This window comes from Neoarius graeffei, chromosome 13 (genome assembly GCF_027579695.1).
Source record: "Neoarius graeffei isolate fNeoGra1 chromosome 13, fNeoGra1.pri, whole genome shotgun sequence".
NCBI lineage: Eukaryota > Metazoa > Chordata > Actinopteri > Siluriformes > Ariidae > Neoarius > Neoarius graeffei.
Window position 1 is genome coordinate 35,594,288 of NC_083581.1, and position 72,089 is coordinate 35,666,376.

General features: G+C 41.2%; 1 protein-coding gene, 2 long non-coding RNA genes and 1 pseudogene across 4 annotated transcripts; 2 read left to right on the forward strand and 2 right to left on the reverse strand.

Moving 5' to 3' along the window:
* Positions 1–2,700: 2,700 nt before the first annotated feature.
* On the reverse strand, positions 2,701–10,702 carry LOC132895901 (uncharacterized; annotated as a pseudogene).
* Positions 10,703–29,698: 18,996 nt separating this feature from the next.
* Positions 29,699–31,195, forward strand: LOC132896081 (uncharacterized). The gene is made up of 3 exons (XR_009655923.1): positions 29,699–30,257; positions 30,887–30,988; positions 31,116–31,195. It is a non-coding gene; the product is annotated as an uncharacterized LOC132896081 (long non-coding RNA).
* A 2,919-nt stretch (positions 31,196–34,114) lies between these two features.
* Positions 34,115–39,277, forward strand: LOC132896083 (zinc finger and SCAN domain-containing protein 16-like). 2 transcript variants are annotated; one of them, XR_009655924.1, is made up of 3 exons: positions 34,115–34,569; positions 37,126–37,665; positions 38,128–39,277. XR_009655924.1 is itself a non-coding variant. In XM_060936803.1 (2 exons), the coding sequence occupies exons 1-2, from the start codon at positions 37,495–37,497 to the stop codon at positions 38,407–38,409; spliced, it is 453 nt and encodes a 150-aa protein (XP_060792786.1). In that variant the 5' UTR covers positions 37,015–37,494; the 3' UTR covers positions 38,410–39,277. The 2 variants fall into 2 exon arrangements, 1 of the variants encoding a protein (XP_060792786.1); XM_060936803.1 differs by lacking the exon at positions 34,115–34,569 and having other exon boundaries at positions 37,015–37,665.
* A 4,296-nt stretch (positions 39,278–43,573) lies between these two features.
* LOC132896084 (uncharacterized) lies at positions 43,574–44,752 on the reverse strand. The gene is made up of 3 exons (XR_009655925.1): positions 44,415–44,752; positions 43,847–43,903; positions 43,574–43,657 (listed from the first exon to the last, which is right to left on the reverse strand). It is a non-coding gene; the product is annotated as an uncharacterized LOC132896084 (long non-coding RNA).
* Positions 44,753–72,089: the final 27,337 nt, after the last annotated feature.

The following is a 72,089-nucleotide window of genomic DNA, read 5'->3' on the forward strand; positions in this document are numbered from 1 at the left end:
AATATCCAACACAAATTATATATCTCATCTCATCTCATTATCTCTAGCCGCTTTATCCTGTTCTACAGGGTCGCAGGCAAGCTGGAGCCTATCCCAGCTGACTACGGGCGAAAGGCGAGGTACACCCTGGACAAGTCGCCAGGTCATCACAGGGCTGACACTTAGACACAGACAACCATTCACACTCACATTCACACCTACGGTCAATTTATGGCCCTTTTCCACTACCCTTTTTCAGCTCGCTTCAGCTCACTTCAGCCCGACACGGCTTGCGTTTCGACTACCAAAAAACAGCACGACTCAGCTCGCTTCAGCCCTGCTTAGCCCCTAAAACTCGCACCGTTTTGGAGTGGGGCTGAAGCGAGCCAAACCGTGCCGAGTGAGGCTGGGGGCGTGAGCAGACACTCCCCTGTGCACTGATTGATGAGGAGGAGTGTCCTCACATGCCCACACACGCCCCGCGAGCACGCTGGGATCTGTAAACACCGCAAACCCGGAAGAAGAATAATTACGAATTACGAGAATTTCTGAAGCCTTATGCGCCTTGCCTCATCTATACGCTCTTGCCAGTATCTGTTGGCGTTGTCGGTGACAACAAGCCACAGCACCAAGACCAGCAACACCAACGACTCCATGTCCTCCATGTTTATTGTTTACTATTCGGGTCATGAGACTACCGCTTAAAAGCTCACTGATGTCACTGTTTGCGCTGCTTAACGACATCACGTGACGTCCACCCACTTTCGCTAACTCCACCCAATGTGTCCACCCACTTCCAGCCAGCACGGTTCAGCGCGGTTGTAGTCGAAATGCAACTCCAACAGCCCCGCTCAGCTCGACTCAGCACGGCACGGCACGGCTCAGCCGTGTTTGTAGTGGAAAAGCGGCATTAGAGTCACCAGTTAACCTAACCTGCATGTCTTTGGACTTTGGGGGAAACCGGAGCACCCGGAGGAAACCCACGCGGACACAGGGAGAACATGCAAACTCCGCACAGAAAGGCCCTCGCCGGCCACGGGGCTCGAACCCGGACCTTCTTGCTGTGAGGCGACAGCGCTAACCACTACACCACCGTGCCGCCAAATTATATATGATAGACATAAATTAATAATTTATAAATTTTATTTTAAACACGTTTTTAGTTAGCGGGACTGCAGCTTATCACCGCTCCCGCCCGCGCCCGTGTATGTGCACTCCCGCTCCCTCCCGCACCCGCATATGTGCACTCCCGGTCCCGCCCGCACCCGCAATGAGCTTTCAAAATTTGTCCCGCGCCGCACTGCTTTGCGGCGAGTCCCGCGGGACTCCCGCGGGAGTGCAGGGCTCTACTTTCAAGTTAACTTTATGCCTGCTATTTAACTTTACTTTAAATAGCATGTATACATAAATTGTCATTTCTAAGTGTTACCAACTTGTATAACCCCAATTAATGTGACTTAACGAGAGTCCTGTTTACCTAGTGGAATTCAGGAAACTGATTGCCTTTAAATAATAAAATAAGCACAAAGAATTCTTAGTCAGAAGTACATTTTTATTTTAACAACACATTCCAGTGTAATTGAATAGTCTTTAGCTTTTTACATTATATTACAGGGCTTGAAATTCATATATTTTTTCACCAGCCAGCCGGACTAGTTACCTTCCAAAGTAACTCGCCGAACAGAAAATCAACTAGCCAAAATTTGTTCATGTATGAATTTTACGTCTGTCAAAAATAACACAGAGAGTAGTTACCATTGTTCATGACTAATGTGTATTTATTTCAAGACCCGAGTATTTTGATACTGTTTTTTTTTGCACACTTTACAAACTGGTATTTGCTGCTCCACGTCCTCCTCGCGATATCCAAAAAAATGCCAGATGACTGACCCCTTACTAGTTCTTTTAGGAACCAATTCGTCCGCTTCCATTTTTAACTTGTCGCTGAAATTGACAGAGCTTACACGGTAGCCTATGCAACACCAGCGATTGCACGAACTGAGTCAGCGCTGTAAACCGAAACTAGGAAATTTTCCTGCAAGTTCCTTTCAGCACTGAGATGTCGCCCGGGATTGGTTGGCGAGTGCGTGACGTTATTGTTTTTTTTAACCCTTAGGCAGCCTCTCACGTTACTGCCTGAGGGACAGGGAGAAAACCACCGGAAAAGGTTTTAAACAAACACAACAAACATGAAACAAAGGCAAGTCGGCAGATGACCATAAAATACTCGATAGTTATGATATAATAATTATATGTATCTCACAGAATTTTCGGAGATATATCGAGTACATTTGATATATCGCACAGCCCTAGTCTGAATCTTCGTTTCATATATATTTTTTATTTTCAACTAGCCAGCCGGGCTGCCTAGTGACAGGACTTACCCGCCAAATGACAAATTAAGTCGCCTCAGGCGACCGGACCACCACGAATTTCGAGCCCTGTATTACATTACATGGCATTTCGCAGATGCTCTTATCCGGAGCGATGTATGACGTGTGTAAAAGTCAGGTACACGAAGTGCTGAACTTCTAGACAAGAAAGTTCTAGTGCCAGTTGAACAAGTAACAGCAATACCTAGTGTAATATTCTGTTGAAGTACCAATACTCAAACAGCCAAAGAAACAAACTAACCACAAAGTATAACTAAATAGAGAACTCAAAACGGCTAACCCCAGGCTAGACAATACATGGCCTGGGTTGGTCTAAACCAAACCACAGTTACACAGTGAGCAGGGAAAAAGGGGAGAGGTGCAGCCTGAAGAGGTGAGTCTTCAGTCTGCACTTGAAGGTGGTCATGGAGTCGGCAGTTCTGACCTCAATGGGAAGGTCATTCCACCAACAGGGAATAAGGGCAGATAGTAGTCTTGAGCGGGCTGGGCAGGAGCAGAGAGGAGAAGGAGCCAGGCAACCAGTAGTAGCAGAACATAGGGATCTGGCTGGTGTGTAGGGGTGGATCAGATTCTGGAGGTACACTGGCCCTAACCACTTGAAAGCCTGGTAAGCTAGCACCAATGTCTTAAATTTGATGCGAGCTGCAATAAGTAGCCAGTGGAGGTTGGCAAGCAGAGGGGTGACATGGGAAGAACAAGGAAGGTTGTAGGCCAGGCAAACTGCAGCATTCTGGATGAGCCGCATGGGTCTGATGGCAGAAGTTGGAAGGCCAGCAAAGAGAGAGTTGCAGCAGTCCAAGCAGGAGAGGATCAGTGCTTGGACCAGGAGCTGAATAGAGTAGGTGGTAAGAAAAGGGCGGATCCTTCGGATGTTGTAGAGGAGGAATCTATACATCCGGGTCACTGCAGTGATGTTCGCTGAGGAGGAGAGTTTGATTGTGTCATCGAACATGATCCCTAGGTTCTTTGCACTGGGTGAAGGAGACCTAGAGCTGTCCCCCATGGAGAGGACAATGTCTGGGGCGAAGAGGATGGAGCAGGAATGTAGATTACCTCTGTCTTGCCTGGGTTGAGCTTCAGGTGATGGTTGTCCATCCAGCTCTGGATGCCACACAGGCAAGCAGAGATGCATGTGGAGATCTGTGTGTCAGAAGGAGGAAAAGAGAGAAACAGTTGGGTGTCAGGAGCATAGCAGTGGTAGGATAGACCATGAGCAGAGATGACTGGGCCAAGAGACTAGGTATAGAGGGAGAAGAGAAGCAGACCAAGGACTGAACTTTGAGGGACACTGGTAGTAAGTGGGCGTGGTGCTGGTACAGTACCAGACCAGGTAACCTGGAATGAGCAACCAGAGTGGTAAGACTTGAACCAGTTTAGGGCTGTCCGACAGATCCCTAGAGCTGATAAGGATGACAGGAGGATGGAGTGATCAATAGTGTCAAATGCAGCAGAGCGATCCAGGAGAATCAGCACAGAGGAGAGGGAGGCAGCAGCACTGCATGAAGTGCCTCACTGAGTAAGAGAAGTGCAGTCTTGGTTGAGCATCCTGCTCGGAAGCTGGACTGGTGAGGATCCAGGAGGTTGTTTTGTGAGGGGAAAAAAAAAAGGAGAGTTGGTTAGCAACAGCACATTCAAGCATCTTTGACAGGAAGGGGAGAAGAGAAATGGGGTGGTAGTTCTGGATGACAGAGGGGCCTAAGGTGGGTTGTTTTTTCAGCAGAGGGGTGAAAAAACTACAGGCGGAAACTAGCATGTACTGCTATAACCTGGTACAGACATCTGTCCTTACCACAAGGATAATGTTTAATTTGTACACTGTCCCTTTTAAAAATAAAAAACTTTAAACTTTATGTGGGCCCATTTTAAGCTGGCAAAGCTGACCCACATTGTTCTCCTCGTGTATCCAAACTCACTAAGGTTTGTGTTGCTTCTAATCTTGCTTTCTTGGCAGATCTTTCATTTATCCTGTTCCTTCTTGATACTGTGAGAGGAGTTTTTGACTTCATCTTATCATGTCCTAATTTGAGTGTTGGTGCCCAATCTGGATTTGTTTTATTGTGTAGGTTTGCTGGTGCTCCTGCAAGGTGAGAAGCAGATTGTTCATGCTAAAGTTCAAAAGTTCAATTTAATCTGCAGAAAACACAGCTTTGAACAGCAATGAACTCTTACCAGAAATATAAAGTGGTCACCACACACACAGGTGTAATTAGCGTTTTCCTCAGTTAAGTCCTTACGATGTATGTTTTTGAACCACAGCACATGGCGTTCTCTGGACAGTTCATCTGTTTTGTCACCGTTTTTAATTACGTTGGGAATTCCAAATAACCGTTTCTCTTTGTGACGAGTAGCATTATTACTGCAATTATATCCCACATACAAAGTAGCCGTTGTCTTTCTTCAAAGGCAATGAAATCAAAAGAAAATCAGAAAGCATTGCAGCAGCTCACACGTGAAGTGCTGGTTCCTGGTTGTTGTTATCATCCAATATGACGGACTTCCAGTATGGAAAATAAGCATGACGTCACTTGCACACAAAGAATAGGGGCAGTGTTGTTTCATTTTTAAACAGTCTATCCACCACACCAAAGCCTTTACCCATGTTACTGTCTTTCTGCAGATGCACAGGAAGATCGGGGAATAGTCCAATGTAGTGAGGACTGAAATGACTCACATGTGACGAATGAAAAGGTGGAAAACGAAAGGTTTAAATCACACAGTTCTCGGTCCTTGCTGGACTTGTTTATTTTGAGTGCTGTTGTGCTGCTGTGTTATGACTAATCTCAGAGACATGGCATATTTGTGCCACAACATGAGGAGTCATCCAAGCGCGCTGTCAACATTTCTTCAAATGCGTTCACCTGCTCAGAGCAGAGGCGGTGACGTTACCAAACCTCCACTTTTTCATTCGTCGCTCCTGATTCACAAGGCATCTTTCTCAGCTGTATCTAATGTCACATGTTGAGAAACGCAGCAGTCTTACACCAACCTTATAGGACCAATATCACCCTATAGTTGTCCATACAGCTGTGCTTCTTTTCTCAGTCATTATGGTCTCTCGCGTCTTTATATTATGGCCCGAGTTCAGGCTACAAGCAATGAGTGTCTCATGTTGCAAGCGCAGAAGAGTCGAAGGCGCTGCTCAATTTGCACATCACTACTGGTCCTGAGGATGTAGACAACATAGACAGACAGTGACTTTAAATTTTTTTAATTAGTGGCAGTTTTAGTTTTATCTCCTATGCTTTCATCCATGGCCTAAAAGTTGGAGAAGCAGCTTTGAGACCAAAAGGTCTCCAGTTTGATTCCCTATATCCATGGCTGAAGTGTCCTTGAGTGTTAGCAAGACACTGAACCACCAGCACCATGCTACTTGAAGTCTGCACTCTCGTAGTGAGGTGGAACCAAATCTCATGTTGTGGTGAGGATGCACACTTGATTGATTGATTGATTACTTTATTCTGAACAATAAAGAAGAAAGATATAAAAATAAAAATTTAAATAAAAAATACAATAATCAAAACATCATCATAAACAAACAGAATAGCGTAGCCACAAGGCAATAACATAATGTTCAGAAAGGATTAGGAAGAAGTAATAACTTATCCAATCCTAACCCTCTATACCACCGCTAATCAAATGTCACTTTCCACCATAATAAACTATATATACAAAAGAAAACAAAAGCAATAAACAAAAAAGAAAACATACCAACATATCAAAACATACCGACATGGTATAATATCGACCAAATCAAATCATATATACAGATACTTATGTTATGCATATATACACACATACAATACATATATTCAGTACATACATATACACATACCTATAGCTATACACTAAATACAAGAAGACCAGTCACAGACTTACTCTCAATTTCATCATCACCTATATAGTCTGCCTGTCCTCATTCTCATATATTTTTATTAACATGTTTTTATATAATTTTTTAAACAGTTTTATGTTGGTGCTATTTTTGAGCTCATTATCCAGACCATTCCACAATTTCACCCCACAGACTGTTATGCACATACTTTTCATAGTTGTTCTAACATTTACTCTCTTAAAATTCATTTCCCCTCTCAGGTTATACCCACCCTGCCTTTCCATAAACGTATTTTGTACCTCACCCGGAAGAAGGTTATGTCTTGCTTTATACATAATTTGTGCAGTCTTGTGTTTAACCAGATCAGTGAATTTCAGAGTGTGTGCTTTTACGAATAATGCGTTTGTATGCTCAAGATATCCCGTATTATTGACAATTCTTATTGCTCTTTTTTGTAATGTGCATAACGGCTGCAGGTTAGATTTGTAGGTATTACCCCATATCTCCACACAGTAGCTCAAATATGGAAGTACGAGTGCATTATACAGAGTATGTAGTGATTTATAGTCCAGAATGTGTCTTGATTTCCCCAAAATTGCAGTAATCTTTGCTATTTTTGCTTTAACATGATTAATATGCGGTTTCCAGCAGACTTTATGATCAACAATCACACCCAGAAATTTTATTTCATACACTCTTTCTAGGCGGCATGGTGGTGTAGTGGTTAGCACTGTCGCCTCACAGCAAGAAGGTCCTGGGTTCGAGCCCCGGGGCCGGCGAGGGCCTTTCTGTGCGGAGTTTGCATGTTCTCCCCGTGTCCGCGTGGGTTTCCTCCGGGTGCTCCGGTTTCCCCCACAGTCCAAAGACATGCAGGTTAGGTTAACTGGTGACTCTAAATTGACCGTAGGTGTGAATGGTTGTCTGTGTCTATGTGTCAGCCCTGTGATGACCTGGCGACTTGTCCAGGGTGTACCCCGCCTTTCGCCCGTAGTCAGCTGGGATAGGCTCCAGCTTGCCTGCGACCCTGTAGAACAGGATAAAGCGGCTAGAGATAATGAGATGAGATGAGACACTCTTTCTATGGTTATGTTGTCAATTTTCAATTCAACTTGAGAGTTCAACTTATATTTTCCAAATAACATAATCTTTGTTTTACTCAAATTCAATGACAATTTGTTTACGTTAAACCACCTTTTTAATTTATTCATTTCGGTTGTGATTGTTTCCATAAGCTGCTGTGCATTGTCCCCGGCGCAAAAGATGTTTGTATCATCAGCAAATAATATGCATTTCATTATACTTGATACATTACATAAATCATTAATGTACAATATAAACAGTTTAGGACCTAAGACAGACCCTTGCGGTACTCCACATGTTATGGGCAAATACTCAGATGTGTGATCTCCAATTTTTACAAATTGTTGCCTGTTACTTAAGTAGCTCCTCACCCAGTCCAAACCAACCCCTCTGATACCATACCTCTCTAATTTTTTGAATAGAATGTCGTGATTTATTGTATCAAATGCTTTCTTTAAATCTATGAAAATTCCCATAACATGTTTTTTATTGTCTATACCATTTGTGATTTTCTCGATAAGTTCCATTAATGCCAGGGTTGTTGATCTGTCTTTCCGGAATCCGTATTGACTGTCAGCTAAAAGTTTATATTTTTCAATGAAGTTGTCTAGTTTTGCTGTGAACAGTTTTTCGAGGATCTTGGAGAACTGAGAGAGTAAAGAAACTGGCCTGTAATTTGTGTAATGGTGTCTATCTCCACATTTATATAAAGGTATAACTTTAGCTATTTTCATGTTGTTTGGAAATTTACCAGATTGAAAAGACATATTACATATGTGAGTAAATGGTTCTGCAATTTCTTCAATAACTTTTTTTATTAAACTCATATCATTCCAGTCAGTGGAGGTTTTACTTTCACTTCTCCTTACAATGTCTATGACCTCTTTTATGCCAACTGCACCAAGGAATATAGATTTAGGATTTCTCTCCCATTGAGCAGCCTCCGCCCCTCCAGGTGTGTCTGTATCTTGAATCTTTTCTGCCAAATCTGATCCCACATTTACAAAGAATCTATTAAAACCATTTACCACTTCCTCCATATTATTTATTGATCTGTCATTCTCAATATAATGATCAGGGTAGCTTGTGTTTTTGTTTTTAGCTCTATTCCTAATAATACTATTCAGTACATTCCATAGCCCCTTCATATTATTTTTATTACTATCTAATAATTTATTATAATATTCCTTCTTACATGTCCTCATAATGCTGGTTAATTTATTCTTGTATTTTTTATATTTAATTTCTGCCTCCAAAGTTCTTTTTTTTATGAATTGTCTATACAGCGTGTTCTTTTTTTTACAGGCATTTTTTAATCCTTTGGTGATCCATGGACCATTTGCTTGTTTTTGTCCATCATTGTATTTCCTTACAGGACAGGTTTTATCATATAGTGTTTTAAAGATATTTAGGAATCCACTGTATGCTTTGTCAATATCTTCTTCCTCATATACTACTCTCCAGTTCTGTTTAAGTAATTCACTCTTAAGTATCCTTATGTTTTCTTCGGTTCTTATCCGTTTGTATTTCAGCTGATTCATATCCTTAGGTTTCCAGTAATTACAGTGATAGACAATAAATACAGGCAAATGGTCACTGATGTCGTTATATAAAAGCCCACTTTCTGTATTATTTTCCATACTGTTTGTAAATATTCATTCATTCATTCATTATCTCTAGCCGCTTTATCCTTCTACAGGGTCGCAGGCAAGCTGGAGCCTATCTCAGCTGACTACGGGCGAAAGGCGGGGTACACCCTGGACAAGTCGCCAGGTCATCACAGGGCTGACACATAGACACAGACAACCATTCACACTCACATTCACACCTACGGTCAATTTTAGAGTCACCAGTCAACCTAACCTGCATGTCTTTGGACTGTGGGGGAAACCGGAGCACCCGGAGGAAACCCACGCGGACACGGGGAGAACATGCAAACTCCACACAGAAAGGCCCTCGCCGGCCCCGGGGCTCGAACCCAGGACCTTCTTGCTGTGAGGCGACAGCGCTAACCACTACACCACCGTGCCGCCCCTGTTTGTAAATATATTATCTATTAATGTGACACAATGAGAAGTAATTCTACTAGGTTTGGTGATTTTTGGGTATAAACCCATACTGTACATTGTATTTATGAAATCTTCTGTCATTTTATGCTTTTTTGGATTTAACAGATCAATATTATAATCCCCACAGATAAACACAGTCTTCTGCACTGAGTTAGAAAACACGTTTTCCATCCAGTTTTCAAATATATCTATACTTGATGCTGGAGTTCTGTACAAACAGCTCACAATTATATTTTTTACTTTTTCCATACAAATTTCCACTGTGATGCATTCCACCAGATTATGAACAGCTGCTGTCATACTCTCCACCACCTTATACTTCAGTCCTTTGTCCACATATATTGCCACACCTCCTCCTCTCTTTTTCACTCTGCTTATATGATTTAGATCATAACCCTCCATCTCAAAATCCACATCTCTGTCAGTGCTGATCCATGTCTCTGAAATTGCTATGATGTTGAATGGGTTCTTAAACTGTTTCAAATATTCTTTAATATTGTGGAAGTTGGCATATAGGCTTCTGCTATTGAAGTGGATGATTGATATGTTATGCTTTGATTGGAAAGTTGCGTTGTATTGCTCATCTGTGTAATAACTGCAGCTGTTTTCTATATCATTGAGTAAATTGTTATCCGGATCAATATCATGTTCTATGTCCTGTATTTTGTGTTCTGTATATACAAAGTTTTCTAGTCCTAATGTGTGTTTATTATCAGGAGTTGTCATGGCTGTAGTTTAAGGATACCTTGTTGTACGTTTCGTTAATATTTGCTCAGCTCCTCCAGCTCCCGGATGACTAGTACTTTGGCTTGTTCTGGTGTTCCATTTAACTTGATGTATATTTTGCAGTTTGAAGTCCATGTTGATTGTATTTTCTTCTGTTTTCTGAGTAGACGGGCCATTCTGGCAATGTCCGCATTTTTCTTTGTCGGGTGCTCATTGATGTAAACGTCTGATCCCTTCAGCCGTCTTCCCTGTTTCAGCAGTTCGTTTTTGTGTTTTCTGTTTGCAAACTGAACTATTATTGCCGGTTTTGTCTTCTCGTTTCTCCTTGGGAGCGGGTGACAGGCCTCGATGTTCTCCCTGTCTAACTCAACTCCCTTTGAGCGGAGAAACGCCGCCACCTGTTGCTCCACCGATGCCGCGTCCTCCTCGCTCGGCTCCTCTCCGTTCCGCATCGTCACTGCCCGTGCATATGAACGAGGTTTCACTTCCAAGCCGGTGATTATGATGTTGTTCATTCTGGTATATTGCTCCAGATCGGCCACCCGGTTCTCCAGCAAGTTAATCCGCTTGTCCTTCTCGGTGATTTTTAGCCTCAAGGCTTTAACTTCCTCCACCAGGCTCATGATGGTTTTCTGCTGTTGTCTAACAGCAGAAACCTCCTCCGTCAACATGTCCAGCGATCTTTTAATATCGTCGACCTCCTCAACCTGTGCTGTATTCTTTTTTGGTGGCATGTCGAGAAGCGCAGGAAGAACAAGCGGGGCAGCAGCAGCGCGACAGGAAAATCTGAGGCTTCAGCCGCGGCCTGGGCCCGCTCTCAGCCCGCTCTCGCTCTCGGCGTATTCTCGCGCAGCCTCTCAGCCCGCTCTCGCTCTCAGCGTGTTCCCGCGCAGCCTCTCAGCCCGCTCTCGCTCTCAGCGTGTTCCCGCGCAGCCTCTCAGCCTGCTCTCGCTCTCAGCGTGTTCCCGCTGTTGGGGCGAAAGCGAAGCACTACACAGGAAGCAACCAACTCCGCTGGTGTAAAACCCTCTGAGTTCATCAAGTTATCTGTAGTGAAACTTCAGACTGAACATCTGAAAGAAAACCTGCAGGGGATTTCCCAACTTCATTCAAGTCACTTGGACAAAGTTTTGCTTCAAGTTGATGGTGATGTTCAGCTTGTGTGTGAAGTAAGCTGTGTATGAGTCCACTCCCACTGCCAAAAAAAAAAGCACGAGAGAAACAATACGAGACCATCACTGGAAACAGACATCAATATGGCTACAAGTAAGCTGAATCTTCTGTATTCTTTAAATGAGTAGATTAGACATCTGAGTAAAAATTGAAATGATGCTTTGCTACAATGCAAGCTAAATGGATCAGCAAATAAATACTGTTTATTTAGAGATTTTGTTTTGGTTGATTTTTATTGCCAGAAGAGTAGCAATAAAATTAGGCTCTTTAATCAGAACATTTTGGCTATTTAATAAATTATGATGTTCCTGTCTCCTTGACCCAGGTCTATGCACTGCATCGCTCACCTGTGTGTCTGCGATCTACAACATGTTCACTAACATCTTTGCACATGGAGGTGTGTCACTGATGATGATGATGATGATGATTGTCATAGTTATTAGTATTAGGAGTAATACAACAAGACATTAATCAATTTGTAAATTAATTAAATAGTTGATTAGTTGACTAATTACATAACCAATAATTATAATTTACTATTAAGCTGTGATTAATTTGTAATTAAAAATATTAAAGTGCTTAAGAAAATAATCCCCAATATAAATTAACCAACCAATTAATTATCATTTAACCAATTAAATAAGAAAAATAATTTTAACGTTTGATTACATTTTGAATTCCATCCTATTCATCACAGTCCATCCTATTCATCACAGACTTGAAAGCCTGGTAAGCTAGCACCAATGTCTTAAATTTGATGCGAGCTGCAATAGGTAGCCAGTGGAGGTTGGCAAGCAGAGGGGTGACATGGGAAGAAGGAAGGTTGTAGGCCAGGCAAACTGCAGCATTCTGGATGAGCCGCATGGGTCTGATGGCAGAAGTTGGAAGGCCAGCAAAGAGAGAGTTGCAGCAGTCCAAGCAGGAGAGGATCAGTGCTTGGACCAGGAGCTGAATAGAGTAGGTGGTAAGAAAAGGGCGGATCCTTCGGATGTTGTAGAGGAGGAATCTATACATCCAGGTCACTGCAGTGATGTTCACTGATGAGGAGAGTTTGATTGTGTCATCGAACATGATCCCTAGGTTCTTTGCACTGGGTGAAGGAGACCTAGAGCTGTCCCCCATGGAGAGGACAATGTCCGGGGCGAAGAGGATGGAGCAGGAATGTAGATTACCTCTGTCTTGCCTGGGTTGAGCTTCAGGTGATGGTTGTCCATCCAGCTCTGGATGCCACACAGGCAAGCAGAGATGCATGTGGAGATCTGTGTGTCAGAAGGAGGAAAAGAGAGAAACAGTTGGGTGTCAGGAGCATGGCAGTGGTGGGATAGACCATGAGCAGAGATGACTGGGCCAAGAGACTGTATAGAGGGAGAAGAGAAGCAGACCAAGGACTGAACTTTGAGGGACACTGGTAGTAAGTGCTGATACAGTACCAGACCAGGTAACCTGGAATGAGCAACCAGAGTGGTAAGACTTGAACCAGTCTAGGGCTGTCCGACAGATCCCTAGAGCTGATAAGGATGACAGGAGGATGGAGTGATCAATAGTGTCAAATGCAGCAGAGCGATCCAGGAGAATCAGCACAGAGGAGAGGGAGGCAGCAGCACTGCATGAAGTGCCTCACTGAGTAAGAGAAGTGCAGTCTTGGTTGAGCATCCTGCTCGGAAGCTGGACTGGTGAGGATCCAGGAGGTTGTTTTGTGAGGGGAAAAAAAAAAGGAGAGTTGGTTAGCAACAGCACGTTCAAGCGTTTTTGACAGGAAGGGGAGAAGAGAAATGGGGTGGTAGTTCTGGATGACAGAGGGGCCTAAGTTGGGTTGTTTTTTCAGCAGAGGGGTGATGTGGGCCCATTTTAAGCTGGCAAAGCTGACCCACATTGTTCTCCTTGTGTATCCAAACTCACTAAGGTTTGTGTTGCTTCTAATCTTGCTTTCTTGGCAGATCTTTCATTTATCCTGTTCCTTCTTGATACTATGAGAGGAGTTTTTGTCTTCATCTTATCGTGTCCTAATTTGAGTGTTGATGTCCAATCTGGATTTGTTTTATTGCGTAGGTTTGCTGGTGCTCCTGCAAGGTGAGAAGCAGATTGTTCATGCTAAAGTTCAAAAGTTCAATTTAATCAGCAGAAAACACAGCTTTAAACAGCAATGAACTCTTACCAGAAATATAAAGTGGTCACCACACACACAGGTGTAATTAGCGTTTTCCTCAGTTAAGTCCTTACAATGTGTGTTTTTGAACCACAGCACATGGCGTTCTCTGGACAGTTCATCTGTTTTGTCACCGTTTTTAATTACGTTGGGAATTCCAAATAACCGTTTCTCTTTGTGACGAGTAGCATTATTACTGCAATTATATCCCACATACAAAGTAGCTGTTGTCTTTCTTCAAAGGCAATGAAATCAAAAGAAAATCAGAAAGCATTGCAGCAGCTCACACGTGAAGTGCTGGTTCCTGGTTGTTGTTATCATCCAATATGACGGACTTCCAGTATGGAAAATAAGCATGACGTCACTTGCACACAAAGAATAGGGGCAGTGTTGTTTCATTTTTAAACAGTCTATCCACCACACCAAAGCCTTTACCCATGTTATTGTCTTTCTGCAGATGCACAGGAAGATCGGGGAATAGTCCAATGTAGTGAGGACTGAAATGACTCAAATGTGACGAATGAAAAGGTGGAAAATGAAAGGTTTAAATCACACAGTTCTCGGTCCTTGCTGGACTTGTTTATTTTGAGTGCTGTTGTGCTGCTGTGTTATGACTAATCTCAGAGACATGGCATATTTGTGCCACAACATGAGGAGTCATCCAAGCGCGCTGTCAACATTTCTTCAAATGCGTTCACCTGCTCAGAGCAGAGGCGGTGATGTTACCAAACCTCCACCTTTTCATTCGTCGCTCCTGATTCACAAGGCATCTTTCTCAGCTGTATCTAATGTCACATGTTGAGAAACGCAGCAGTCTGACACCAACCTTATAGGGCCAATATCACCCTATAGCTGTCCATACAGCTGTGCTTCTTTTCTCAGTCATTATGGTCTCTCGCATCTTTATATTATGGCCCGAGTTCAGGCTACAAGCAATGAGTGTCTCATGTTGCAAGCGCAGAAGAGTCGAAGGCGCTGCTCAATTTGCACATCACTACTGGTCCTGAGGATGTAGACAACATAGACAGACATTGACTTTAAATTTTTTTAATTAGTGGCAGTTTTAGTTTTATCTCCTATGCTTTCATCCATGGCCTAAAAGTTAGAGAAGCAGCTTTGAGACCAAAAGGTCTCCCGTTCGATTCCCTATATCCATGGCTGAAGTGTCCTTGAGTGTTAGCAAGACACTGAACCACCAGCACCATGCTACTTGAAGTCTGCACTCTTGTAGTGAGGTGGAACCAAATCTCATGTTGTGGTGAGGATGCACACTTTGAGTGAAAGCGAAGCACTACACAGGAAGCAACCAACTCCATTAGGGTGCATCAGTTGCCCCCTAAAAGTGAAAAGTTCCTCTGATCATGATGCATTTTTGTTTTTATGTTCCTTTTGGTAAGAAAACACACTGGGTGAAATATTTTGACAAAATTCAAAAGTTTAATGGTGGCACCAGGAGCTCAAAGTTATGGAAAAAGCTGCTATTTTATGACAAAATTTCGATCACTTTTCATGAAACATTATTGCACCTTATAGAGTATACCAAATATCTTAGATGCACGTTTTTAGTACATATTCTAAATATATTATCAAGCACAGTTTGAGTTTTAGCTGTTCACTGAATCATTGTTCAACTACTTTTAAACAATACAAATGTATTATGAATCACATTAATGCTTCTCAATCCCTTGCAAAGGTTCTTAACATGATCTCTGGGTCACAAGAAATCAATAAATGGAGTCCAACATTGTGATTCAAACCTTACGCGAAAACATAAAATAAGCATGTTTTGGCAAAAAAATGAACCTCGTGGTGCCACCATTAGACTTTTGAATATGGTCAAAAAATTTTACAGGATGCCTTTATTGGTGAAAAGGAACACCCAAACTAAAATGCATCAGATTTTACCGCATGAAAGTGAAGGAAACTGATGCACCCTAAACTCAGGGTTTTAGCTATCAATCAAGGGAAGTTATCTGCAGTGAAACCTCAGACTGAACATATAAAAACCCGCAGGGGATTTCCCAACTTCATTCAAGTCACGTAGATAAAGTTTTGTTTCAAGTTGATGGTGATGTTCAGCTTGTGTGTGAAGTAAGCTGTGTATGAGTCCACTCCCACTGCCAAAAAAAAAAAAGCACGAGAGAAACAGTATGAGACCATCACTGGAAACAGACATCAATATGGCTACAAGTAAGCTGAATCTTCTGTGTTCTTTAAATGAGTAGATTAGACATCTGAGTAAAAATTGAAATGATGCTTTGCTACAATGCAAGCTAAATGGATCAGCAAATAAATACTGTTTATTTAGAAATTTTGTTTTGGTTGATTTTTATTGCCAGAAGAGTAGCAATAAAATTAGGCTCTTTAATCAGAACATTTTGGCTATTTAATAATTTATGATGTTCCTGTCTCCTTGACCCAGGTCTATGCACTGCAGCGCTCACCTGTGTGTCTGCGATCTACAACATGCTCACTAATATCTTTGCACATGGAGGTGTGTCACTGATGATGATGATGATGATGATCGTCATAGTTATTAGTATTAGGAGTAATACAACAAGACATTAATCAATTTGTAAATTAATTAAATAGTTGATTAGTTGACTAATTACATAACCATTAATGATAATTCACTATTAGGCTGTGATTAATTTGTAATTAAAAATATTAAAGTGCTTAAGAAAATAATCCCCAATATAAATTAACCAACCAATTAATTATCTCATCTCATCTCATTATCTCTAGCCGCTTTATCCTTCTACAGGGTCGCAGGCAAGCTGGAGCCTATCCCAGCTGACTACGGGCGAAAGGCGGGGTACACCCTGGACAAGTCGCCAGGTCATCACAGGGCTGACACATAGACACAGACAACCATTCACACTCACATTCACACCTACGGTCAATTTAGAGTCACCAGTTAACCTAACCTGCATGTCTTTGGACTGTGGGGGAAACCGGAGCACCCGGAGGAAACCCACGCGGACACGGGGAGAACATGCAAACTCCACACAGAAAGGCCCTTGCCGGCCCCGGGGCTCGAACCCAGGACCTTCTTGCTGTGAGGCGACAGCGCTAACCACTACACCACCGTGCCGCCCAATTAATTATCATTTAACCAATTAAATAAGAAAAATAATTTTAACGTGGGCGGCACGGTGGTGTAGTGGTTAGCGCTGTCGCCTCACAGCAAGAAGGTCCTGGGTTCGAGCCCCGTGGCCGGCGAGGGCCTTTCTGTGCGGAGTTTGCATGTTCTCCCCGTGTCCGTGTGGGTTTCCTCCGGGTGCTCCGGTTTCCCCCACAGTCCAAAGACATGCAGGTTAGGTTAACTGGTGACTCTAAATTGAGCGTAGGTGTGAATGTGAGTGTGAATGGTTGTCTGTGTCTATGTGTCAGCCCTGTGATGACCTGGCGACTTGTCCAGGGTGTACCCCGCCTTTCGCCCGTAGTCAGCTGGGATAGGCTCCAGCTTGCTTGCGACCCTGTAGAAGGATAAAGCGGCTAGAGATAATGAGATGAGATGAGAATTTTAACGTTTGATTGCATTTTGAATTCCATCCTATTCATCACAATGTCTTGGCTCTAGGAGAGAGGTGTGATGAGGATGCAGTGTCAGAGGGTCAGCAGAGTTAGAAGAAGGTCTGATCATTTACATCTGATCTTTACACAGTTGATGTTAAAATGTGTCCTGCCTGTAAACATGAGTAATTTTGTTGTAGGAATATATGATATGCAGTATGAACATAATGTAAAGGTTCTCTATATACGTTTTTCTTAAATCTCATTAAAAGTCTAATTTCTGTTTCTAGGCGTTAAAGGAACAGTCCACCGTACTTCCATAATGAAATATGTTCTTCTCTGAATTGAGACGAGCTGATCCGTACCTCTCCGAGCTTTGCGCGACCTCCCAGTCAGTCAGACGCGCTGTCACTCCTGTTAGCAATGTAGCTAGGTTCAGCATGGCCAACGGTATTTTTTGGGGCTGTAGTTAGATGCGACCAAACTCTTTCACGTTTTTCCTGTTTACATAGGTTTATATGACCAGTGACATGAAACAAAGTTCAGTTACACAAATTGAAACGTGGCAATTTTCTATGCTATGGAAAGTCTGCACTATAATGACAGGCGTACTAACACCTTCTGCGCGCTTCGACAGCGCATTGATACCTTCACTCCTCTTCGGGCATGGCCAGGCGGGCGAATGCCCTGGTCCGTCCGCCCTGTCTAAAAAAAAAAAAAAGGTACAACTCGAGCCCCATAGTAAAACTGGGACTTTGTCATTTTTTCAGCCTATGGCCCATGGTAAAACTGGGACTTTTTCATTTTTCCGCATGAGGCCCATGGTAAAACCACACTTCCAGGAGGGGCTGCCGTCTGCCTCCCAAGCCGGCCGAGAGCGCTCCTTGTCGGGCACAGCCAGGCGGGCGAATGCCCTGGTCCGTCCGCCCTGTCTAAAAAAAAAAAAAAAAATGGTACAACTCCGAGTGAAGGTATCAATGCGCTGTCGAAGCGTGCAGAAGGTGTTAGTACGCCTGTCATTATAGTGCGGACTTTCCATAGCATAGAAAATCGCCACGTTTCAATTTGTGTAACTGAACTTTGTTTCATGTCACTGGTCATATAAACCTATGTAAACAGGAAAAACGTGGAAGAGTTTGGTCGCATCTAACTACAGCCCCAAAAAATACCGTTGGCCATGCTGAGCCTAGCTACATTGCTAACAGGAGTGACAGCGCGTCTGACTGACTGGGAGGTCGCGCAAAGCTCGGAGAGGTACGGATCAGCTCGTCTCAATTCAGAGAAGAACACATTTCATTATGGAAGTACGGTGGACTGTTCCTTTAAATTTTGGTGGTGATCCAGATCACCTTCTGGATCCCGGATTTTTTTAAAGCATTCTTGGTGGAGGTCTGCGCTCTCCGAGTGCTTTTCTAGTCTATTTATCAGCCTGATTTTAAACCCACTGCTATGCCTAAGAAAATGAGATGAATGTGACACAATTTATCACCAGCAATGACTTTATGCATGCATTTTACGTTTTATTTTTTGTTTCCTTTTTTTAGTTTTAGATGCAACACAACATGCCACTGTGCCAAGCAATAGTGACACTCAACTGTACGTTTAAAAATAAGAATATTCATAATTTCACCCAATGAACAGGCATGACATGGCATCATGCAAACGTCATAATACAAAAATCACACTGTCAAGCAATGGTGACACATAAATAACTTCACACAATGAACAAGTGCGATTTTGCGTGCACCCACAGAGGCCAGGGAATTCCCTCCTTGTATGTCGGTATTTGTTTCTGTGTGTGTACTAATAGGCAAAGTGAAGTAGAACTTAAGTGTTGAGAGGTTTGTGTTAACTAAAACATGTAATGCACACTAAATCATTGTTTAAAAAAAAAAATAGTCAAGCCAACTTAAAAATGTAACGCAACCTGCTGCCAAAGGATTTTGAGTAAACAACTTAGAACCATGATGTGCCAACTTGCTCTTCTAAGTTAATTGGCATTATTATTTCAATTTATTTCAACATCACAATTTGAATGCACTGAACTTGCTAAATAAAGTAAGGTCAACATAAAATACCCATCTGTGTCGACTTAAAAGAGCAAGTCAGCACAACTATTTGGCCCGGAGTTGAGTTTACTCAAAATCCTTTGGCAGCAGGTTGCGTTACATTTTTAAGTTGGCTTGACTTTTTTTTTTACAGTGTACTATTCCTTCCCCATACACTGATTTCCCATGTTACTTTCCAGAAAACTGGCAAAGACCAGACAAAACAAGTTTTTCAAATCACAACAGGGAGTCAATAAATATCATCAGAGCAGACTTGACCTCATTCTTGGCATTACAGTAAGGCAGGCCTACTGGGTTTGAATTAAATGATAGCTAACATTAAGCTAGCTGATACATCTAACACTGACTAGCCAGCTAACTGCACTAACACTTCCATTGGGACAAAAAAAAAACTGTGGGGAAATTTTGACTGACTTTCCACTTCTTTGTAAAGAATGTCCTTATGTCCATTCTGTCTGGGGAGGGAGCAAATACTGCAAACAATTCATCATCAACCAAGAATACCCTATTAGGCTAAGCTTATTTCATTGTTTAGTTGAACATTAATTTAACGTGGCCTAGGGTTAATCTTGAGGGAATATAACAAAAAAAAATAAGGTTTTAGCAACAGCTAGACATTGTGGGGTGACAATAGGGCCGACGTTACCTCCTCCACTTTCGAGCAGCTTAACCTTGCACCAAAATTGATCAAGTGGAATGGATTCTTTCACGAAGTGATAGAAACGGCGCTGGGTGAACTAATATTTTATGTTAAATGGGGGGGGGGGGGGGGGTGTCCAAACGAAGAATTATGAAATGTGAAGGGGACACGTCCCCGCCACATTCAATGGTAGCGACACCCATGATTTAATAACAGTGAAGATATATACATGAGTGAAAACAGACACACAGACAAACAGTCCAAATTGGCAGGCTAAATCCAAAACATTAAACAAGCAAAAGGTCGGGGGAGGCACAAACAGGACATCAGAGGCAAAGCGAGACCGGAAACCACGAAATCAGAAACACGGGTAAGGCTCGGTAATGCGTACTGACGTAGCGCAATACTTCACACTGATCTTCTTCTTCTTCTTCTGTCGATTTATTGGCGGTTAACAATCGATGTGTATTACTGCCATCTACCGGGCTGAGGTGTGATCTCAAGGGATATTAATCATTGTAAATGCCTGCATGAGAATAAATCAAAACTGAGCCTGTAGTCAGACCTTGAGCAGGTCATGTCCTGATAGAATGCTCAAAAAGATATCAATATTATGTCTCGAGCAATGTGTCATCACAACAGTACAGTACACAGTGAGACACAAAATCTTCCCGTAAACCAATTATGAGGATAACCAAACAAAATCTTCCCATAAACCAATTACAAGGATAACCAAACAAAAATCTTCCCATAAACCAATTATGAGGATAACCAAACAAAAAATCTTCCCGTAAACCAATTACTAGGATAACCAAACAAAAAATCTTCCTGTAAACCAATTACGAGGATAACCAAACAAAATTCTTCCTGTAAACCAATTACGAGGATAACCAAACAAAAATCTTCCCGTAAACCAATTACGAAGATAACCAAACAAAATCTTCCCGTAAACCAATTACGAGGATAACCAAACAAAAATCTTCCCGTAAACCAATTACGAGGATAACCAAACAAAAATCTTCCCGTAAACCAATTACGAAGATAACCAAACAAAAATCTTCCCGTAAACCAATTACGAGGATAACCAAACAAAATCTTCCCGTAAACCAATTACGAGGATAACCAAACAAAAATCTTCCCGTAAACCAATTACGAGGATAACCAAACAAAAATCTTCCCATAAACCAATTACGAGGATATGAGGATCTTCCCGTGAAACCCTTCACGAGGATAAACAAATAAAACAAGTCATTGCGGGCGGCACGGTGGTGTAGTGGTTAGCGCTGTCGCCTCACAGCAAGAAGGTCCTGGGTTCGAACCCCGGGTCCGGCGAGGGCCTTTCTGTGTGGAGTTTGCATGTTCTCCCCGTGTCCGCGTGGGTTTCCTCCGGGTGCTCCGGTTTCCCCCACAGTCCAAAGACATGCAGGTTAGGTTAACTGGTGACTCTAAATTGACCGTAGGTGTGAATGTGAGTGCGAATGGTTGTCTGTGTCTATGTGTCAGCCCTGTGATGACCTGGCGACTTGTCCAGGGTGTACCCCGCCTTTCGCCCGTAGTCAGCTGGGATAGGCTCCAGCTTGCCTGCGACCCTGTAGAAGGATAAAGCGGCTAGAGATAATGAGATGAGATGAGACAAGTCATTGCAGACTGATTATAAAAAAAAACCTAAATTCTATTTGCTAGTTGAGTGTCCTTTAAATACTGTGTTAGAGCTGTTACTGCCGATTGTGTGAATGGCTGACTTAAAGGGATAGTTCGGGATTTTTGACACGAATCTGTATGACATCCCCATCAATAGTGTCGTGCAAACACACTGACTTACCCCTGACAGCATCCTGTGAGTCCAGTTCTTGTCCAGTTTTGGTCCAGACGAAAGTAGTCCGGCAAGTTTGTTGGGGTCACGAAAGTAAAACATTTTTCGTCTCAAAACAGTACGTGTTCAAAAGAGTGATATATTTGCATCACAAAACCGTTGCCAAATAAAAAGTCAGACCTCGAAATCGCTTGGCACTATTTTCTCTCCCTTCTTTTCACTGCGCGCTGCCGCCAGGTGACAGCCACGGCTGTTTCATTCATTGTTTTAGTGATGAGAATTTCGGCTCTTTTTCGGGATCCGGCTCTTTTGGCTCTTCTTACTATAAGGAGCCGGCTCTTTCGGCTCCCAAACAGCTCCTGAGATTTTATTTTTGATTTAATTGCTGCAATTAACTAGTTAATTAATTACATTATTATTTATATTTTATCAATAGGATGTTTTCCATTTTATTTTTTAGTTTTTGTAGCCATTGTAAAGCTTTGTAAAGTATAGCAGTGTAACAATGTTCTAGCTATAGAAATAAAACTTACAATTAATAAATTATTTTCTCACAAACATAATGCAAAACTGTGTTATATTACCAATATAAAATACACAGAAGACATCAACTGTTTATCCTTTATGGCTTTATTTCACACTCGACCTTGAACAAAATGCCACAAAATAAATTATGAAGTATAAATCAGGCCTAAGAAACTATGAAGCAAAGATGGAAATTATTTTAACAAACACAGAACAATGTGCAACAAAATATTTTATTAAATAAAATATTAAATAAAATATTAAATAAGTATATAAAATAAGTATAAAAAGTATAAAGTACAATGAACAAAAGTAAAAATTACAAAGAAGTGTCAATAACAAAAAACTATTTACATTAAGGCTGCACAAACTCCCAGAATAAGTCTTTAGTGGAGATTGGCATTGAGGAAAACCAAGTGTCTCAGCTTGGAAGGGCTGGTTCTATTTCTCCTCTCAGTTATAATCTGTGGAACAGCTGCTCCTGTTATAATGACTGCTGTCTCGTTGTATACCGCAGATTAATCTGGCCATGCCAAGGCGGTTGCCGACCGAACCTGTCAATTTATGAGCGACAATTTGTATCATGAGCTTTAGGAATTCACGGCAACAAAACAATGATCATGGTTGTCAAATGGCCCTTTTCCACTACCCTTTTTCAGCTCGCTTCAGCTCACTTCAGCCCGACACGGCTCGCGTTTCAACTATCTCAGAGCAGCACGAGTCAGCTCGCTTCAGCCCTGCTTAGCACCCAAAACTCGCACCGTTTTGGAGTGGGGCTGAAGCGAGCCAAACCGAGCCGAGTGGGGCTAGGGGCGTGAGCAGACACTCCCCTGTGCACTGATTGGTGAGGAGGAGTGTCCTCACATGCCCACACACGCCCCGCGAGCACGCTGGGATCTGTAAACACCGTAAACCCAGAAGAAGAATAATTACGAATTACGAGAATTTCTGAAGCCTTATGCGCCTCGCCTCATCTATACGCTCTTGCCAGTATCTGTTGGCATTGTCGGTGACAACAAGCCACAGCACCAAGACCAGCAACACTAACGACTCCATGTCCTCCATGTTTATTGTTTCCTATCCGGGTCGTGAGACTACCGCTTAAAAGGTCACTGATGTCACTGTTTGCGCTGCCTAACGACATCACGTGACGTCCACCCACTTTCGCTAACTCCACCCAATGTGTCCACCCACTTCCAGCCAGCACGGTTCAGCGCGGTTGTAGTCGAAATGCAACTCCAACAGCCCCACTCAGCTCGACTCAGCCCAACTCAGCCGCGTTTGTAGTGGAAAAGCGGCATTATAGACAATCATCCTTCAGCTGAGCTGAACTCTCTCTCTCTGTCTCTCTCTCTCTCTCTGTCTCTCTCTCTCTCTCTGAGGCACCTAAGGACAAAAAACTAACTCGGCTCCCACCGAAGAGCCGGCTCCCGTCGTTCACTTCAAAGAGCCGGCTCTTTGAACCGGATCGTTCGCGACCAACACATCACTAGTTGTTGCGGGAAAGTGAACTGAACACTGAAACATTGTGCTCGAAAGTGCAGAAAGGCGCCATTTGGGACAGGAGTCAGATTTTAAACGAGACCTTGGGCAGCTTAAACAACCGTCAGAAATATGCGCTCTACTTTCATGGCGTAAAACAAATGTTGAATGCATGCATCTCACTACACGTTTGCTTGCATGTACGACATGGATTTAAATGATATTCACCTGCTGTATCCCAGCTACATACAACCAAGCAAGAGTAGCTTATTGTAGTGGAAAGGCTATACATTTGATAACTCACACTGTAAAAAATGATTTTGTGGGGTTGTATATTTTACTGATAAAAAATGATTATTTTTTCCACAAAAAAAATAGGTAAGCAAAGGTAATCGATTGCAAGGGGTAGATCATACAGGCGCTACCTATTAATATAGAGTATAAACTTCTAATGGTGAGAAATGAGTAAACTACACCCAATTGAAGTGATGAAAATGGATTAAATAATAATCAGAAATATTAGGCAGGAAATAACCTACTCGATTCTACGCGCAATGATTCATGGGAGCATGCTCGTACCGTGCTCATGATTCAGCAGAAAACAGCACTCGTGCATGCAGTGCTCCCAGAAGAAGAGACGGGAGCGAGTCTGCGTCTCGAAGGGAATTGCGAATTAACATTTACAAGGACGCAAACAGTTGAGCAGGATTTATTTTTGTTTTTTTTGTTGTGTGTGTGTGTCAGTTGACCTGAATGTCTGGCAGAACAGAGAACCATTTAAGAGATATGAACACATGTAGCATCACTTCACATTCTAAGTTATTCTGATTTATGTGAATACTGTCTAAACTTGTCTTGGGGAGAAGAGTGCTAAATATGTACAAGAATAACCTTTTCTTAAACTTTTATCTTGGCACTAACTGTTTTTTTGGAAGGTTTTTACCTTTGGCACAGCAGAGAGAGAGTGAACTGCTTTTACTCAGGTTAAGCTACACACAAACAGATTTCTCTTGTCTTTTTTGAACACACACACACACACACACACACACACACACACACACAGAGCTTGTGTTGTGTTGTGTCAGTGGCTTAATCTGAATAATTGGTAAAACGCACTGTTGGGTGAGTGCTGCAGGTGTTCATATTTTTCTTAAATTGTTCTTAGTTATTCTCATTTGTATGAATACATGTGCAAACTTCTCTAAGGGGAAAAACAGTTGTGTGGTGTATTTTTTTCTATTTTTGTAACAGCTTTTATTGTTTTATATCTACACTGTGCCCTCCACTCTTGACCATTTCTACATGCCCAAATGCATCGAGTTGCTGCCATGTGTTTAGCTGACTAGAAATGTGTGTCAGCGAGCAGTTGTACACATGTATCTAATAAAGTGGCCGGTGAGTGTATATATGTGTGCATTGTGTTTTACATTGTTTAAATACAGTATATTGGATATGTTGCATGTTAAGACTTAAGTGACTGATTAAACAAGTTGACTTTAATACTGTCTGGCGTCTGCTGTGTCTGAAAATAGCTTCAAGTAAATCTAACCTTCCTGGAATAGGTAATAGTTAATTTGTCATAGTAGCTAATAATTATTAATAATTATTAATTACATAAATAATGGCTAAACATTTAGTGTTATTACTACTCAATAATTTTGAGTAATTTTTATTGAAAATCGTAGGCAATATTTACCTTATTTCTTTGAGTAATTTATAGCTGTTGAATGTAGGTGGTATTTATTCAAAATAATGGTTGAAATTTACCCAAATAAAGTCTATGCAAATTGTTACCTTAGATAAATTGGGTAAATTCTATAGGTTGTTTTTTATAGTGCAGTTAAAGTCACCATTCTTGTGTTCGGTACATTCACACGAGAAATTCAAAGTATTTCAATGAGACAAATGAAGTAATGTGCATTTATTTCCCAACAGACATAACTAACGACACACATGTTCTTTGTCACACGCCACAGTTAGTTAGCCATGCCAACACTAGTGAACGTTAACTTTAGCCAGCCTTCCTATTAACACGAGCTTAGCTTATTATTCGATATAGAGTATGAAGCACTGGATCTAGAGTGGTTCACTCGAACTCTCAACCATTTCGGAAAGATTTAGCCATTTTACCTTGCAAACAGGTCCTTAAATCTTCTTTTATTCTCCCAACTACCGCAGAAGAGCTTCTCTGGTCCCAGCAGGAGAGAAAAGAAAGAGGGCGCTTGGTTCCAGTGATGATAACGGTTGGGATCGGAATTCAGAGTGGGCGGAGATTCAAAGGAAACATAACCATTTTATTTATTCTTAACATGAATTTATCTCGAAGATTGTTCATCCCCCAAGAATATAATAGTTCTATATGATTTATACATTTTTGGAGAAGGAACATAAACCAGTTATTTTTCATATACTAAATAGTTACTTAAAAATTCAACAACCCCTCGTTTCCCCTTTTTTCAGTGTATATTCTCACTCCTAGTTTCCAGTTACCTCCATTTTTACAGCACAGGAACATGTGGTAAATATACATTGTGAGCATCGTGCTGCAAAGTGGGGAGCACACAGACACACAACCCAAGCCTCAGTGCAAAAAAGTCCGGTGAATTTTAATGGTAGCCAAGTGTAGGGGAAGCGAACAGGAAGTGTAGAGTGAGAGCAGTGCAGGCAGCGTGGAGTCCCAGCCGGCCGAGAGTGGAGTCGCTGGCTGCCGCTGACTGTGCTGGAGGTTGTCGGCTTCCCAAAGGCGAAGAGAGCGGGGGTGTTGGCCGGCAAAGCCCGCAACAGACTCGAGCTCGGACCTCGTCAGCGTGGTTCCCTGGCACGAACCTCCGCGCCTTTTTATACTCCCCTGACCCCTGGTAGTCTAGTCGTGATCCCCATAGGCCCAATAGTAAACCCAGAAATGTTGAGTACCCTAAAATTTTATTGCATAAATGTCATCTATAGGCCTATTGGATGGAATTTAGCTTGGTTGCCCAAAGTTGCACTTTGAGCAATTTGCATAATTAGCATAAATAGGCGATTAATGTGAGATTATTACAGGTGAATAGGCAAAAAAATTTAAATAATAGATATCACCATGAAACTCTCTCAGTTGATTACTCATATTTATGGAATGCTATTTGAGACTCATTTATGTGCGAACAGAAAACCAACATTGAGCGCATGGCACCTGTTTTGAGCGAACAGAAGACCGATATTGAGCGCAGAAACGTGTTTTGAGCGAGCACATAAATTATACTTTGAGGGGGGGAATGAATCTCTGTGCGCAACAACAGCCCTCTGCGCGCTGTCTTTCCATCTCCTCCGCTCGCTCCGTATGAACTCTCAAATCCTGCACAGTGCGTTCCATTTGTGCCACGCCTGTCGGCCAATCACAACTATCCGCCAGCGTTGGATTGGCGGGCAACCTGACCAATCAGAGGTTCCGATTCTCCCAGCTACGCTGATTGGTCAGGTTGCCCGCCAATCCAACCCTGGCGGATAGTTGTGATTGGCCGACAGGCGTGGCACAAATGGAACGCACTGTGCAGGATTTGAGAGTTCATACGGAGCGAGCGGAGGAGATGGAAAGACAGCGCGCAGAGGACTGTTGTTGCGCACAGAGATTCATTCCCCCCCTCAAAGTATAATTTATGTGCTCGCTCAAAACACGTTTCTGCGCTCAATATCGGTCTTCTGTTCGCTCAAAACAGGTGCCATGCGCTCAATGTTGGTTTTCTGTTCGCGCATAAATGAGTCTCAAATGGCATTCCATATGTTTGTGCATGCTGGATACTTGTTGTGCATGGAACACTCCTTAATCTATCCATACAGTAGTCCAAACACTGCCAACTGATCAGATTCCTTAAACGTTTTTCACCAAATCATACTCCCAAGTATACATTTTTACCCTAAGCAAAATTATTTTGACTCGGGCTTCATCAATGAATATGATTTTGTGTGTATGCAAATGTGCGCATATTTGATGGTTTATGGCCTCATTTGCATATCACACATCACACACATCACATTATCTCTAGCCGCTTTATCCTTCTACAGGGTCGCAGGCAAGCTGGAGCCTATCCCAGCTGACTACGGGCGAAAGGCGGGGTACACCCTGGACAAGTCGCCAGGTCATCACAGGGCTGACACATAGACACAGACAACCATTCACACTCACACCTACGGTCAATTTAGAGTCACCAGTTAACCTAACCTGCATGTCTTTGGACTGTGGGGGAAACCGGAGCACCCGGAGGAAACCCACGCGGACACGGGGAGAACATGCAAACTCCACACAGAAAGGCCCTCGCCGGCCCCGGGGCTCGAACCCAGGACCTTCTTGCTGTGAGGCGACAGCGCTAACCACTACACCACCGTGCCGCCCCCTCATTTGCATATTTAAACATTAAATTACAAAAACATGCAATACATTTTTTCTCATGTTAGCATAAGTAATCAACTGAGAAAGTCTGATGGTGATATCTATTAATATTTTTTTTAGCCTATTCACCTGTAAAAATCTCAGTTTAATCACCTATTTATGCAAATTATGCAAATTGCTCAAAGTGCAACTTTGGGCAACCAAGCTAAATTCTATCCATTAGGCCTATAGATTATATTTCTGCAATAAAACTTTAGGGTACTCAACATTTCCGGGTTCATGAAATCACGACTAGACTATATGCTTGAGGATTGTGAAGAAAGTAAAATAAAGCGTGTGTGAAGAAAACCGCACTTCAGGGAAGTCTGACGTGTGTTTCTCAGAATCTGACCGAGTGGGCTGAGCTTACACCATCATGCGGGTTATGAACCTCCCAGCAGACTTTCTCATTTTATCTGCAGTCACAGTCCTGTCTGTATAATAGATGGGCTGTGAACGTGTGAATTTATAAATCACTCGCGGCTACAAATGCGCCGACCATCTTAAGACAAACGGACCGATTTTAATAAGAGATTATTTCAAAAAGGAAACCTGTCGGCTGTTTTAGGATTGAATTATGAATTCATCTCAACACATCTGTGACAGTAAGATCAATCTGCTTCTTTAATATGGTTTATCTGTAGTTTAGGCTGAGAGTATCATGAGCCATACAGTATAGCAATATTGATTAATCTTTTCAAAACACTGTTGTGCTTCTGCACGGGAAAAATAGCCAAATTTATTTTAACGTTTTTTATAACAACCTCCACTCTTCTGGAGGGCTTTGCAATAGATTTCAGTGTAGGGATTTGTGCTCATTCGGTCACAATTGAGTGAAAAAGTGACCTTGTGTGCAGTCAGTGTTCCAGTTCATCTGAAATGTGTTCAGTGGGACTGATGTGGACACGAGAGTTCTTCCACTCAAACCTTGGCAAACCATGTCTTCATGGAACTTGCTTTGTGCACAGGGGCATTGTAATGCTGGAACACGCTTCAGCCTGAGAGGGGAAATTGTAAAGCTTCATCATACAAACACATTCTAGACAACTGTGTGCTTCCGACTTGATGGCAACAGTTTGGGGAAGAACCACATGCAGTGTGATGGTCAGGTGTCCACATACTTTTGGCCAGATAGTGTAGATTAGACACCTGAGTAAACGGTGCGCGCCATGCGATCAGACACCGAACTAAAATTGTTTATATTTATGTTCGTTTGTCCCAAAATGAATGTAACATCTGGCTGATGTGTCAGTCATCGCCTAATTTTGATGCGCGCTCTAAAGGCGACAAGTTAAGGCTCTGATATTTTAATGAGTTTGATTTCATCTCAGAGTCTCATTGGCTGTTTGTTAGCGCTGTAGCTACTTGCTAGTAGTCGCAGAGAGGTTCACACTGCACGATTCATCCGAATATCAAACATGCTTGAAAATCCCGGAGCCTCGGCGAACGCTCGCGGACTGAGAAACATCCTGTCGGTGAACGGTGCGCGTGAGCAGTCCACGGGAGCGCGCACTGAGGAGTCGCCGAACCGGTGATAGCGATAGAGGAGACTTAGTGGCAGGAAAAATGAACAGTGATGATGTAATGAATTTTGTTCCTTGCTTGTCCTTGACTCAGGTGTGTGTACTGCAGCGCTCAGCTGTGTGTCTGAGATCTGCGAGAGGCTCGTGAACGTCTTTACATGTGGAGGTGTGTGTCTCAGTCACCCACAACATTTCACACTGGAGATGTCCAATATCAGTATTTTAGTGTGTTTTTATTTGCCTGGGATGGAGCCTTTCTGGAATTCCTCGTCTGAAGAAGAAATATTCAAAACACTTCACACAGTAAAAATCATAGTGTCAATTTTACTCTTTAAGAGTTGAATTTAACTCTCTGTCAGATAACATTTGGTCCCACTCAAAATCAGTGTAAAATTTACTCTATAGCCAGTGTAAGATTTTTAGAGTTAATTTTACTCTATTTTGTGTCAAAATTAACAATGATCATCACCCTGCAGAGTAGATTTTGTCGTTGTGTGCAAGTGGGAATTAACTCTCACTTTTGACACTACCATTTAGACGATTTTACTCTGCATAGTGTTATAACTACTCTATCCAGAGGAAAATAGGTTTACATTGCAATATTGACACTCCATTTTTTACTGTGCAGATGCTAAGAGAAGCACAACACTACAATAAGGGACTTTCCAAACACGCGATATTAAACTATGAAGTGGAACATGAAGTCAGCTTTTTTTGGTGCATGTGTCTTCACATACATTCACATAAGGAAGAAGCAAATGATATTTCATGTCTGTTTGTCTGAAAACCTCAGTTTATTTTCATATTTTTCATCATAATTTATTCTACGTAGGAGAAAGGCATGATCGTGATGCAGCACCAGAGGGATCAGAAAAGTCAGAAGAAGGTCTGTTCATTAAATGTGATGATTACACTGTCGTTGTTAACATGTATCAAGTCTGATTTTGATGTATGTACGAATGTGTGTATGTAATTTTCAATATTTTCAGTACTATGCATTACAGTATAAAAACATTCATTCAAAAAATAAAATAAATTCACAGCTTATAAATTACTGAGATAAAACCATCACTGGACTGTGTGGACTTAACTGAAGACACAGAAGCAAGTTTCTTCAGGTTTGAAAAAGCTTAGTAATCAGTTTGCTAAAAGCCGAAACAGATGCCATTTTGGTGACAAACACATGGCTTAAACCCTGCATTAAACAGGATGAAACAGTGAAATAGACTCGGGTGCAGTTTATTGTTGATAAAATATTGGAACTAATAGTGTCGTGCAATATACTGTATAATCTAACACTGACATGTGACTTTCTCAGGATTGTTAATAAAATGTTCTAAAAATCTTTGAAAAATCATAATTTCGTTCAAGCTGTGGGAGGTATAGCAATTGTCTGACTGATTTCTCATTTGTTTTCCTTATCTTAAATAAACATAGAAAAATGTTTCTGTTTTGGAGCAGTAAATGTAAAATGGTGCCTTTGGTGTGTGGCAATAAGAAATTCTCTGTTTCTAGGTGTTGGACTTTCAGTGGTGGAGACTGAACCAGCAGGGACCCAAAGCTCAGTGTGTCCTTTCTTCTCCACAGATCCATGAGACACCTCCTCGGTTATGAAACGTAACAAGAAGATCATCTCTCTGTCTCTAAATAAAATACAAATGTTAAATATGCTGTTTATTTACTGTAGATTTCTATTGAACTTGTAATCCCCAGTCTTATATTGTGTGTCTCTGTGTCCGTGTAGGGATCCCGATCCTGATACCACTCCAGGAAGCATGGCAACTGAAATATATTTTCATACTTGTGTGGATTGTCTGGAATCGGGCAACATAAATATCATGATAGTGGGACAGCCTACTGTATATCTTAGCAATAATTCGTAAAAAAAAAAAAAAAAAAAAAAAAAAAATATATATATATATATATATATATATATATATATATATATATATATATATATATATATAATCTCATCTCATTATCTCTAGCCGCTTTATCCTTCTACAGGGTCGCAGGCAAGCTGGAGACTATCCCAGCTGACTACGGGCGAAAGGCGGGGTACACCCTGGACAAGTCGCCAGGTCATCACAGGGCTGATATATATATATATATATATATATATATATATATATATATATATATATATATATATATATATATATATATATATATAAAATCTCCTTTTATATATATATATATATATATATATATATATATATATATATATATATATATATATATATATATATATATATATGTAATGTAAGCTACATGGTTATTGGTTATTGTACTTTTTTATGTTTTTCCCCTAACAGATTTGTTTCTTTTTCAATTGAATTGTACAGGTTATAGGTCACATTAAAGGTGGGAAAAGTTTAGAAATTATTTATCGTGGTCTCATTTTTTCTCATTCACCCCGTTAAAACCTATCATTTTAACGGGGTGTGTACACTTTTTAATATCCTGTGTGTGTGTGTGTGTGTGTGTGAGAGAGAGAGAGAGAGAGAGAGAGAGAGAGAGAGAGAGATAGATTATGTATATTAATGTGTTTGCGATCTACAACATGCATCTTTGCATATGGAGGTGTGTCACTGATGATGATTAATGTTGTTGTTATTGTTGGTGGTGGTGGTGGTAATACAACAGAACATTAATCAATTCGTCACTTAATAAAATAATGAGTTAATTTGTGATTAAATCATATAAACAACATTAACGTGCTTAATAAAATAATCACCAATGTATTAATTTATTATTAATAAGTAATTATTACCAGCTAATTACCAAGTAATTAATTCGTTTTTGATTTGGCTATCATTCATTGAATCATTTAAATAATTAATTGATTTTTTGAACTCAAACATATTAATAGTTTAATTGAAATGTAATTAATCAATAAAATTATTTATTAGTATAATTAATTAATTATGTGGAATAAAATTATTTTGCAAGTGCATATAAAATAATTTTAATGTTTAATTACATTTTGAATTAAACTGTTAATACTTTTTCATCCTATTCATCACAATGTCTTGGCTCTAGGAGAGAGGTGTGATGAGGATGCAGTCTCAGAGGGTCAGCAGAGTTAGAAGAAGGTCTGATCATTTACATCTCATCTTTACAGAGTTGATGTTAAAATGTGTCCTGCCTGTAAACATGAGTAATTTTGTTGTAGGAATATATGATATGCTTTATGGAAATGTAATGTAAAGGTTCTCTTTATATGTTTTTATTAAATATCTCATTAAAAGGGCGGCACGGTGGTGTAGTGGTTAGCGCTGTCGCCTCACAGCAAGAAGATCCGGATTCGAGCCCCGTGGCCGGCGAGGGCCTTTCTGTGTGGAGTTTGCATGTTCTCCCCGTGTCCGCATGGGTTTCCTCCGGGTGCTCCGGTTTTCCCCACAGTCCAAAGACATGCAGGTTAGGTTAACTGGTGACTCTAAATTGACCGTAGGTGTGAATGTGAGTGTGAATGGTTGTCTGTGTCTATGTGTCAGCCCTGTGATGACCTGGCGACTTGTCCAGGGTGTACCCTGCCTTTCGCCCATAGTCAGCTGGGATAGGCTCCAGCTTGCCTGTGACCCTGTAGAAGGATAAAGCGGCTAGAGATAATGAGATGAGATGAGATCTCATTAAAAGCCTAATTTCTGTTCCTGGTTGTTAAACTCTCAGTGGACGAGACGGAGCCAGCAGGAACATTAATTTCTTCCCCACACATCCATGAAAGACTTAACATCAAAACTCTACAATGTACAATTTAAATGGGAAACATGCTTCAGTTACATTGTGTTCACTGTGATTTACAAGGGTGCAAATAATTGTGGCACATCCGTTTTTGTTGAAAATATTTATTTCTTGATGAGGAATTTGTTTTTCTCTGAATAAATTCATTTCTCTCTCAAACTGTTGGGGAATACTAGGTCTAGAATATTGACTGTCAAATATAATCACAACACAATAAAAACACAAAAAAATAAAATGTGCTGCAAATAACTAACGTGATTCTCACTGCTAGTTTCTAGTTGCCTCCATTTTTACAGAACAGGAACACATGGTAACTACACATGAAATAAAACTTCAGGCAACAAACAAACCTACAGTGGACCCTCCATGAAAAAAAGCAATTAAATACAACATGTTATAGTTCAACTCATGTCTGCCTGCACTCACAGAGATCCACACCTGTGGAGACGTGGAAGAAAAGGTTCAACATCGTTGTTAGAGGAAGCTGCTGACTGCTTTAACTGCAGTGGTTCAAAACATTACTCTCCTGTAAGTGATATACATAAAACACATTCAAAAATAGATAGGCTTGTGTGGCATTTAGCAGTTTTAACACAGTAAAAATCATAGTGTCAATTTTACTCTTTAAGAGTTGAATTTAACTCTCTGTCAGATAACATTTGGTCCCACTCAAAATCAGTGTAAAATTTACTCTATAGCCAGTGTAAGATTTTTAGAGTTAATTTTACTCTATTTTGTGTCAAAATTAACAATGATCATCACCCTGCAGAGTAGATTTTGTCGTTGTGTGCAAGTGGGAATTAACTCTCACTTTTGACACTACCATTTAGACGATTTTACTCTGCATAGTGTTATAACTACTCTATCCAGAGGAAAATAGGTTTACACTGCAATATTGACACTCCATTTTTTACTGTGAACCCTTTGATGCACAAGCTAAGCAAACCCGGCTTAAATAAAAACTCACCATCAAAGGGTTAAACACTTACTAAACAATTTCAGAGGCGTTTCCTCTTTTTAATGCTCCTGGAACCGGAACTGACATCAGCTCAACACAGACCGAAGACAGACAGCAATACAATCTGATTATATCACAAGTGAGAAAACCACTTGGCGAAAAATGTATCCACAAAGGACTGAGGACCACATTATCCACACAGGGCGTACGGATCGCGGTTTCACAGAAAACCGCTACACTAAAAGGTTCCAACCAGGGTTGAGGATCGCGTCTCCGGGGCTGAGGAGTGCGGGTTTGAATAAGTCGGGTTTGAATAGGTCGGGTTTGAATAGGTCGGTCTCATGATCAGCATATATATATAAGTGTCGTCTCACTTCTCTGGTGCTCGGTTGCCTCCTGAATGGTCAACTCGCGTATCTGGAAAGCGATAACGACGTTGGAAGACGAAGATTTCAACACCACGGAAGAAAGGAGCTGCCGGGATTGCTTTAGAGAGGTACTTTAATTGACTTTAATCGTGTAGAGCATGTATGCTGTTACAGCTTCGGTTATTCTCCATCTTTTTAAGAAACTTTTATGAAAATGAACGAAAACATTTATATCTTTTTTGTTCGTTTGTTTCGTAAAAGTGTTAATTGCGCAACACTAAGTTTTAACCATGGCAAGGCTAAAGCAGCATAAAGCGGTTAACTGTGGCCAGGATTATTTCCACCTGATCATTATTCTGAGCTCCTTTTCAAATGGAAATAGTTTGCCGCTTTTCCACTACCAACGCGGCTGAGTTGGGCTGAGCCGTGCCGTGCTGAGTTGGGCTGAGTCGAGCTGAGCGGGGCTGTTGGAGTTGCGTTTCAACTACAACCGCGCTGAACCGTGCTGGCTGGAAGTGGGTGGACACATTGGGTGGAGTTAGAGAAAGTGGGTGGACGTCACGTGATGTCGTTAGGCGGCGCAAACAGTGACATCAGTGATCTTTTAAGCGGTAGTCTCACGACCCGGATAGTAAACAATAAACATGGAGGACATGGAGTCGTTAGTGTTGCTGGTCTTGGTGCTGTGGCTTGTTGTCACCGACAACGCCAACATATACTGGCAAGAGCGTATAGATGAGGGGAGGCGCATTTGGCTTCAGAAATTCTCGTAATTCGTAATTCTTCTTCTTCCGGGTTTACGGTGTTTACAGATCCCAGCATGCTCGCGGGGCGTGTGAGGACACGCCTCCTCACCAATCAGTGCACAGGGGAGTGTCTCCTCACGCCCCTAGCCCCACTCGGCTCGGTTTGGCTTGCTTCAGCCCTACTCCAAAACCGTGCGAGTTTTGGTTGCTGAATTGAGGTTTTTCACCTGACGTCACAGGGTCACGTGACGCCCCGGTTTCCGCCATTTTGAAGGTCAAGCTAGGTAATGTCAACATCATCATAGCTGGTAGGTTACTGTAGCAATGTTTACGTTCAGTCATTTGGATGACTGTTAAAACCTTTCAGTCTCAAGTTTTTCCTTTACTGTATTTACTAGTTTACTGTAATTATGATCCGGCAGCTATTTACACCGGATCCAGTGTAAATAGCTGCCGGAGCACGCTCCGGCTTGCTCCCCCTCAAATTAAGCAGTGCGCTCCGGCTTGCTCCCGGAGTGCTCCGGCCGAGGTTCCGGAGTGCGCTCCGGCTTGCTCCCCCTCAAATTAAGCAGCGCGCTCCGGCTTGCTAACCGGAGCTAAGCAAGCCGGAGCGCGCTGCTTAATTTGAGGGGGAGCAAGCCGGCGCGCGCTCCGGCAGCTATTTACACTGGATCCGGTGTAAATAGCTGCCAGATCATAATTACAGTAAACTAGTAAATACAGTAAAGGGAAAACTTGAGACTGAAAGGTTTTAACAGTCATCCAAATGACTGAACGTAAACATTGCTACAGTAACATACCAGCTATGATGTTGTTGACATTAGCTAGTGCTAACAGATAGCTGCTAGTGCACTGCTACAACACAGACACCGACCCTAATAATACAGTTCTTGGTCATTGCCTGGTAACAGCAAATTTATCACGGGCCATGTCTCAACAGACTTAGAAGTTATTTCAATGACATTTAATAACATTTTGTTTATCCTGAGGACCGAAAGTAAATGAAAATGTGAACAAACCTTAGCTGTAATAAGATGGCGACCACCGGCTCCAGGGACGACCCGCTGATGTAGGCATGTTACCCAGCCTGACACAAAATATTTGTAGGTATCCAAACTCTTATACGCTTTCAGATCAATGCCTGTGTATGGCGATGGGTTTTTAATGACATAGGTATACAGATCATGTGGGTCGAAGTCAGGTAAAGACGAGGGCTTTGTGTACTTCCGTACGTCAGTGAACAATCCTGGTGGAAGCAGGTAAACGTCGTTCTCTAAGCCTGCTAACCTCAATTTTTGCAAATACCTCTCCCTCTGCTCGCCCTGTAAATGCCCTATGTCGCTGGATAGTGAAGGTGTTTTCTGCATCTCGCTCCTTTTTCTTTTATGTTTTTCATTTGTCGCCTTCCTCGCATTCAAACTGATTCGAGCCGTGACGTCCAAAATGGCAGCCTAACAATGCATCACATGACTTGGTCACGTGGGTGAAAAACCTCAATAGGGCTGAAGCAAGCTGAGTCGTGCTGCCCTGAGGTAGTCAAAACGCGAGCCATGTCAGGCTGAAGCGAGCTGAAAAAGGGTAGTGGAAAAGGGCCATAACACACTCGGTAAATGGACCAACTGTTTAGTTAAACTGTTCTAGTTAATAATGAAATACTAGGGCTGGTTTAATGTTCATACCGTTCAGTCATCCACTCACATCAGCGGTGATCAAATTTACATTAATATAAATGTGTATTTACATCTGAAATTTTGAATTTTGTCCTTTTAATGCTATTGGAAATGTTTTCATAATGAGCCTGACCCATGGGGTTTTACTTTATCTCAAAAGCTAAACAAAAACTAAAATATCTCTCTCTCTCTCCCCATACACACACACACACACACACACACACACACACACACACACACACACACACACACACACACACACACACAGAGTGCAACAGTGGTACCAAGGCCTTTGATTGAGAAACAATACACAATGGAGCCCTCACAGCTCACCAAGATACCATACCTTTGGATTCTTCGTGAAGTTCAACTAGAGCAAAAGCAGCTTCTGGAGGCCCTGATGCAAGCACAGGCAGAAACCCAACAGATGTTCCAGACCATCATACAGAGAGTGGTATCTGAAGCTCGCAAGAAAGCCGTCTTGCAGTGGTCAGAGCAACATCGTCAGCGGTTTCGCTTCTTGATCCTCAGTGATGTCGGCAATCCATTTGCATTTGCACAACAGCTCCAAGACAACTGTCAGAAGTGATTGCTGGCTGAGGATCAGGATGCCAGAAGGATTGTAGAACAGGTGGTAATGGAGCAGTTTGTTGCCCAACTTCCAGAAGTAACAGCCAAGTGGGTCCAGCACCAACAACCAGCAACACTAAATGAGGCTATCCAATTGGCAGAGAATCACCTGGGATCTCTCTCTCTCCCCTTCAACATCTATCTGAGTGAAGCAATGCTTCACGCACGCTGGGTGAAGGTGAGCTGTGTGCACTGGTTTTACACGGGGTGGGGTGGGGTGGGGGAGTAATGCTGCATTTTAGTTAAATGCAGAATTACACCTGTTTGCTAGCCTGGCAAGCCAGACTAAATGTGAAGGCAAAAATATTTTTGGCCGCTAGGCGGGTGGGTCTAGTTTACTAGGCTACCTGTTTGCACTTTCTTATGTGGAAATGTTACAGCTTGATAAGCAAATATGTGCAAATGTAGCCGGTTTTTGTAAAAAAAAAGTCTAAATGAGCAAAAGATGTCTAAATAGAAACAAAGATACAGCTTACCAATGAAGATATTAATTCCTATATAAATTGGACTAGTTTTGCTAAACGATGTAGAATGCCATATAATTACTATATAAAATATTACCTATATAAACCTACACCATTAAGCCAGATGTCCTCCTTCTTAATTTAAAAATATTGATTAACCTTTTGCTGTCTTACAGCGGTCAGAGCAACATCGCCAGAGGTTCCGCTCCTTGACCCTCAGTGACGTCGGCCACCTATTTGTGCTTGCACAACAGCTCCAAGACAACTGTGAGAAGTGGTTGCTGGCTGAGGATCATGACGCTGGAAGGATTGTGGAACGGGTGGTAATGGAGCAGTTTATTAACCAGCTTCCAGAACAGACAGCCCACTGGGTTCAGCACCACCAACCGGCAACAATAAATGAGGCTATCCAATTGGCGGTGAACCACCTGCCGTCTTTTGCTGTCTCTGCCCCTTAACATGTCCCCAGTTTGGGTTATTGGAATAAAAAAAAAAAAAAAAAAACTAATTCGTGACATGTTAATCAGCCTAATATTTTATTTCGGACTCAAAATCCTTATTTCTACAATATTTATTTTATTATTTACCTATAAAACAGAGACAAACATTTGAATACCATTATTTATGTATGCGTGCATTTATTTTATTTTAGTTCATGGAGCATAAACAAAGTGAAAACCTGTCTGAAAAAGGGCTTGTTACAGAACCCTACTGTAAAAAATGTCCGTAGAATTAACAGGGAATTTATGTAAAATCATGACATAAAAAAACTGTAAATACAAAAACAATGAAGCAGTGTGTAATTTACATCAATATACTGTAAAACTCCTCACCAAATACCACTGTTAATTTAACAGTAAGAATATGTTGAATTGATCATATTTTTTTGTAGAATTTACAAATTGTTGTAGTTTAAACACAGACAAACTGTAATACTAAAACAGAATGTGATAGTTAAAATTACATAATTGCCCTGTTAAAAAAAATACAAAAACGGCCACTGTCGTGGCTCAGTCGACTAAGGCGCCATACTGTGAATCTGGGGACCCGGGTTCGATTCTGACCCAAGGTCGTTTCCCAGTCTCTCTCTAGCTCATTTCCTGTCTCTACACTGTCCTATTCAATAAAGGTGAAAAAAGCCCCCCCAAAAAAATATCTGTCTAGTAGATCATTGAAACCAGCATACAAAAATCCCGTTGTTCTTACGGAAAAAAACTGGCAGCTGGAGTCACCGTAAAATATACAGCAAAACGGTAATTGCTTTTACGGTACAGCTTGTACATTTTACAGTTAAATCCAGCATATAAAACACTGGACTTCTGTTATATTTGCTACTTTAAACTGTAAAATGTACATGCTGTGCTGTAAAAGCAATTACTGTTTTGCTGTATATTTTACGGATTTTTTCTGGTGACTCCAGCTGCCAGTTTTTTTCCGTAAAAACAACGGGATTTTTTTTACAGTATATATATATATATATATATATATATATATATATATATATATATATATATAATGTTTATCAGTTGCATGATATTTATTTTTTAATTAGTGCAGTTAAAAGGTGTTAAAATACTTAAACAGTCTCCTGTAACCACTTGGTTAAAACTTTTCTTGCATGTCTTCACGGGTGTGTATCTCTGTGTGTGCTGGATGACGATAACGTGCTGTATTTAAATGCTTTATTCAGATCTTCCACAATAAATCCCGGTTGAAGCAGCAGCCGATTCCTCATCAGTCATTTCACACACAGCAACCCAGAATCGGAGGCGTGGCGCATATTCATAGATATTAATTGGCTATATGTTGAATAGCCGGACAATAAAGAAACGAATTACTTCGCGTTAACTTTTACTTTCAGATGACAATAAAAACATTGTGTTTTATCGACTATTTTATATCTTGGAAATGTATTTTCTCATACTGACCTTATGCAAACCTTTATAATTAATATTTACTTCAATACTATAATTTTAGACACATCCAACAAACAACTGGGTTAAATATTTGAGTGAAAATGATTCATAGTTACACACACACACACACACACACACACACACACACACACACACACACACACTATAGGAACCAACAAAATTTAAAAGAAAAAAGAATCGTTTAAGAAAAAAAAACTGACACTAGACTGGTTGTATAATTATGCAAATCCAACTTTAATGAAGCATTTGACTGTGCCCAGAATTAACAGATCACATTCAAACTCATGTTCAGATATAATTTGCATACACCTGTCATCAGTGAAAGGCGGCACGGTGGTATTGTGGTTAGCACTGTCGCCTCACAGCAAGAAGGTTCTGAGTTCGAGCCCAGTGCCTGACTGTATGCTCTCCCCGTGTCTGTGGGTTTCACACTATGAATGTGAGTGGTTGTTTGTCTCTACGTGTCAGCCGTGTGATGATTTGGCATCTTGCCCAGGGTGTGCCTCGCCTCTCTGGGACAGACTCCAGCCTGACCCCGCACAGGATAAGTGGTTATGGATGTAATGTGAAAGCGGAGAAGCTTGCTGCCTTTGAACGACGTCACACTCTAAATAATAAAGGTGCTTCAGTGGTTCTTCAAATCTCTGGATGGTTCCATGGAGAGTCAAAACTCTGTGATGAACCATTACATTATGCGAAAGGTTCTTCACATTGGAAATGGTTCTTCAGAGCCTGGCATTCTCTTACCATTTGGTGGTCAATGCACATAGGCTATGTTTACATAAATCTGTCTTCACTGCTCAAACAAATGGTTTAAATGGTTCTTTAAAGAACTGTTGCATGAACGGTTCTTTGAAGCCCTGAAAAAGGTTCTTCTATGGCATCACCCTGAAGAACCGGTACTGGCCCCATTATTTTTTAGAGTGCACTGCCGCTGTGCGGGAAGGCATGTTCCACCTGTGTTGCACTTTATTTTGGGCCAAAAATATATTACATATTATCGCCAAAATATCTGGTCATCTTTGGGGCCTATAGCAAACAGTTATACTACTACTACTACTACTACTACTACTACTACTACTACTAATAATAATAATAATAATAATAATAATAATAAAGTACAGTAAATAGCCCTATTCCACAACTGTAGTAATCCATATAACTTTAAAAGACGAAATGACTTTTAATTCATAAAAATAAAGAAGAAAAAACACTGAATTAAAAGGAGTGTCCAAAGTTTTAACCGGTATATTGTACTTTAGACGAGTTTGTTTTGCTTACTCTTCCTAATCAGCTAATAACCATGAAAACGGTGGTTCCCTTTGGTAGTTTTGATGAAATCGTTTTGTTTTCCAAACGCTTCCTCTTTTTCTGAGCACCGCTGCAGTAGCTTCGTTTCATTTTTGAACAAACAGTCAGTTCACCACGCCAAGGCCTTTACACTTAATAATGGAGTGATAGAGAAGTTATAGGTCCGGTCTTTATAAACTCCTGATACAGGAGGAGGCGGGTTTTAGTTCAAGTTAATTTAATTCACCTCGGTTTAGAATAAGGACGGATATGTGGTGAGAGACAATGATTTAGAAGATGTCTAAGGAAGGTGCACTCAGTCATCTGTTCGTGCAGCGTCAGGCGCTTTCCGTCAGGAACATCTGGATGCCGGTTCACACGCCCCGGCTCCACCTCTCCTCAAACAGCAGAGGAGGCGGGTTTCTGCCAGTTGCTCGCCTCCTCTTTTGTCACTCCGGCCAAATGCTGAGGAGGGAGAGTCACGATTGGTAGGTTCTGTTTCGGTTGTTACAGATTGTACGCTCCGAGGGGTCTTTCCGGAAGTGCTACACCGACATCTGAAAGGCAAAAAGCACCACCGGCTGGAAAGTGTCCATTGTAATGCCATCGATCACAGGCGGATTGTCCTACTGCTGGAAAACTTCCCCGCTGGACAGAGATTAGTTCAACACCGCCGTCGAAAGACTCAAAACCCCGATGGTTTTCACTTCAATTATTTATAGGATAGTCTTTCTTTCTTTCTTTCTTTCTTTCTTTCTTTCTTTCTTTCTTTCTTTCTTTCTTTCTTTCTTTCTTTCTTCTACAGTTTTGCTCTCTCTCTCTCTCTGAGTTTTTCGACACCGCCATTTGGAAATATGACACCGTCGTTGGAAAGCGGATGTGAAGCCTGTCGTAATGAACAGATGATTTTATTCAGCTAAGTTATTTATGCTCACCATATATAATCACCTTTTATTTTAGAATTCTGTTGATTTTTATTCAATCGATCGTTATTTTCCAAATCATATTGCATGTGAGAAAAACATAAACAGCCGTATTATCATTATAAGCTATTATATTGTATCATTATTTATCCTGATATGATTTCAGTGTCTTGTCTTTTTGTACATGTTTCTGTTTCGGTAATGGGAAATATGCCTGCGTATGTTTATGTCTGCGTATGTAATATGCCTGCGTATATTTGTTTACAAATTGTCACAGTCGCTCACTAGCGTGGAAGTTTTACGTCTCCGACGTGTGACATCATGTTGTCTTGACAACGTGCGATATTGGAACAATATTGCACGCTCATTCTCCATTGTGTCGAGTGATGTACACGTAAAGCGATATGATAAATACATTGCATGCTATCAAACCAAATGAATGAAACCCACTAGAAAGGAATAGAAAACATGTTTTCATTCCATCAAAAAAGTGTCCTGTATGTATAATAATTCCTGATGATTTCTGAATAATTTCATGCTGATGACGTCACTCCCAGTTTTTTTCCCACTGACTTGTCAAAATGGTGAACGGGTTCAAAATTAAAATTATTTTGATTAAGTTGCATATTATTTTCTTTGTGGATGTATCTATATAATAAAAAGAACATTACAAGGTAGCACTAATATATGAAGTTTATCTTCTCGTGTTGAAAAACATTTTCAGCATGAAAATGAAACAGCCAACACCAACTAGTAAACAGAGGTTCTAGAATATTGACAACAAAGATCTGTTTAGCAAAGTTCACAAAAAAAAAAAACCTGAGTAATGCCCTTTTGAGTCTGATTCCTCTCAATGTTTCTTCCTCATGTCTTCTCAGGGAGTTTTACATCGTAATCCAAAGAGACACACGAGAGAGACAAGCCAGCGAGAGACACGAGAGAGACAAGCCAGAGAGAGACACGAGAGAGAGACACACACATGAGAGAGGAGAGAGAGCAATGAGAGTGCAAGAGAGAGACAGAGAGAGACTAGCGAGACACATGAGAGAGAGATTGTCACCATCATCTCAGACTTGTTATTTGGGATGAATACATTTAACAATAGAATTACTTCATGTGTTTAAAATCTATTTTTCTCTAAAGCTGCTTTGCAACAATGTTCTTAAAAGCGCTATACAAATAAACCAACTTGATTTCATCTTGAAAAATATGATCACAGAGAAACCAGCAACAAATAAATGATTTGACATCGTGATATCAAACGTACACAAAGATGATGACATGACTGTAGCAGGACACACGGAAGACTTGCACTGAAGTGGCATCAGGGTCGGGATCCCTACAGAGACACACATTATAAGACTGGTGAATACAAGTCCAGTAGAAATCTACAGTAAATAAATAGCAAATTTATAATTTGTATTTTATGTAGAGAGAGATTATCTTCTAATTTCTTGCCATGACCAAGGAGGTGTCTCATGGATCTCTGGAGAAGAAAGGACACACTGAGCTTTGGGTCCCTGCTGGTTCAGTCTCCACCACTGAAAGTCCAACACCTAGAAACAGAGAATTTCTTATTGCCACACACCAAAGGCACCATTTTACATTTACTGCTCCAAAACAGAAACTGATGTGTTTTATACCTGGCAGTCACATAGAAAAAAGGGTAGTGCTGAAAGATATTGCCGTTAAAACAGAGACCATAATTTATCTGACCATCACACCATCAAATTTAATGAACAGACCTTCTTCTTCTGACTTTTCTGAGCCCTCTGGTGCTGCATCATGATCATGCCTTTCTCCTACATAGAAGAAATTACGATGAAAAAATATGAAAATGGATTGAGGCTTTCAGACAAACAGATAAGAAATATCATTTGCTTCTTCCTTTTCTGAATGTATTTGAAGACACGTGCACCAAAAAAAAGCTGACTTTGTTTTCCACTTCATGTAGCTATAGTTTCATAGTCGTGTTTTTGGAAAGTCCCTTATTGTAGTGTTGTGGTTCTCTCAGCATCTGAACCACCATTCACAGTAAGCATGCATAGACTGTACATGAACACTACATGGGGACACCTGACCATAACACCCATATGTGCCCATTCCAAAACCATGGCCTTTAACATGAAGTTGTCAGATGGATTTGAGGAACTTTACCCTGATTTCATTTGGAGCGTTACTGAAGTGTTTTGAATATTTCTTCTTCAGACGAGGAATTCCAGAAAGGCTCCATCCCAGGCAAATAAAAACACACTAAAATACTGATATTGGACATCTTCAGTGTGAAATGTTGTGGGTGACTGAGACACACACCTCCACATGTAAAGACGTTCACGAGCCTCTCGCAGATCTCAGACACACAGCTGAGCGCTGCAGTACACACACCTGAGTCAAGGACAAGCAAGGAACAAAATTCATTACATCATCACTGTTCATTTTTCCTGCCGCTAAGTCTCCTCTCCATCATCGCTATCACCGGTTCGGCGACTCCTCAGTGCGCGCTCCCGTGGACTGCTCACGCGCACCGTTCACCGACAGGATGTTTCTCAGTCCGCGAGCGTTCGCCGAGGCTCCGGGATTTTCAAGCATGTTTGATATTCGGATGAATCGTGCAGTGTGAACCTCTCTGCGACTACTAGCAAGTAGCTACAGCGCTAACAAACAGCCAATGAGACTCATATATTTGTTTATATCTAATTGAAATAAAAGTTTGATTGATTGATTGATTGATTGATTGATTGATTGATTGATTGATTGATTGATGGAATCAAACTCATTAAAATATCAGAGCCTTAACTTGTCGCCTTTAGAGCGCGCGCATCAAAATTAGGCGATGACTGACACATCAGCCAGATGTTACATTCATTTTGGGACAAACGAACATAAATATAAACAATTTTAGTTCAGTGTCTGATCGCATGGCGCGCACCGTTTACTCAGGTGTCTAATCTACACTATCTGGCCAAAAGTATGTGGACACCTGACCATCACACTGCATGTGGTTCTTCCCCAAACTGTTGCCATCAAGTCGGAAGCACACAGTTGTCTAGAATGTCTTTGCATGATGAAGCTTTACAATTTCCCCTCTCAGGCTGAAGCGTGTTCCAGCATTACAATGCCCCTGTGCACAAAGCAAGTTCCATGAAGACATGGTTTGCCAAGGTTTGAGTGGAAGAACTCTCGTGTCCACATCAGTCCCACTGAACACATTTCAGATGAACTGGAACACTGACTGCACACGAGGTCACTTTTTCTCTCATACAGTTGTAACCGAATGAGCACAAATCCTCACACTGAACTCTATTGCAAAGCCTTCCAGAAGAGTGGAGGTTGTTATAAAAAACGTTAAAATAAATTTTCCTATTTTTTTCCGTGCAGACGCACAACAGTGTTTTGAAGAGATTAATCAATATTGCTATACTGTATGGCTCATGATACTCTCAGCCTAAACTACAGATAAACCATATTAAAGAAGCAGATTGATCTTACTGTCACAGATGTGTTGACCTGGAGTCATAATTCAATCCGAAAACAGCCGACAGGTTTCCTTTTTGAAATAATCTCTTATTAAAATCGGTCCGTTTGTCTTAAGATGGTCGGCGCATTTGTAGCCGCGCGGCGGTTTATACAGTCACACGTTCACAGCCCATCGATTATACGTACAGACAGGACTGTGATTGCGGATAAAATGACAAAGTCTGCTGGCTGCTGCAGCTTTCGATTTGGGAGGAGCAGATAAAGCTCACGCTCGAGTAAACAGCCAAGTGGGTTAGATTCCGAGAAACACGTCATGGTTTTCAGAAATCGTCCCCATGAAGCTGGTGTGCAGGACTGATCAACAGTTACCGGAAACGTTTAGTTGCAGTTATTGCTGCACAAGGGGGTCACACCAGATACTGAAAGCAAGTGTTCACATACTTTTGCCACTCACAGATATGTAATATTGGATCATTTTCCTCAATAAATAAATGACCAAGTATAATATTTTTGTCTCTTTTGTTTTACTGGGTTCTCTTTATCTACTTTTAGGATTTGTGTGAAAATCTGATGATGTTTTAGGTCATATTTATGCAGAAAAATAGAAAATTCTAAAGGGTTCACAAAGTTTCAAGCACCACTGTAACGATTTCTAACTTTTTCACAATAAAAGAAATTCAGTATTATTATAAAACCTTGACTGCTTTTATAAGTGTTGCATTGAGTTATTTAACAGCCAATGAAGCCCAATAGCAATAGTAATGAATCTGTTTTATCTGCTTCTTTAAGATGGTTTATGTGCAGTTCAGGCTGAGAGTATTATGAGCCATACAATACAGCAATATTGATTAATCTCTTCAAAACACTGCTCTGCTTCTGCACTAAAAATAGTAACATTTTAATTTTAAACATTTGGCAAAAATTTGCATTTGATTTTTTAAAAGTAAATTTAATTTTGTAAATTAAAGAGAACACTTAGCTAAAGTTAAATATTGCAAAAGTAAAACAAATAAAGAGACCAGTTGCTCTCTTTTTAAAGGTACATGTAAAATGACTTATTATTTCATTCAACAGCATTTGAATGAATTGTGTAAACCTAACTTTAACTATTTCCAGTTTCATTAACCGGGAACGTATCTAAACGTCATTTATCAAAACATAACTATTTGAAAACTTATTTTATCAGTACTGCTCAAACCACATGCAGAAGTCTAATTGGACCATGCAATAACATCTTTTAGAGCAGCTGTAGGCCGACACACCTCAGCCCACTCTGCTCACACACACCATACGACTGACTCCTAAATTATAAATACTGCAGGGGCGATTCTAGCATCTGATCTTTGGGGGTGCTTAGCCCCCAGAGCTGACAGAGGCACCTGGCTTGAACGACAGTGTTTCCACGTTTATTCCGCATTTAGACTAGACTTAACTAGACAAGAAGATAAGACTAGACTTATGCAATGTTTTAACAGAAGCTGACCCAATAAACTATGATATCTACACATTTACAACCACTGACACAAATATTTACGTTATATTTTTAACTAAAGACCTACTACTGCATTTGTAATGTTGGAGCTATTCATTTTGAACAGTGGTAATTGTTAATGTGTTATTGTGTAATAATAGTGTGTATTATTATGATTTTACATTAGTTTACATTAGTTTATATTTTTTGTTATATTTGTTATATTTTGGTAGTGTTCTTTTGAAAATGTAGGCTATATCCAAACCACACTCACTGTCCCCCCAGACAATGACCAGGGTTTGGATTTGTGAATGATAAGCAAACGTAAACGCTATGTTACATTAAATAAAATTGACTAACACACGGTGGTCTAGCACCGTAGCACTTGTACAGCTCTGCACAAAAGTATCTCGATATGGATGATAAATGTCGTTTTTATCATTCTGTTCATAGACCAGGGAACATCAGTATTGCATTATGCATATCGTGTTGTGTTTAACAATTGTAACTCCAGTCCGTACCTTCACATCTCGCTATGCCAGTAATACTCAGGTGCTACTTCGAGTTCCTCATTGGCGTGGAATCCAGTTAAAAAAAACACCATGTCGTAGCAAGCACTCGCGCGGACAGGCAACCCAATCAGAGGGGACGCAAGGAGGAGAGGGATTTTACTGCTCATAGAACTATCACGTAACAGGTGAATTCAAGAACACACACACGCCCGCGCACACATTCATTGCGCAGTGCGCAAGGGCACTTATTTCTGAAAATTACGTCCAAAAGCAGTGTTTTTGAGGGTGCTGAGCTGGGGGGTGCTGAGCTCGTTTTTGGGGGTGCTTGAGCACCCCCAAAAATAGGCTAAACACGCCCCTGATAAATAGAGTGACATAAGAAAACGGTACTGAGACACTTAATACTGCAAAACGTTTCATAACATTAGATCAAATGCTTTCACAAGAAACAAGCCAATGATATATCGTATCTTTTTGTCCTAAAGTCCAAATTTTTCATATTTTTATCATAATTTCTTCTATGTAGGCGAAAGGCATGATCATGATGCAGCACCAAAGGGCTCAGCAAAGTCAGGAGAAGAAGGTCTGTTCATTAAATTTGATGTTTATACAGTCGTTGTTAACACGTACCAAGTCTGATGTTGATGTATGTAGGTGTAGGTATAGATAGGAATGTAGGTGGGTGGGTATTATTCAGTATTATCAGTAATATGCTTCGCAGTATAAAAACATTCATTTTTCAAGAAATAAAATAAAGGCACAGCTTAATAATAGCTCACTTAGATAAAACTATAATGAAGACGGTCGACTTTACTGAAAAAACAGAAGCAAGTTTCTCCAGGTTTGATAAAGCTAACCAGTTCCCTGAAAGACCGAATAGATGTCATTTTGTTGACAAACACATGGCTAAAACCCTGCATTGAACTGGATGAAACAGTGAAATAGACTAGAGTGCAGTTTACTGTTGACAAAATATTGGAACAAATAGTGTCGTGCAATATACTGTATAATCTAACACTGAGATGTGACTTCCTCATGATTGTTAATAAAATGTTCTGAAACTCTTTGAAAAATAATAATTTTGTTCAAGCTGTGGGAGGTGAATCATCTGTCTGTCTGATTTCTCATTAATTTTCCTTATTTTAAAATAAACCTAGAAAAATGCAGAGATTTGAAATATAAGATGTGTGGTGGTCAGATAAATTATGGTCTCTGTTTTAACACAAATATCTTTCAGCTATCTTTTGGCACGGTGGTGTAGTGGTTAGCGCTGTCACCTCACAGCAAGAAGGTCCTGGGTTCGAGCCCCGTGGCTGGCGAGGGCCTTTCTGTGCAGAGTTTGCATGTTCTCTCCGCGTGGGTTTCCTCCGGGTGCTCTGGTTTCCCCCACAGTCCAAAGACATGCAGGTTAGGTTAACTGGTGACTTCAAATTGACTGTAGGTGTGAATGGTTGTATGTGTCTATGTGTCAGCCCTGTGATGACCTGGCGACTTGTCCAGGGTGTACCCCGCCTTTCGTCCGTAGTCAGCTGGGATGGGCTCCGGCTTGCCTGCGACCCTGTAGAACAGGATGAAGCGGCTAGAGATGATGAGATCTTTCAGCACTTCCCTTTTTCTGTGACTGCCAGGTATAAAACACATCAGTTTCTGTTTTGGAGCAGTAAATGTAAAATGGTGCCTTTGGTGTGTGGCAATAAGAAATTCTCTGTTTCTAGGTGTTGGACTTTCAGTGGTGGAGACTGAACCAGCAGGGACCCAGAGCTCAGTGTGTCCTTTCTTCTCCACAGATCCATGAGACACCTCCTTGGTCATGACACGTAATGAGATCATCTCTCTCTCTAAATAAATTATAAATTTGCTATTTATTTACTGTAGATTTCTACTGAACTTTTAATCACCAGTCTTATATTGTGTGTGTCTCTGTGTCTGTGTCTGTGTAGGGATCCCAATCCTGATACCACCCCAGGAAGCATGGCAACTGAAATATCTTTTCATACTTGTGTGGATTGTCTGGAATCTGGCAACATAAATATCATGATAGTGGGACAGCCTACTGTATATCTTAGCAATAATGTGTGTGTGTGTGTGTGTGTGTGTGTGTGTGTGTGTGTGTGTACTGACATAACTATGTAATGTAAGCTACCAGGTTATTATACGTTATTTTTTGTTTTTTTTTCCCCTAACAGATTTGTTTGTTCTTCAATTGAATTGTACAGTTTATAGGTCACATTAAAGGTAGGAAAATTTTGATATTATTTATCGTGGTCTCTTTTTTTTTACATCAGAAAAACCTATCATTTTAACGGCCTGTGTACACTTTTTTATATACAGTGTGTGTGTGTGTGTGTGTGTGTGTGTGTGTGTGTGTGTGTGTAAACACAAACCTGCTGCATCATTTATCCATGTGTGTGATTTTTAAGAACCAAGAAGATTTATCTTACCGTCACAGATGTGCTAAGTGGGTCAGGTCACATTCATTCTTCAAGCATTCAACAGTTTAAATAATTTATTGGATATAGAATGGAAGAAAGTTGGTGCATTCGTCTCACAATTGACGCATTTTTCGGCTTACGACAGTTACTGAATTCTCCTAATGTACCAGTCAGCAGCAGCTTTTAAATCTGTATATAAAATATATACTTTTTATATACTGCTAAATATATATTAAATGTACACTTTTTCATATGCTGCTAAAATCTATGCAGTGTGTGAGACAGTGATGACAGATGAGGGTCACTGTGACTTTCACAGTGGGGTAAAATATCTGGAAATCTCAACAGCATTTAGACCAGGAAGTATAACGCGCAATATAAATAGCATTTCTTTTTTCCCGGAAATCTAATGTCATGTTGATTTTACCTATAAAGGCTATTTTGTCTGTCTATATTTTCTGGGCCAAAAATACATAAAATCTGTGAAAACAAATGTTGATGTAAGCTCTGCTGCATGGTGACACCAAGTGCATGCAGACTTTACAGATCAGACTTTGTTTGTTTGTCATCTGAATCAGGTTTAAGACGACTCCCAGTGGATTCCACTTGGGGAAAATAAATCTGACTTTTTTCTTGTTTAAAGAGATCCAGCTGGAATCTCAGTGTTTGTTGACGGGTGAGTCAGTGTCATGGCCCGAGGCTGAATCACACTTTCGATTTTGAAAAGGCAGTCAACGTTGATCCCGCGATGTTGTTTTCACCATGAGTCAGTGATGCTGATAATAATAATTAGACCGATAATTCTGACGTATAAATTGAGATGTTTGAAGTGGACTTATGATGAAAATGTAACATAACGATAATAATAATAATAATAATAATAATAATAATAATAATAATAATAATAATAATTTAAAAGACATGTTTTGTATGCTGTTGAAAATATTATTTCGATTCAACATACAGATTTTGTTAAAATTTCAATGTTGATTTATAAGTATTTTGTGAACCTCTGATTATCGTCCCCAATTCTCTTGCACTTCATGAGTTTCGGAGACTGATGGTTTTCCAGCCCCATCATCACTTAGTGTGTGTGTGTAGAGAACCGTGTAGGAACAGGGCAGGAGTGGAGCAGGAAAGGGGCAGACACCAGACAGAAACATAACAGATTAAACAAACTCTGCTACACCTTCTGTCAAATCAACGGGCTGTAAAGAAACAGCATTTGAGCGATTTTTTTTAATTATTATCACAATCATAGATCAAAAGAAGGCCATGAGAACGGATTGTCGTCAATGAATGACGTAATGTTATTATAACAACACAATCGATGTCTATTTTCTTTTTATATCATTGTTATAATGAACACTGATAATTACTAAGTATGAATATATTATGTCTAATATTAGGGAAGTCAGTAAGTAAGTATGCTAAATCAGTCTGTTCTGTTGTGGAGTTACTAAAATGGTGTCCAGAGCAGGAAATGTGTGTGTAGATCAGACAGGGGGAGCCTACATGTTGCAGGTTAAATCCGGTTTTAGGGTAAACCTGTATTCAACCTAGATAGAATTGGTGAACCACATTTTATCTAGATTTTAGCTAGATAAAATGTGTATTTAACCTAGGTTCAAACTGTGTGAAAAGGGATTTTTTTAATGGGGTGTCATAAAAAAATAGGGGCGTTTTTTGCGGGGGGGGGGGGGGGGTGTTATAATAAAAAAAAGAGAAGAAAATGGAAATTATCATCTTCTCTCACACACACTCTCTAACCTTCCTTCTCTGGTCCTCACCACCTGGACTCCCTTCCCTTGATGTCATACCTTCTCTCTCTACAAACACTCAACAAATCACAATGAAATAAAGAATTTTATTGAACTTATCAGGATTGGAACTCATACTCTGCAGTCCACACTGTTTACCACTACACTACAAAAGGTTAACACTGCAAGTTCTCCCATACCCTAACAACAAGCTAACCCAAACTCTAAAATAAAACTCACTCAAACCCTAACAAAAAGATAACTGTGTCAAAACATACAAAAATTATAAATTTAACTTAGATTGAATGCTGTCTATATATTTAACCCAGGTAAAATGTGGTTCGCCAATTCAACCTAGGCTGAACACAGGTTTAACCTGAGAACAGATTTTACCTGCAACATACACACTGTGTATGTTGACTTTTCACAGCCTCTTTCTCAGAAGCTGGGGAGTGGGGTTCGTGTTACAAGTGCGGTTGGTGTTGGTTGAAAGCTCCCTCACAGCAGAGAGGGAACAGAACAAAGAATAAATAAGAACTGCATTTTGAGGTTGATGAATAACTATTAATTGATAGAAGAAGATTACATGGTGCACTGCAAGAAATCCACTGAATGTTTGTTTGTTTGTTTGTTTGTTTGTTTGGCTGTGGCAATTTAATAGAAAACACAGTAAATACAGTAATCAGCAATGCAGTGAGAAAAACCTCAACATTCATCAACTTATTAAATAAAGGCTTGAACAATAACAACAAATACACCAGAGTGATGCCAAGTGCAGAGTGCCATACTGATCACCACCGAGTTCGCTGAAGTCTTCACCTGTAGTTTAAAGTGCATATCACGGGTAAATTCAGGAGCAAGATCAATGCAATTCTCCTATTTTATATTAAACTTTGGTCAAATATCTGTAACATTCTGCATTCTCTGCAATTTTTTTTACCTTGTACAATACCGGAAAAATTCAGTTGAAATCAAGCCATTTGAGGCAAATTGGTCAAGGCAGTATTAGGAAACTCATGGTGGCTTACAATGACAGCATGAGGCTGCTGTTGAGAATTCCAAGAAGGTCTAGTGCAAGTCAAATGTTTGTTAGTGCTGGGGTACCTACTTATGCAGCTGTGTTGCGTAATCTGATGTATAGATTTATGTGCAGGGCATCTGAGTCACGAAACAACCTAATTGCTGTTTTGGCTAGCCCTGGACGTAGCTCTGTGAGACTGTTCTCTAGCATGTGGAATCACTGGTGAACATGCCTATATGTGGGACAATAACTAATGAGAGCTATGTAACATGTTTTTTTTCTTTCTTTTTTCTTTTTGTCTGTCTGTTTTACTTTTTACTATGTTGTGATGTTTTTATTGTGATATGGATCCCCACGGGCGCAGATAGAGGGGGGGACGGGGGGGATTCGTCCCACCCAGATTTAAATTCACCTCGTTCGGTCCCCCCCATTTATAGGGAGGAAAAAACGTCTATGCTGTCTTATTTCTTTGCATAAGGCAAACCTCACGGAAAAATCAAAAGACTGATTACCATTCGGTTTATTGAGGTGCACAGCAGTACATACATAGCTGCACCTGTGCAGACTGCACAGGTTGCGAGCTCGAGCTTGGTTGCTATGGTTACAAGTTTGACAGGCATATCGGGGACAGCTCCTCCTAGTTCAGGACCCCAACACGGCATGATGAAGGGTGCCAAAAGGCAGAAAACGATTGCATCGTTTTTTCAAAAAAAAAAAAAAAACGACTGTAAGTAAACTGTGCCTTACTTTATCATATCACCTTGCAATTTTTTGATAGTCTGTTCAAAGTAATGTCGTAGTGAAAGTAAAATCGTACGGAGTAGAGATGCCTTTCTGGTAGCCTCCTCCTTTCGGTGGCAGCCTGTAGATACAGTGCTCAGAAGGCAGTTTTAATGTTTAATCTGGCGTTCCCTGCCATAATTTCAGCGAGCATAGTGTTTCATAAGGAAACTTTGCGAAGAGTTGTTGACTGACTGCCGCTCACGCAACACACAGGCATAGTTAGAAAGTCAGTGGTTTACACTTTACACACACACACGTAGCCCAGCCTCTCGCTATGTTTAACAGTTGGAACTTAGCAGTTTTAAAACTAGTTTTGCAATTTCTGTGCGTGATGATAATGTGTAAACTTTGGATTTCCATAGGCTATGTTAAAATGTTATCATTGTCCTGGCCTGCAGGTAGTTCCTGGTGATGGCAGTGAGGGAGGTGAAATAACATGTATACACACTACCGTTCAAAAGTTTGGGGTCACCCAGACAATTTTGTGTTTTCCATGAAAAGTCACACTTTTATTTCCCACCATAAGTTGTAAAATGAATAGAAAATATAGTCAAGACATTTTTCTGGCCATTTTGAGCATTTAATCGACCCCACAAATGTGATGCTCCAGAAACTCAATCTGCTCAAAGGAAGGTCAGTTTTATAGCTTCTCTAAAGAGCTCAACTGTTTTCAGCTGTGCTAACATGATTGTACAAGGGTTTTCTAATCATCCATTTGCCTTCTGAGGCAATGAGCAAACACATTGTACCATTAGAACACTGGAGTGAGAGTTGCTGGAAATGGGCCTCTATACACCTATGGAGATATTGCACCAAAAACCAGACATTTGCAGCTAGAATAGTCATTTGCCACATTAGCAATGTATAGAGTGGATTTCTGATTAGTTTAAAGTGATCTTCATTGAAAAGAACAGTGCTTTTCTTTCAAAAAATAAGGACATTTCAAAGTGACCCCAAACTTTTGAACGGTAGTATATATATATATATATATATATATATATATATATATATATATATATATATATACACACACACACACATATATACAAAATGGAATCATTTGCTGACAACTCAGTCCCCCCCAGTTCAAAAATCCTATCTGCGCCCCTGTGGATCCCCTGGGTCTGGAATAAAGAATAGAATAGAATTGAATTGAATTGAATTGGTCCGCCTCTGAAAAAACTTGGCATTTGAATTTCCCGGGAAACATTGATTTTCGTGATGTCATCTGCAGGAAGCCTCCTTCTGAAGCCTACGTCAGTGCTGGTTTGTTTATGAGAAAACGATCTGGTGCTTTTCTGCAAATTTCTTCAACGTTATCATGTAATTATTAAAATGGTTAACAGATGTATTGTAGGAGGGTGTAGCAGCACCAATCATGATGGGATTAGTACTCATCATTTTCCAAAAGACCAGACAATGAGAGAGAAATGGGAGCGCTTGGTCTACACAGGCTGTGCACTGAAACTGTGCAAAGCTCGCACAGCCTGCTGGCTCTTCCGCAGATAACGTCATGATTCTGGCTCCAGACTCCCTTGGGATTATTCCAGATGTGTTTTGTTATTTTATTTTTTTCTGCTGTAGACAGATGGCCTTGTGCAAAATTACCCTTCTGGATGAGTGTGTAAAGGGACATACTTTCATATAAAAAAAAATGAAATTGGTCCAGAATATGCCCTTTAAGCCAGAACCAAAAATAGGGGGAGCCCCAAGAAAAAAAAAAATGTTCAGAGCCTTCAGTCTGCCGAAGTAAAGGCGAACTTCCAGGCAAACCTACAATTGAGACTTGAGGAAACACACTGTCAAACTGACTCTTCCCCAGAAGTGCTGTGGGAACATCTGAAAACTATCATCCTACAGACCTCGGAGGAAATACTTGGGTTCAAATACTTGGGTGTAAAGCTCACTCAGCCTGCTGGCGCTTCCGCAGATAACGTCACGATTCTGGCTCCAGACTCCCTTGGGATTTTTCCAGACGCATTTTGTTATTTTATTTTATTCTGCTGTAGACAGATGGCCTTGTGCAAAATTAGTCTTCTGGATGAGTGTGTAAAGGGACATACTTTCATATAAAGAAAATGAAATTGGTCCAGAATATGCCCTTTAAGCCAGAACCAAAAAGAGGGGGAGCCACAAGGAAAAAAATAAATGTTCAGAGCCTTCAGTCTGCCGAAGTAAGGGCAAACTTCCAGGCAAACCTACAATTAAGACTTGAGGAAACACACTGTCAAACTGACTCTTCCCCAGAAGTGCTGTGGGAACATCTGAAAACTTTCATCCTACAGACCTCAGAGGAAATACTTGAGTTCAGTACAAAGAAGAACAGAGACTGGTTTGATGAGAACAATGTAGAAATCCAGGAATTTCTAGCAAAGAAAAGAGCTGCACACCAGGTTCACTTACCACAGCCATCTTGTCCCACAGTGAAAGCAACTTTCCATCTCGCATGCAGAAACCTACAGTGCAAGCTTTGAGAGATCAAAAACGAATAGTGGACAAACATCGCAGAGAAAACAGCTCTGTGCAGATACAGGGGACTACAGAGGACTCTATGAAGCCCTCAAAGCAGTATTCAGCCCTACACACCATGTCCAAAGCCTTCTGTGCAACACCGATGGACAGTCACTGCTCACAGACATGGCATCTATCCTGACTCGCATGTCACAATACTTCCAGACACTTTTCAGCACCAACCGAACAGTTCAGAACTCAGTAATCCTCTGCATTCCACACCAGCCACTGAAAACAGAACTGGATGACATACCAACACTCCAAGAGACCACCAAGGCAATTGGCCAGCTGAAAAGTGGAAAGGCTGCAGGAGTTGACGGCATTCCACCAGAAGTATGGAAATACAAGGGACCGGCACTGCACACCAAACTCCACAAACTCCTTGTCTGCTGCTGGAAACAGGGAAAACTACCTCAGGATCTCGGAGATGCAATAATCATCACCTTATACAAGAACAAGGGGGAGAAGTCTGACTGTTCCAACTACCGTGGGATCACCCTATTGTCTATAGCTGGCAAAATCCTTGCAAGAATACTGCTAAACAGGCTGGTGCCTGCAGTTGCAGAACAACATCTGCCTGAGAGTCACTGCAGGTTCAGAGATAACAGGAGTACCACTGACATGGTCTTTGTTCTCAGACAACTCCAAGAGACATGTCAAGAACAGAACAAGGGACTGTACATAACGTTTGTCGACCTCACCAAATTGTTCGATACTGTCAGCAGGAAAAGTCTCTGGAAAATCATGGAATGACTTGGCTGCCCCCCAAAGTTTCTCAACATGGTCATCCAACTCCATGAGGACCAGCGTAGCCAAATTAGACACAGCAACAACTCAGAGCCTTTCCCCATTGCCAATGGTGTCAAGCAGGGCTGCATCCTCGCTCCCACTCTCTTCACCATCTTCTTCAGTATGATGCTCCAGCAGGCCACAGAGAATCTGGATGACAAGGACTGTGTCTACATCCGGTATCGTACTGATGGCAGTCTGTTTAATCTAAGACAACTACAGGCCCACACAAAGACACTGGAACAACTAATCCGAGAGTTACTGTTTGCTGATGACGCAGCGCTTGCAGCCCAGACTGAGGCTGCTCTGCAACGCATAACAACCTGCTTTTCAGAGTCCTCACAATTCTATGGTCTGGAAGTCAGCTTGAAAAAAACTGAAGTTCTGTACCAACCCCCATCCCAAGAAGCATACCATGCACACATCACCATCGGTCAGACAGAGCTGAAAACAGTCCACCAGTTCACCTACCTGGGGAGTACCATTTCATCAGATACAAAGCTGGACAAGGAAATTGACAGCAGACTGGCCAAAGCAAGCAGCGCCTTTGGTTTCTTGGTTGGTTGATAAAAACTTCCCTGCTCTGTTGATTTATTAGGGCCCGAGCCCTATGGGCGAAGGCCCTATTGTTCTTGTAAGAGTTCACTATTATTATTCTTCCGTCTTCTTCTTCTTCTTCTTCTTCTTCCGTCTTCTTCTTCTTCTTTATTTTTCTCCGCTGTTGGGCCATTTTCGGGGCACTTGCCATGGGCGAAAACGCACCAAATTTGGCACCAGTTCCGAGAATTGCCACCGCTACTCAGAACCAGAAGCCCAAACTTGGCCGGGGCTCAGGGCCTCTATAGCGCCCCCTAAGTCGTTGTGATTTTGGCCTCCCGCATTAAGGTGCCTGGGTGCCATGTAGTTTGTAGTAGTGGCATGCCATTTGGTACGCATATGTATCTCACTAAGCCGGACAAAAATGTAATGCCAATGCATTAGCCACGCCCAACAGGAAGTGAGGTAATTTCACTTTTGTGCGAAATGCATGGCCACGAATTCGGCGCAACTCCTCCTAGACCGTTCATAGGAATGTCACCAAAATTGATCCACTTCATCTACAGACATGGCTGACAAAAGTTACTAAATACGTTTCACGTAGGATAAACCGTTCAGAAGTTATACGTCAATCAATTTTCGATGCAGAATTTTACATGCTTAAAAATTCATAAATCTTCTGATTGCTCAAAACTGCTCATACTTCACACGCAAATCACTCATTGGGCTTCTGACATGTTACCCAATTTCTGTGATATTTCACCACTGGGGGCGCTATTTTTGGGCAAAAATTCCAATCTTTCCTCAAATTTGGTCAAACTTCACGGCCACCCTCTTTCTACCTCCCATGTCATGTATACCACGTTTTGGAACTTTTCGTCCATGGGGGGCGCTGTTTTTGGCCGCCGCAATTGCTCCAAAACGGGTTTTTGGTTAATAATTCCATAATGCTTTTCCTTCACACCACTACCTTGTGATAGTACGTTGCTGTTGTAGACACTTATTTTTCCAACTCATTATCGCTCATGTACAGCATAGCGCCACCTACTGACATGGGAAAAACCAAAAAATTTATTCTTCAAAAATCTATATCTCATCTTCTATTTACTCAATTGTCATCAATCTTCATACGCAAACTCTTCATAGCTCACCTGACAGATACGCCAAATTTTGTGCACTTTCGCTACTGGGGGCGCTATTTTTGGGCAAAAAATCCAATCTTTCCTCAAATTTGGTCAAACTTCACAGCCACCCTCTTACTACCTCCCATGTCATGTATACCACATCTTGGGAATTTTCGTCCATGGGGGGCGCTGTTTTTGGCCGACGCAATTGCTCCATAACGGGTTTTTGGTAAATAATTCCATAATGCTTTTCCTTCACACCACTACCTTGTGATAGTACGTTGCTGTTGTGGACACTTATTTTTCCAACTCATAATCGCTCATGTACAGCATAGCGCCACCTACTGACATGGGAAAAACCAGAAAATTTATTCTTCAAAAATCTATATCTCATCTTCTATTTACTCAATTGTCATCAAACTTCATACACAAACTCTTCAGAGCTCACCTGACATATACGCCAAATTTTGTGCACTTTCGCCACTGGGGGCGCTATTTTTGGGCAAAAAATCCAATCTTTCCTCAAATTTGGTCAAACTTCACGGCCACCCTCTTACTACCTCCCATGTCATGTATACCACATTTTGGGAATTTTCGTCCATGGGGGGCGCTGTTTTTGGCCGACGCAATTGCTCCAAAACGGGTTTTTGTAAATAATTCCATTATGCTTTTCCTTCACACCACTACCTTGTGATAGTACGTTGCTGTTGTAGACACTTATTTTTCCAACTCATAATCGCTCATGTGCAGCATAGCGCCACCTACTGACATGGGAAAAACCAAAAAATTTATTCTTCAAAAATCTATATCTCATCTTCTATTTACTCAATTGTCATCAAACTTCATACGCAAACTCTTCATAGCTCACCTGACATATACGCCAAATTTTGTGCACTTTCGCCCACAGTGCGAGACCCTATTGTTACCATGTTTCCAATTCTGTGCTTTGTCGCCATTGTGGGAGTAATGTCTCTTGCCGAAGAAGCTGTGGAAGGTTTTTTGCGGGGACGCATGCCCCCGCCCCCCTTGGCCGCTGGCGCGAGGGCCCGTCGAGGCCGCTTGTTATTATTATTACTACCTCACCTGATATGGACTAGATGAAATAAATCTGTAAGAGCCATAAACCAGTAATGGTAATACAGTATATGCAGAAAATACATATAATTTATAGTTGCAATTTATATTTTGTTTGATGCATAGTAATGACATAGTGTAATTTATAATAGGCTATTTAGAAAATGATAATGTGGATATAGAACATATTAGTGACGCTCCCTTAGATTGATGCTGTAACAGAGCATGCGCAGATTCAGTCAGTTTAGTGAGAGCTGCGCAAGGCTTGGGAGCATAAAGTTTTCTTACCGTGTGACTCGTGTGCCAGGTGACAATTGTAACATTTTGGAATTTCAACTAAAGACTCCTAAAACTGAAACTACCTCTCATGTCATGCGCGTGAAGAATTACTGTGTCTGCAGCTCACAAGTGGTACATTTGGTAATGAAACAGAGTGCCATTACATTTAGTAAGAAAACTGCTCGCGCGTGGACCGAGTGACTGAAAACTCCGACGTTTGGATGTTAATGTGAATTCGAGGCAAGCCATCAGCTGACCACTTTGGAACGGTGTGTTCGACTGGAACAACATTCTAAAGTGGGTTTTCTCAACACAAACGAGGTGGTAAGCCTTCTGAATTAAGATAGATAGACAGTCACTCAGAAGATGAAAGAAACCGAATAGAAAGCCTGTGAAAGATTACTGTTTCTAGAAGAAAAGAAGCCACATGCCATGTTAATTTGAACCAAGAAGCTAATGCTATTTAGCTACTCAGTGACTTGCACATTTTTGCTAACTGATTAACTGAAGCCTAAGCCAGAAAATTATTGAAAGCTCTGTGTCTTTTGGAAATTGTGAGGCATCTGTTGAATGAAGGAAAGTGTTAGTGGAATACTTTTTGTTCAAGTGCACACAATTTGCACACAGCTTTATTAACAGTAAAAAAAAATGGATGATGACGGCAATGTTACAACAACTAGCACTGAGGAAATGGGTTCAAAACGAACAGTCAAGTTAACTGAGAAGGCAAGTGAGGAAAAACTGCACAGGCTACTTGGCACTAGGAGAGGACTGTTAGCTCGACTCACAACTCTAAGGAGGGAAGTTGGCAGTCTTATCACATGGGCTGGTAATTTACCAACAGTGCAAGAAATAATGCAGGAAGAGTTTAACCCCATTCTCCAGGATTTTATAGACATCAATAGGCAAATAGGAGATCTTTTGCCTCAAGATGAGAGGGAGGCAGACAGTAACAATTGGTTTGCGCCTAAAATGATTGTAATCAAACAGTTTATTGACGGAACTGAAAAATGGATGGAGCATGAGACTTTAAGCTTACACCAAGCAAACCAAGAAAATTTAGCAGAGGAAGACATAGGCCCTGATGATAGCGTATCACAAGTGGGCATTAATATCAATCAGCCTGTAAGCAAGAAAAGTTCATGTACTGGACTTTCAGCTGTCATGTCTACTCATTCTTCAGTATGTGCTTTAGAGGAAGCCAAGCTCTCTGGCTTAATGGAACGTGCTGCAGTTTTGCAAAAGAAACAAGAGTTGGATATGGAGGAAGCACGTATTAGAGCTGCAAAAGAAAAACTAGAAATAGATGCAGCTATTGCCCAAAAAAGAGCACAAGTCAGAAAACTGAAACAGTATGAGAAAACAGGTGATGGCATGTACAGCTACATCCATTCTCAGCTAGCAGGTGGCACAAGAGTTAAGGAAGAGGAAACAAGCCATGTCTCTAAGAGTAAGCCTGCTGTCAGAAGCAAGATCTCATATAAGCCGTTGCAAAATGTAGGACGTCAGGTTGCTACAGGTAACACTGCCAGGCGACAGGATGACGGCATGGGTGGCCTTCTGCAAGTAATGGAGAACCAGAATGTGATCACCGAGATGCTTGTTAAGCAACAACAGTATGCTCAGCTTCCTGATAAAGAGGTTGCAGTGTTCAAAGGTGATCCACTTACCTATAGATCGTTCGTAAGAGCTTTTGAACAAGCCATCGAACAGAAAACAGACAGTGAACAAGATAAGTTGTACTACTTGCAACAGTACACTGCAGGAGAACCACAAGAGCTTGTAAGAAGTTGCGAGCATATGCCAGCTCACCGAGGGTTTAAAGAAGCGAAACGGTAGTTACAGCAAAATTATGGAGATGAGTTGGTGATTGCAAGCGCTTATATTGATAAAGCTTTAAAGTGGCCGCAAATTAAGGCTGAAGACGGAAAGGCACTCAAAGCCTATGCTTTATTTCTCACTGGCTGTCATAACACGATGCAAGATGTGGAATTGATGGAGGAAATGGATAATCCTACAACCTTGTGAGAAGCAAGGTTTTTTGATCGGGCAGCATCAAAAAAAAAAAAGCCTCAAAGCAACCTAAGGGAGCTCCGTTTCTGGGCAATAGCCCCCAAGTATTTTCACCCTCAAAAAACGTAAGATATTTATGGAAAACAACTGACTTGGATGTCATCTGGGATTTGAATGTTGTAATATAATAATGTAGCTTAGAATGGGTGTCTTTATGATCCTAAAGGAGAGAGATGTGAGTGAGAAATTATATTTTTATTAAACTGACGATTCATTTTACTAGTGACATTAAGTCAGTGGACACGTGCCTCAGTTTCCTGAGACATTATGGGTGTTGATAACTTACTAATAGTGTCAGAAACTGAAGTGAATGACAAATTTAAAAAGAGCAGTGCAAAAATCAGTGATAAAGATGTCATAACCTGTGAATGTGTGTGGGTGATGATATTTATTGTAAAGTTAGATATAACCTCGCCTATCTATCTAAGACTGGGCTGCCAACTCTCACGCATTTGACTGTCTTCACGTGCTCACACGCCATACCTCCGATTTCTCACGCTAGAAAAAAAAAATCTAGTTTATCTATCTGATCTAGGCTACCCATTGCATCGCGCCAACCACTTGTGATCGATCAATTATGCCTTACGCACGGCTAAACAGGCAGAGAGGTGTTCCCTTCTGTACACACTCCCCCATGGTAGGTGACGCATCTAATGATGCTGCACTCGCCGGAAGTTGGATAATTGCCTACCGTCAATTTAGAGGAAGAGGAGGGAGAAGAAGGTATTCAAGTTGAAGATGGGTGTCTCAGACAGGTTTGTATATATGCACGCCAATGTGTGGCATTACTGGCGTAATTATGAACTTATATAAAGTTTCTGAATCATTTTAGCCTGTGTGTGTTGTGAGAATATTTAATGCCATATCGAGAGCTGTGTACTAGGCATGCTAAATCATTATAGGCCTACTGCCGTGCCACAGCCTCTATCGTCCCCAACAAGCAGCACGGGAAAGCACCTCCTTAGCATACGTTTATTAAGGCACATTTTTAGTTTGTTTACTGTATGTTATCATACTTTATGATTTTATTTGAAGCCATACTGGAAATGTTGTAAAATAAAGCAAGGAAGAGATAATATTACAAATGCAAGAAGAGCCATTAGCCACCATGCCTATTGTTTATTTACAGGGTATTTATTTTTTAATTATTTATGATGTATGTAATTGCTCAGTTAAAGGGGAACAGAGGGCAATATATAGAGTAAATATAACAATAAAACACACATTAACGAACCTTATTCAAGACTTACAAAAGTTTTTTGTTCTAAGGTTGGAAAGTTATAGTGTTTTGAAAGTAGCTCGAGCAAACTATTTCTGCAGTTTGAACAGCCCGCCATGATATTAATTTTATCCAATCAGAATGCACGTTCATTTTCTCTGCGTAACACTCATGACGTATGTATGTGCCCAGTTGTGTTGGCTCATTGAGGTTGGGAATAGCACTTGTGAAATACCTGTTTCTGCCTCTTGCAATGATTTCGCAAGTCCACGGGTGGCGCCTATCTCATTGCAGCAAATAAATTCTGCTGGACTCATGAGCAACTCCACGTTACATTTTCCGCACGAGCACCACGCCGTGTCACCTGCACGCAGACGCTCTGCCCCACGCTCGCCATGCCCATGGTCAGCATCAGTCTCATCCAGGCCTGGCGCCGTGGGGGGGCGAAAGGGGGCGTCGCCCCCTCGTGGCTACAGCCCCGCCCCCTCAACAGAGACTCAGATCACTTAATTGTTTTCTTAATTGTTATTGTGGGTGTATGTGTGAAATGCTGACACAGCCGCGCACACACAGACCTGTGATAAGGACAAGGGGAGGGGTCGTGTGGGCGGGGGTTTTACATGTAGTCTACACTTACAAGTGCACTGTCACTGCAATATGCAGTCAGTTTACGGGAGTAGTCTTTCCCCCACCGAATTAAATTAATTCAATCACAACATTGTGAATCCATTTTCTTTCTTTGTAGGCTAAGTTTATCTCCGTTTATGTCGGTGTATGTGTTCATATATGGTCCGCTTTGTGCGCAAATAGCGTAAGAATATGTGTCGTTGACGTCACCCCCCATGCAGTGGGGGTGAAAATTCATCACTTCAGAGTGTTTTGTCCCCTACACGCCTAAACTGGGATCGCGGATTAAGTGGTTAGCGTTGACTCGGTGGGAGTCAGGAAGGCTATTACTGGTGCAGCCGTGGGGTCTGTTGATTTTTTTAATTATGATTTTGGCCACCGAGCCAAGTACCTTCGACTTGCATTGACGTTTTGTTTTCATGCCGCGGACCTATTTGTATGTATTTTAAATTTAAAGGACTTGCCTGTAGGTTTGTGTGTGTTGTTTTATGTTTGGCATCTTTCTGGTTGTAACGCGTGTCTGTGAGAAAATTGGAGGGGAGGGGTAACAGGTGGGCACGGGTGTTGATAAAGCGCAACAGCCCTGGTAATATGTCACATGATTTTCCCGTACTAAAGCAACCTTCGGGGCCGTGGTTTTGTGGTTGGCGCAGTTAATTGTTTGAAACACGTTGTCAGACCGCCATCACTACTACACACTATATGAAAAATATTTGCCCCCTTGCGATTTCTAATTGCCCCCTTAGTAAACTGTTCCTGGCGCCGGGCCTGGTCTCATCCTCGCCGTCATCCGAGCTTTCTTCTCTTATTTCATCACCGGAGTTGAGAGTACCTCTCCTAGGTTCAAACTGGTACCCTTCTAAGCCATAGCCTGCTTGCAGTGTGTCTTGCGGGATCTCTTCGTATGATTCGACAGAGCTGTCGCTTTCACTTGATGCGCCCGACGCCATGATTACACGCTTATCTCCTCTATTTTGGAGAGTTCCGCTAGTGCAGTGGGTAGCGCTGACGTCACGGTCTTTTAAAAATGGCGACTCTTGTGCGGTTTAGCGTATAAAGTATTATATTTACAATTACCAAGATATTTCGTTGTTTTCTAGTATATAAATTTGATAGAATACTTAAGAATACATTACTTTGTCACATCAGCAACTGTATATATTATATTTGGTACCCCTTTAAAGTAAATAAAGCATGGTCACCTGTAATATCAAAGAATTTGACCGTTTTGCTGTAGGCCTGCCTACCACTCAGAGCAGGTAAGATTCAGAATAAACACAAGAAACTTGTCCTCCAGGAAAAGGCATGTTGTTGTGACTGCGTAGATTTATTAAACCAACATGACTATTTGAATTCTTTCAGAGGTAAGATGTCCCGAAGGGTAAGACCACTGGCAGGAAAAAAGCGGAATATTTTATTTTATTTGACAGTCCAGCCAAGCTAGAAAAGGCAGACAGGACAGACAGAACAACAGACAGAAGAGCAGCATTCAGAACAGACAGAATGACAGACAGAAGAGCAGGAGACAGAAGAGCAGGAGACAGGACAGGCAGAAGAGCACACAGAAGAGCAGGAGATAGGACAGACAGAAGAGCACACAGAAGAGCAGCAACAGACAGCATCCCCCCCAGAACAGCAGCCCAGACATGGCCCAAAGGGTCGCGCATTGTCTGGGGCAGCATCATATCGGTGTGCTTTTAAAAATGAGTGGACCTCTACATGGGCATTCATTACCAGAGGGAGCCTCAACACGCATTACTGGTGTGCAGTATGCCATGTGGAGAACACGTGTTGTCACCAGGGTGTAGCGGATGTAGTGCGCCACATAAAAAGCAAAAGTCATCAAGACAAGCAAGGGGCTCTTCAGTCCACAGCCTCAATATCCCAATATGCAGTGTCTGCTCCCTTTGTTGGGGGGATGTCCAACCAAGAGGTTAAGGTATGCTATGTGTCATGGTCCTGTCAAGGTTAAAGAGTTTTTGTGTCAGGTTGATCATGGTATCATCATGATTGATAGTCTTGACTAATTCTGTTTTTTTTTTTTAAATCTCTGCATTATGTTTTACAGTTGAGTTTTCTTAGTTCTATGTCTTAAAGGAACAGTCCACCGTACTTCCATAATGAAATATGCTCTTATCTGAATTGAGACGAGCTGCTCCGTACCTATCCAAGCTTTGCGCGACCTCCCAGTTAGTCAGACGCAGTCAGATGCGCTGTCACTCCTGTTAGCAATGTAGCTAGGCTCAGCATGGCCAATGGTATTTTTGGGGGCTGTAGTTAGATGCGACCAAACTCTTCTGCGTTTTTCCTGTTTACATAGGTTTATATGACCAGTGATATGAAACAAGTTCAGTTAAAAAAATTGAAACGTAGCGATTTTCTATGCTATGGAAAGTCCGCACTATAATGACAGGCGTACTAACACCTTCTGCGCGCTTCGGCAGCGCATTGATATCTGAGCTCCGTATCAATGCGCTGCCGAAGCGCACAGAAGGTGTTGGTACGCCTGTCATTATAGTGCGGACTTTCCATAGCATAGAAAATCGCTACGTTTCAATTTGTGTAACTGAACTTGTTTCATATCACTGGTCATATAAACCTATGTAAACAGGAAAAACGTGGAAGTGTTTGGTCGCATCTAACTACAGCCCCAAAAAATACCATTGGCCATGCTGAGCCTAGCTACATTGCTAACAGGAGTGACAGCGCGTCTGACTGCGTCTGACTGACTGGGAGGTCACGCAAAGCTTGGATAGGTACGGAGCAGCTCATCTCAATTCAGATAAGAGCATATTTCATTATGGAAGTACGGTGGACTGTTCCTTTAAGAGCGCAATAGGGCACCTGTGCTCTATTTTTTATGGTGTCTCTCTCAACTTAACTATGTTCTTTTAGGAGTGCTAATAACTTCTTTTCTTACAGACAAGCAAGGAGGGCTGAGGTCAAAATGACTGCAACTTTAGTTGAGCACAATGTCCCACTGGCATTTTCCGACCACCTGGGGCCTGCACTGAGAGAGTGTTCAAAGACTCCAAAACAGCTCAAGAATATAGGTGTGCTCGAACAAAAGCTTCGTGAATAGATAGTTTTCACATGACGTCACAGAGTCGGGGATTCCCTGGTGGCGGCCATCTTGCGGGGCAAGCTTACCGTATGGGTCACTGAGCACACATTGTAACGCGTGAGTTACATTTATTTATATATTATTTACATTTATAGTTACATTATTACTATTTAAAGCTAGCAATGGTGCACACCTGTTGTATTCACGGCTGTCGTAATAGGTCAGATGATGACGTCAAGCGGAGCTTTTATGGAATTCCCACTGTACGGGAGCACGAAGGCGAGCAAACAAAGAAACTCAGCATACAAAGGAGAAATCTATGGCTTGCAAGAATCAACCGCAAGGATTATCAGCCTTCCAGACACAGCAAAGTCTGTGCCGATCATTTTATAAGTGGTAAGTTGTTTAAATAGGAAGTATAAGGATGAGAAAAAAAACAGTGAATCGGAAAGCTGCGCACATTTGCGCAGCTTCGCGCAAATGTGCGCAGCTTTCCGATTTAAATCAATTCCGATTTAAATCAACTCGATATTATACACACACATATATTTATATGCAGTGTTGAGAGCTCTAAAATTCCAATGTTTACATACCTTGGCTGTAATTAGGACATGGCTCTCACTTGTTTTTATATGGTGGACATCACGGACCCAGCCACAGACAAAATAATTGTATGACTCCAGCGACTTGTATGCTTTGAGGTTGTCAAGTGTGTAGGCGCTTTTAGTATTCACGAAATAGTTCACAATATCAGGGTACGATATGGATGGCAGCCCTGCATAGTCACTTGAAAATGCATCTTTGTCCACTTCGTAGGGGTCAATTCCCCCAATCAAGGACAGTTTGGCTGCATACCGTTGTCGTGAGATGTCGTCCAATGTATCCATATACTTCCGTTTGCTTGATTTTGCCGACATTGATCTTTATTTTAGAAAACTGACTATATAACTTAATAAATTCGTCCGAGATAATGTAGCCGGTAGTGGCGATGGTCCGTTTTGTTTGCCCCGCAAGATGGCGGCTGGGAGGCGTTCCCCGGAATGCTGTGACATCAGTGAAAACTATCTATAGTCAATGAAGCACTGGCCCCATACTTTACAGAGGAGTTAGTGGCAAAAATGAAGGAAGCACCCTAAACCTTGATAACAGATGGCTCTAATGACACAGGTATTTCCCAAACTATTGGATATATTTTTTCCTCCATGATGATCTTGCCTGATTTTAGTTTTTAAACATCTATGAAAATGCAAGCATTTTATGCTTTCATGCTGTCATTACAGGAGTAGAGAAGATGAACCCATTAACTGTCCACATATTTATGAACAACAAAGTTGTCCATCACTTTCTCAGTATGTGCACAACCAGCGGGAAGAGCTGTGGGACAGCTGACGTGATTTTCTCAAAAATAAATGCCACTCTAGAAGAGAAGGATATTCCTTGGCGATACTGTGTGGGTCTGTCGGTAGACAATGCTGCCGTGAACATTGGTCCACACAACTCCATCGCCTCCAGAGTCCGAGAGAAGCACCCAGGCATTTACATCCATGGCTGCCCGTGTCATGTAATTCATAACACTGCAAAATCAGCAGGGGCAGGCTTTTTTGATGTGAGTATTGGCCTGATGGAATTTTGGATGTAACTTTATTTCACTGTACTGATTACATGCATTGACATGCAATGTTTTTACAGTTTAAAGGCGTTGTGCGGTAATTTCAGCAATCAGGCTATATCATGTGTCAAAATGTCGGGTTTGGTGGGTTATTCAAGCCCCTTGGTTTCCCGCGATCTCAGTGTCACGATGCGCCCGCTACAAGCATTTAAAGTTGATGCGCACAGCCAAATTTAGGCAGCCACCCGTTAACTAGGTTAACTTATGTGTGACGTCATACCAGTAACCTCCCTTCCTGTGCAGTTGGCATAATTCTACAGTTTCCACAACTGCACCTGGAAAACATGCGTTAAAAATAAATTGTTTATAATGTCTGCTTTCCAGCTTCCCAAGCCACCTTTACTAGCTTTTTAAAAACATTTTCACAAAACTCCAATTAAACCTCCATGATCTTGCAATATTATGTACAACACCACATGTCGCTTTTAATAGGTCTAAGATCATCATGGGAGAGCAAAATAGATCTATAGGATAGAAACCAAAAGGCCAAATTTGGACTTGTGTCCAAATTTTACAGTGATTTATGCCACAGAGCTGCCTTTAACTAATAATTATCACTTATTACTGACGATTGTACGTTTACTAAACAATACAATACAAAGCTCAATACTCCCAGCCTATAACATACTGAATATCAAGTTAAAATCAACCGCAATAAAAGGAAAATGATGAAAACTGGAATATCAAGGGGTCTGCTGTATCAGAAGGCCCACTGCATTTCGCGAGATCGCAAGCTGTCAAGTTGCTAGAATTCAATCTTTCTAGCTATACTTTCACCCCCTACAGCTATCAGTATTACACATAATCATAGATTAATCACACAACATTCTAATTCAAGTGAAAATGGTCTTTAAAAATACACACAAGTAGTGATTTAGTCAGAGAAACCAACCAAAACAAGTCTTCAAGTCGCCGGTCTTCTTCATTTCTCGTCTTCGTTTCTGTCGTTGTCAGAACTGTCCTCATTTTCTTCTGAAGATGAGTGCTCAGGTTCAAATCTGTAAGGCTGGATACCACCAGGACATTCAGCTGTCAAAATCTCTACTTGTGGGCCATTTTCTTCTTCTGTATCGGTAAAATCAAAGCTAATTTCCTCAGCATCACTCCTATTTTCTGGTGTGTCCGCCATTGCAACTGCACCGAGTGGTTACTGGTATGACGTCACGCAGCTGTTCCATTGACCGAGAGGGGGCGCTGCGAACGCGGGAAATTTCAAGTGATGGGCATGACCAAATAAGGACCGATTACAACCACGGGAAGCTTTTGAAAAATCGACGGTCAATTTATTTCGAATCTCGAAAGCATTCTGGTGCAGAATAATGCGACTTTTATCGCCACTGCGTGACGCCTTTAATTCATGTATTGCAGATGTCCAGTTTTGATTTGGAGGATCTGGTAGTCGATATTGGATACTGGTTCAAGGGTAGTACAAATCGAAAAGGGTACTTGACAGGTGTGCATTTGGTAGCACCAAATTATAATATTGAAAATATAGAGCATTAGAATACATATGATTTATAATGAAATGTCTATAACAGAGTTTTGTGAGCTCCATGAAACAGAGTACATGGAGCTCCTCATGCACGTCTCCGTTCGTTGGTTAAGTCTTGAGCACTGTGTAACACGGATCCTGAGACTTTATGAACCACTGACCAGCTACTTCAAATCTGCTAGTATGGTGCCTTACATCATTTTGTTATGCAGTTACAAATGTCACTGAATAGTTAACTGTACACTTGTGTTACTGACAACCTTGTTTTTTTGTTGCTTGTTCTATTCAAGATGAAAAGTAGGCGAGGTTCAGGAGACTTCAGGCAGTGTTCACTGACCCCATGACTGAGGTGTACCTACTGTTCTTCCAGGCCAGCATACCAACATTCACCACATTTAACCTCCTCCTCCAACGAGAGCAGTCATCAATATTTTTGTTACATGATGAGGTACAATGGGAGAGTGGGATATGATTCTGCTGTCTTTTTTTCCATTCTCGGTTTTGTTGCTGCTATCTGCTGGGAGCTTGTACAGCAGGTTTCACCCAGTGTTTTACAGCTATAAACATCTGTGTTGTAGATGCTAAAATTCATTCGCAAGCTGTGTGCGAAGTTCATGGTGTCAACAGCGCTGCAGGTCTGCGAACCGGCTCATGAAATTCCCTATAAAGAAAAGGCCAACCATTTACCAGGTGAGTGTTTGATTATTAATCATCATTATTATTATTTCTTATCAATAAAATTTAAATTTCTAATATCAAAGTGATGAGGCCAGACTATAGGGGAACCTCATGTGATGCTTTGCTTTGAACCTAGCCATTTTTCGCCTCATAAGGAGAAACCTGGTAAGGTTATCCTAGTTCTTGTATTGACAATGAACTTCTGGTTAGCCTAAAGCCACTGAGCTTCTTGCAGATCATCAGTATAACTCAGCATTTCTGTTAACCTGATTTGTTGTATCTTTGGCAGGAAGAAAGCTGAACATTGGCTTCATCACCAGGGCTAAGCTCAACAGGTTACTGGATGATGGAGACATCACACCACAGCAGATGGAGAAATTCCATGAGGCTGCTTTGGCATTTCTGATCAACGCTGTGGACTACGCTTTGAAGAAGCTGCCCCTCCAAGCCACTGCTCAAGCATGCCAAATTTGTAGATGTCCGACAGAGGTCTGAATGTGACATAGAAGATGTCCTTTACTTTGTTGAGAGGTTAGGCTCTTTCAGTAATTACTACTTGTTATTTTATCTAAAATATCTTGAATTTGTGGCCAGGCTAATGAAAAGGTATTTTAACCATAGAATTTTGCCTCTTAGAATGAGCTGTCCCCAAGTGGCATCTCTTTTTAAATGTTTGTATGTACTGCTGTTGGTTGATGACCATATATCAAAAACAAGTAACTTGTAACTGTACTTTCATAAATAGGTTTCCCCACCTGCTCCCATACCATGGACCAGCGGAGCATGATCTACTGGCAGAGGAGTTTCTGGAGTACCAGACGATGCCGTTGCTACCACTGCAGCACCCAGAGAAATTTGAAATTGAAAGCTTCTGGGCTGAAATGGCTACACGGAAAGATAAGGTAAAGCTTATTTTTGTACACCAAGAAAACAGTAGAAACAACCTCTTGAGCATTATTGATACCAGTACATATAAAGCATTATGGTAGCTGCATGTATTTTGTCTGTGCATCAACCTATACTCATTTGTCAAAAGAGATAAAAGGAAACATCACATGAGGGCATATTTCCATTGTGTTCTTGGTTCATTTGGCACAGGTGACAGGAGTAAACCAATTTCAGAGGCTTGCTGTGATTTCAAAGCTGGTCCTCGTCCTCCCACATTCCAATGCAGATGCAGAAAGGGTGTTTTCTGTGGTGGGCCTCAACAAAACAAAAACAAGAAACAGTTTGGCCCTAGATGGTACCCTTTTCCTCAATCATGACTGTAAAGATGGCAGACTTGGAGTCCTGCTTTAAGTGGGAGCCCTTGCCCACGATCATCAAGGCCTCCAAGAAGGCCACAGGCCTGTACAATCAAGCGCACAAAACTTAGGATTTCTGTAGCTTTTTGTGA

Bases quoted from the DNA above. Each gene is read 5' to 3' on its own strand.
- LOC132896083 (XM_060936803.1), top strand. From the start codon at position 37,495: ATGGAGCAGTTTGTTGCCCAACTTCCAGAAGTAACAGCCAAGTGGGTC. The intron at 37,666-38,127 runs GTGAGCTGTGTG...GCTGTCTTACAG, and splicing joins TTCACGCACGCTGGGTGAAG to CGGTCAGAGCAACATCGCCA.